A 72,089-nucleotide genomic window follows, 5' to 3' on the forward strand; every position below is an offset into this window, starting at 1 on the left:
CTACCTGCATTATTGAAGGCATCTTAATTTTATATTTAATAGCAGGCGTGGAAACCACCTCTGCTATAAGCTGGAGAGCTGCTACTCATTGTAACTTGACATAATAGCACCTTGACCATAGGCAATGCACACTCATTTTAGATGCATTTTTCCATCACTACGGCTTCTCTCTAAGAAAAGTGCATAGTCAACTTGGACTGTGTGCATTTTAAGTATTCAGACTAACCCCCCCTCCCACACACACTTCATTTCCTTTGTTAAGTGTGTCACCTCCTTGGGAAAAAAAGATGTGCATAATGCCAAACACCCAAAACAGCGCTTCTGCTGAAAATAGCAATTCTGAGAGTAGGGGAAAGCCATTCTTCCCTTAAGAAATGGCCAAATGAGACCCAAATAAATATGTATGGATTTCTACCCTAACACTTCCAAGGCAGGGAATTTAGAACTCTGAGATCCAGCTACTTGCACACAAAGCACTGGTCAGTCTGCAAAAAAACAAACAGTCTTTCATTGTACTCGAGGAAAGGCATGCAAATTTTCCAGCTGCAGTTCTTTAAACTTAACCAATTTAACCCCCTTTTCAGAGACCCTTTCCATATGTGTCTTCTTTGGCACCTGACATGCCTGCAGGCCTTATCAGATGCAAACGCCAGCCTGCCAACCAGGAGCCAGAGAGCATCGTTTTGAAGTTCACACGGTTGGCTGGCGGCAGCAGCCTTCGCTAGGATGCACCTTGAAGCATTTGCTCTTTTTTTCTGGCATCACAGAAAAAACGGAGTTTCCTGGGCAGCAGCTTCACTTCCACTGGCATCGCTTCGTACTCCTCACTGTCCACAGCCAAGAAGCCTTCCGTATCCTGCAGAGAAAGCAGGAAAGATGAAAGAGACATGCTGACGAAGGCTAGGTCTGAGCAGCTGGGGCTCTTTTCCTCCATGGTCACATAGCCAGACATACCAGAAAGAGCTGGTGTTCATCCTAGTTAGGGCTCCACTTCAAGTTGTTCTCTTCTGAAACACTTCACTGAGAAAGCACTGTTTATTTATTTTCTAAAATGGCTGTTATCACAGTTCAAGGGCGCATTCCAGCCAGGTAAAGCTGTCAAGGCTATGCCCAGCAGAGGGGCATGGCCTAGGTGATGTCACATGATTGACAGGAGGGCTGCCTGGCTGGAGGGTGAGAGGCTAAATGGATTAGGGAACAGTCCTGGTCCCCCATGGCTGAGATTTCTCACCCCTGCTTCAACTATCTGCCAGACATGGTTGAGCCTCTCACTTAAGACAGCCTGCAAACTACCTCACCTGCTTTCTGCCCGCTGACAATTCCAATTCCGTAAGCGTCAGGTCCAGCACAGGCAGAAGGCGTTTCCTCTATAGAGAAATTCATGCCTTCTCTTTATCTGTCAAATGCACTTCTCTGGCTACAGGGAAGATGTCCTGGTTCCACATTTCGGTACTTCCCAGTTTGCAGAGGGACCACCCAAGGAGGCAGTTCCTGAAACTGCCACCTGAAAGTCTTCCCCCATTGGATCCCTGCTATTAATGGCGGGCCTCCCATCACCACCTCCTAGAAATAGGTTGGACAGATTACTTCTGCTTAACCTCCTCTTCCCATTCCACCCCCTCCGGCCCCCCTTGCTTTGTCCTAAGCTGCAGAACTGAAAGGTCCCTTTTCATCCATTAAAAGCTATAGTCAATTTTGGGATTCCAAACAACCTACCCATCAAATGTATAGCATGATTAGGGGGCAAAATCAATTTACAGGGTCTTGAATCTCCCCCTGCCCCCACTCCTTGTCTCTGTGTCCATCAAATGTGATTTTTAACGGGGGATTATGCTCAGGTGGAATTTGCATCTTGGGAATTTCTATGAACCTGGCTTCCTACCCATAACTACAGGATTCTCTGAAAGCTGAAATGTAGGCTGCTATCTAGGAAGGAACTAATTGCCCACAAAAACACTCCTCCTGTTGCCACACAGTGACTTTGCCCTGGGAACAGAGAGGGACATGAAACTGGCCTACCTGAATGTAAGAGACACAAGAGGAGGTGGGAATACAGCAAGGAAGACTGTCACATACTGATTTTTTAAATTAGGAAGGATGGGTGAAGCTGGCTTTTGGGCATATCCCATCCCAACAAAGCAAATTGGAATGTATTCATTCTGCCTTTATACAACAGAAGGAAATTTGCCTAATTCTAGGTGGGGGACAGGATCCTTCCACTGCCTGTAAGGAAAGAATGAGGAAAGCATAGATTTACCCTATGTTTTATTTCTCACCTCTGGAAGCTGCAAGATACACCTGCTAGCCTGAAGGCACTGGCTTCCTTCTGGGCACAAGTGGGGGTCCACCATCTTTTGGCTTCTGTACAAAACAAAGGAAGAGAGCAACCAAGTCATCCTTTATAGCTACGCTTAAAGCACAAAGGGGCTGCAGAGAAGCCGGCAAACAGATTGCCTTGCTAACCCGGAAAGGCCCTGGACGGCACAACACTCCTCCTCCTGCCATAGCCAACCAAACTAAATAAAACATTTTAAGAGACCAATGAACTTGTGTGGCAGAAGGAATTGATGGAGTAGCACCAAGCCTCAACTAGGAAAGACCCTCCCCTTAAATGGGAATTGCGATAAAAACAAGACATAACTGAAAAACCAAGCTACAAGCAGCATTAATTGAGCCACCCGCTATGAGCACATTATCTACAGTAGAGGTAGGGAACTTTGGGCTCCACAGGCCAGATCTTTTATTTTTATTATTTTTAATTTTATTAATTTTATTAATTTATTATTATTATTATTATACATCTTTATTGAAAGTTCAAAAAGTACATATGTGCATCAGACATGGTGAGACACAACAAAAGAGAAAAATAAAAAAGAAACAGAACCCGTGCAGAAGGGGAAAAAGGGGGGAGGGGGGAAAGCCCAAAACTGTATATTTTACAAGGTTGTTATTGTACTTCACCAGAAGAGTCTGATACACACATGTCCCCGAATCAGAAAGTGGTTTGCATGGAGTCCTGCCAAACTGAGCAGGATGCTGTTTGGGCTGCCTGCTGCTGTTCACTGCTAGGAACATGAATGCCCCATCAGGGTTTATCACACCCACACACCCATCAGATTACGTCACAAGTGGGTGGGCATGGTTTGGGGAAAACACCCTCGCAAGCCAGCTCAAGACCACCTGGTGAGCCAAGATTTGCCCGCAAGATGGAGATCCTGCCCCCTGATTTACAGCCCAGAGGAACTCCCGCAGGGCAATCCTCACGCAGCCCCAAAAAGAAGCCCAATCTCTGTTAAAGTACAAAATACATTAAGATTAGACAAATCGGAAGAGAAAGCTATGGATCAAGTGCAGCAGTGAGGAACCGTGGCTGATTCGGGGGCTCGTGAAGCCAACGGCCTTGTCAGGGAGCCTAAATTAAAATGGATTACAAATTCCTCGAGCTGCCTCATCCTTTTAATAGTAGGGACTGCAAACCTGAATAATTAATGCTTGGAAGTCAGTTCCATCAAGATCAATGCAACTTCCCTCCAAATCTATGCACCCAAGACTCAGAGTTCATCACCCTCAACCAGACTGCGAGGCAAAGGGATCGTCTCGTTTTACACACAAGGAAGAGAAGCGCAGGACAATGTTACTTGCTCAAAGCTACAAGCTCTTTGCTGTGCTCGCTTTGAACCAAGGTTCAAGTCTAGTAAGGGGGCTCACTGCACCAGCTTGGATTGCCAGCTCCTTGAGTACAACCCCATGTCTTCACACCAGGGTGAGGAATCAAGCTGGGGACCAATCAGAAGCAGACCTGCTTAAGCTTCAGCTGCATCATGAGCCTTTGGACAATGCCCTGCCTACTAGGTCATTGTGGCAACACCACACCATGTCCTGACAGTGCATACTGGGGTTTAGGATTCAAAGGAAGGATTTGGATAGAAGCCTTCCTTCCCTCTTATTCATCCTCTTCACTGACTTAACAGTGTTCCCATCTGTTGTCCTTGTCTTGAGACTCTCCTGGTTTTTAGATACACTTTTATGGTTTGCATTTTTATCGTTCAATTGCTTTGGGATGTTTTACGGAAAGCCATTCACAAATGAAATAAATAGCGACAACAACAATGTAGGAAGTCGCCATGAGTCAACGCTGGAGCAATATGAAGAGATTCAAGGAAACAGGGAAATGATCTGCAGCCTTGTAGTGGTCATGGAAACTATAAATTAGAGACTGTGATTTGCCACCAAGAACTATTCCTTCAGTGTCCTTGCTGACTGAACCTGACACACGGTTGGGATCATTAGAAGGGTTTATTTATGCCAGGGGCACCAATTAGTTTTGTCTCCGCTCTAGATTTTAAGTCCAGTCTCTCCAGTTTTGCCCTTAATGCACCTGACTATACAAACTACCAACTAACCCCAAAAGCACATTGATAAATATATTTTATGATAGCAATAAGGCATATCATTACAGGTTCTCTAGGACTCACCCTCTTTTAATGTATTCTCCTTTACTGATTGAATCTGGTTCAATGCAAATATTCATGAAGTCTTCTGTGCGCTAAAAGAAATGTTTAGAAATGGATGCATTAATACTAACAGCCACAGCATCTCATGTAACCCCCACCATCTGCCTCTGAATGAAGTCAGTAGCATCTCCCATTCTCTGGGGGAAAACAGTATTTGGGAGCCAGGAGAATTCAAAGCAAAGAGTTACCTGTGTGAGCCATAGAAGGGCACTGTCAGGTCAAAAACTAGACAGAATGCGCATTAACATATTCTCATATTCTCTCTCTCACACACACACACAGCTGCAATCTCCTATTCACTTACCTGAATGCAAGTCCCACTGAACTAAGTAGAGCTTACTCCTGAGTAGACATTTACAGCCTTGCAGTCCCAGGGCAATGAACTCACGTCTGCAGTTGAAGCAGAGTGTTCTTTGTAGAAGGAATAAAAATTAACCTCCAACCTCCTCTTTTACATCTTAGAGAAATAGCACACAGAATGACATCTTCTTACATCTTTCAATCATCCTTGAAGCTAAGGATTCTCAGATTGGCAAGTTCAGGTTCTGAACTTGTTGTGGTGGCCTTGTAAGCAGGCTGGTAGGTAGGGTGGTACAGGTAAACCCATAGCTGAGTGCCTACAGCTCAGAATGCACTCGGGAACTGCACCCAACCACAACATCCTAAATAAAAAAGCAGTGCTCTGAGCTCAGAAGAGTCTCTTAGCAGCCCAGCTAGCTGCATTCTCGCTCCTTTGATCTACTGCACACATACCGCCTAGCTGGCATTTCATTTAAAAACTGGGCATATCAGTAATTATCCTTCAATCTGTGGAGGGATGTTCAATTTAGCTCCTAGGTACTTGCTGTTATTCAGCACAAGGCATCTCAGTCTTTGCTCTCAGTGAAAAAATGGTACAGGGAAGACGTAAACAATAATCCTTAGGCCTCTTGCTTTCAGGCTTGTGTTCTGTGCTAAAGTCCTATAAGGGCGGTGCTGCACATACAAATAAATACAAGTCAAAAACTGAAAAGCTTGCATAAACTATGCAAAGCAAGCACCCTTGAATGGTGCATAATTATTTACCAGCCTTGCAAAATGTATTCTGCTTCTGTTAGTCATGAAGAAAAGATAACTGCGTGGGGCCCTGGAGCCCAGCTAGCTTCCTGATCATGAGAAATTGTTACCTCCTTTGGCTTCAGAGCAGAGCAGCAGGCTTTGTCCACACACTTTCAAGTCTATTTGTGAAGCAGTAAGGTCTAGGTGGTTTGTGCCTCCTTAAAAGCAGAGAATCTCAAGAAATGGTATTCTGCACTAAACATTCCATGCTCCAATGGACTTACTGCACAGGAAATGACACACACATTTTATGTGCAGAATGGCCACAGGTACTCATAAAGTACAAAAAGCATGTGTGTGTATATGCTTCTCTCTCTCTTTTTGGCACGGCCCATTTTAAGAAGCGCACACACAGCCCACAGGGTGTGGGACTTAGAAAGAGGCACAGCAAAACAGACGCTCACATCTCAGGTTGCCACCATTTCGAATTCAGACCCGATATATTAGGCCTAAGCAGGCTGTTATCCCCTCAAGTTACAAAGCAGCTACTTTTGTGAAGATGAAGGAAAGCTTAGAATTTTTTTATTTATTTCTCTACTCTTACTTTCAAGTCAAGATGTCTGTTCTGAGTAGTGACAGAGAATTCAATAGCAGACAGCTGCATTTCTCTCCAGGCCTCCGGGGTCACCTCCTTGGGGATTTCTGAAGTCCGAGAGGAAAGACACCATTAAACAGAAAGTTAGATAAGCGCTGTTGTATTAAGATCAGCAGAGGCCCAGATCCTTCTATTTCTTGTTACTTCACAAGGCCTTGTTCCATCTATATTTAATGCCGGTGGCTCAAAGGAACAACAGCCGCAGAAAAGGAAGAAAGAAGTTCAAAGTTCACACAACAAAAAGAAAGCAACTCGCTGGGGCTTAATTGGAAAAGGTGACAGATCTCTCAAGCCCCTGCTTCAGGGCCACAGTGGGGGAAACGGATTCTTCTAATGAACAGCTTTAATATATCTATCTATCTGAGAGAGAATGACTGACCGCTTACCTTTGGGGACAGGTGTCCAATAATGTGCCAGTCTCTTGTAAAGCCTGATGTATAAAGGAGGTCTAGGGGTCTTCTGCTCCGGCTCCTCAGGAGGCCTTGGAGTTGGGTCCAAATAGGAAAGGGAGGCTAGATGCTTCTGAGGCCACTCCTTGGAATTTCCAGAAAGAAAAAGGAAAATAACCATTTCTACAGGGGTATGTGAGAGCTAGACCAACCATTCATTCAGCAGCAGGCAGACTTGGAATTATGGTTGCCACCAAACAGCCACAAGGCAGAAGAGGCAATCTAGGGGCTGCTTAACCCACCTGCTGCTTTCTCCTCCAGCCATTCTACTAGCCCATTTCCCTGCAATGAGGTGAACAAGTGCTTCTGTCAGTTGAGGGGGACGGAGTGGCTGAGGAATGTGTGTGTGAGGAAAGAACTATACTTCCCCCAAAGCAGGTTACTGTCCTGCCACAGAGAAGAAATTCTGGTCTAGCTGATCTAAATCGTGTCTTGCAAAGGCTGCACTCGACTGTCACACTAAACTGTGGTTTAACATTATGTGGATGAGCTGCAGCAAGACAGATTGAAGTGTTGCACTCTTCCCTCCTACGTAGCCAGAAGAAGGAGGCCTTCTGAAGAGATTAACCTCATGTTGAATAAACCCTGGCTTGTCCTGTTGAACCAACCAGGAATCCTGGAAAGGTTCAAAACAAGCCAAACCATTCTTATGAAGCTGATTTATTTAATTTGTTCAAGAGTTCAAATCAACACTTTAATTTGAACAGAGTTTGTTCAAAAACAGAATTCCTGGTTTATATAAAACAAATCACTCAGAAAGGTTGGGGGGGGAGAGGTGAGACTGACGCTTTTGTTTGGGTTCACTGCAGCTTGTTCACATACCACTAAACCATGGTTTAGTATTACGTGCAAACTCAGACAGTACATATGTTATGATGTGTCAGGGCATTTCCCAGGAGAGTTATATGTTTATTAACTGCTAAGGAATCAAGAAAAGGGTGTGAACAGGGGGGAAATGCAGCTACTTTAATGTATGTCAAATCCTTCAGTACCTGAGAACTAGAGCAATTAACCTTTCTGCTCATTTTGCGACAGAAGGTAGGCTGAATGCAAGAGGCAGACCACACTGGGCAACAATTTTTTACTTTTTGAATGTTGTCTAGATTTCTACAACTGATTTAGGGTATTTTTGCACTGCTGAATCAGGAAATGGCATCTGTTTCTCTCCATCAGGTCAGGTTTTTGTGCTATGTTGATTTGAAAAAAATCAGATTTTGTGACAAAATCGATTACATTTTTGTGGCATTATCAGCTGATTTTTGTCAACACATATCATCCTAAATATGTTTTTAAGAGAAAAAAATGTTTTTCCAACAACATATATTGATTACCTGATAGAAACATCGATTACTGTAAACTGAATGGTGGGCATTGATAAAGGTAAGTACGCGTAAATTGCATGTTGCTTCACCATTTTTCAAACTTCAGGGCTTGAACTTCCGTTTCTTGGAACTCCAGGAATGCTCAGCGGCAGGGAGGTCTCTCTTCAGAGTCTAACAGTAGTCAGCCATCATGACTGCATCCCAGCGACCCTGATACCTGGTCTCCATCTCTTTCATGTCCTGATGGAATCTCTCCCCCTGCTCGTCACTCATTGAACCCAGGTTCTCAGGAAACCGGTCCATATGTGAAAATAGGTAGTGCATCTTGACGCTCATGTTGCAGCCCAGGTTTCTGAAAGCAGTCAGCATGTTGTTGACAAGTTCTGCGTAGTTTCTGGCCTTATTGTTGCCAAGAAAGTTCTTCACTACCAGAACAAATGCCTTCCACGCTTCCAGTTCCACTTCGTTCATTGACTTTCCGAACTCTGGATCTCTGATGAGCTCTGAGGACCGTCAAAGATGCCAGCTTTCAACTTCTCCATGGTCAATCCTGGAAAAGCCTGGCACAAGTAAGTGAAGCAGTCACTATCCTTGTCCAGAGCCTTGGTGAACTGCTTGATTAAGCCGAGCTTGATGTGCAGCGGTGGGAAGAGTATTCTGTCTCTGTCCACCAGAGGGTCGTTGACGACGTTCCTTTCTTTACAAGGCACCAATTCCTCCCGCACAGGCCAGTCCTTCTTCGTGTAATGCTGAGCACGGTCCCTACTATCCCACATGCACAGAAAACATGGGTACTTGGTGAAGCCAGACTGTTGTTCCAACAAAATGTTCACCATCTTCAGGTCAACACAAATAAACCACTTATGCTGATCATAACCAATTTTCTCCAGCACATACCTCACCATTTCATAGTTCGCCTTCAGTGTACTTGAGTGAGCCAGGGGTATAGAGGCAAACTGGTTGCCGTTGTGTAGCAGAACACATTTCAGTGATCGCTTGCTGCTGTCAATGAACAGTCTCCAATCTTTGGGTTCGTACTGTGGCACTCCAAGCTTGAGCAGAAGCTGTGCAATATCTGCACAGTACACCAAGTCCTTCTCTTCCGAGAAAAAACGGAGGTACTCTTGATGCCTGTTGCGGAAGAAGCTGATGTGAGCACTGTCAGAGAGGAGGTTTTTTCCCTTCAATCTGGATGCCAACAGTTCGGCAGAGTCCTTTGACAAGCTGAGGTCGTGAACTAGATCATTCAACTCCTTTTGGGAAAATGGATGTGGAGCATCATCTTCAAGAACCACTTCTTCTTCTTCATGTCCTTCAACACTGGAGGCATCTTCGTCACTAATGTCAGGAAGTTCTCCGAAGATAGGCACTGGAATTTCATCACAATGAGGTAAAGGACGACGTGCTGATTGAAGATCAGGATAGTTGAGGCTGCTCCGGTTCTTTCTGTTGATCCCAGTCGCATCAACAGCGCAGAAGCAGCAGTCAGTGACATGGTTTGTCAGCTCCCTCCAAACCATGGGAATTCCAAAGTTCAGACTCCTCTTGCCATTGGTCCACCCACGTAGAGTCTCGGTGCATGCCTTGCACACCATGTGTGGCGCCCAAGCTTTATCTGGTCACCAGGTTTAATACCAAAATAAGCATGGTAAGCAACTTTATGCTTTGCCGCACCGATTTATGGAAGATTTTGAGGTTTTATGACTTCAAACTGATCCCTTTTCGACATAATGACCCAGAACTATCGGACCTGAATACTTCTTGTCATTAAAATAATCATTTCCAATCAAAACAATTATTCGACATGGCATTTTACCCCCACCAACTTCTTCTAAAATGCTCCACACAAGCGTACATGTGAACAAAAACGTAAAAAAAAGACATGTGGCCATAGCTCAAAAACTTGACCCGATTGAGCAAAACCAATGTGATTTTTGGATTCAGCACATTAGATTCGTCCTAAATCAACTGAAAAAACGCAGACAACAAATTTGTTGTTGACCAGTGTTATCAACAGTCCTGTGGGCTCTATTTATAGGCACCACTTACGTCAACTGAATAAATCTCAGGGTGAATCATTAGCATAACAAAAACCATGAGAAAGGACTGCACTAGAGAAAGGCAGCCGAGCAACCTCAGCTGCATGAGAGGCTGTTTACTCTTCCATAATGCAGTTAATATTCCATAGTAATTTCTAGCATTGCAGTATTATTTCAGCTGCATTCCACTGGTAGACTTTTTAAAAGCCAATTGTCTCTGCCACCCTTTTCTGGCAAAATATGAATAACCAAAGCTGGGTTGGTTTTGAGCTAAGTTAAAAAAAGTCAACACTGCCTTAAATATGATCTGTAAGCACTCCAAACTACATTATATGCCACATACAGTAAGATCACACGAAGTTGCCTCACACAGTGTCAGACCCTCTAGCTCACAGCTGTCTGGGTGTGACTCTCCAGCAAATTTTTTTGTTTTGGACTAAACCTGGGGACTTCATGCACTCAAAAATGTGATCCACCACTGTGTGCATCACAGATCTTCCCACTGTGATAGCCTTGTGTGACCCATATTGAAATGCCTTTACCTTCAATGTATTAAAGAAGTGGGCTGCTTTGATTTTCAGAGGCCCAAGATACCAGTACCTAGAAGAGAATAAAATGAACCGAGAAAGCAAAATAAAACTGGGGGCACAGGGAAAGCAGTCCTCTTTTCCAATGCAGTATCTACGAAAGCTGTTTCTTACAACCTAATCTTTGGACATTAGATGCCCAAGCAATGCGCAGCAAGGTGTAGCTGGCACCTGGATGTGTGCTAATGTACCCAGTGGGCTTCTCTAGATGACCTGCTTCTTGAGTATTCATCCTGTTTTGCTTATGCAAAGAGGTCAGACTACGTCTGTTATTTATTCAGCACTTGTTCCGATTTGTTTGCGGGGGCAGTTCTACAAAACTGAGCATTCATCCCCATTTGCTTGTGGGGTATTTCCTCATCTTCCTGTTAAGTCATCTGTTCATCCCACACTTTCCCTGTCACTTTCCTCACTGCAAACGGTCTGGTTTTTTTAAATAGAAATGTGGATTGATTGCACAAAGCACTTTAATCCATTTTAATTGCACAAACGTAAATTTCTGGTATGTGCTTCAATCTGTTGTGAAAAATAGTGACAGTTTAGAGGCATCCCATGTCTTTCTCTGGAACCCGGTCCAGGGATTCAGAGGCAATCAGCAGCTGTCTTAACACTTCACAGCCTGATCTGGTACCAGTGGGCTCCTTGCTTGCATATTGTTGGAGATAGTGGAGAAACTGTCTAGAAGTACAAGATAGGGGCAAAGAGAAAACAAAGCAATAGTGATCAACATACTTGCTGACTTTTGCTCCCGCATCTCTGTAAGATCCCCATCTTAAACCAGTTACAGCAAAGATGGGCTGGTCTTTGCTCCCCTATAAAGGAAAAACAAACAATCACTAACAAAAGTCAAATGTTATAAATTGCAGTAATCTGTGGTGATCTTGCCAACAATGGATCAGTGGTCCGAGAACCAAAATACCAACCACTATATTCCAGCAACACATAAAAGAAAGGAATTGCAAATTAATTCCTCAGTGCAGAGGGCTTGTCTGCAATGTTATTTTAGCCATGAGTCATTTAATTTTGTGGCTATCAGAAGACCAAAGCAAGAATAACGAGTAGTTATCATTTAAATGAAAGGGAAATCTTCACAAGATGATGGTGATGATTAATCTGTTGAATTTCTATCCCTTCACTGCTCTCAAGGAAGCCCAGGGCAGCAAACAACAAAGCGGTAAAAACAGTGCAATTAAAAACAAAATGAATTTCACACATTTAAAAACAATTAAGAACATAAAAAATAGAATGGCTTAAAAACATTATAGGAGCAAATCCCCCTCTTCTCCTTCCCAGATGCTCAGTTGATAGAGCATAAGGCTCTCAATGTCAGGGCCACGGGTTCAAGTCCCTGCCCTGCACTAGGTGCACTGTTCTTTAAAGAATGATTTTATATTGTTGCATGCTCCTTAAAAACATAATGGGGTCAGAAAAGCACATGACAAAAGACAGATGAAGAAAAATATCCCTCCCAGAAGGAGGAGGGTCTAAGAAAAAAGATGGCTACCTTAATCTGCAAAACATCAAGTGGAATAGTCTCTCCTTTCAGTATGGACAATGTGGCGTCAGTAATATGCCTGAAGAAGAAGTCAAGAGGAAGACATTATTCAGTAGCAGAGGGCATGCTTCCCTTGCAGAGCATCCTAGGCTTGAGCTCAGGTAAAGACCCTGACATTAGGTCCAGTCGTGGGCAATTCTGTGGTTGCGGCGCTCATCTTGCTTTATTGGCCAAGGGAGCTGGCGTACAGCTTCCGGGTCATGTGGCCAGCATGACTAAGCCGCTTCTGGCAAACCAGAGCAGTGCATGGAAACGCCATTTACCTTCCGCCGGAGCGGTACCTATTTATCTACTTGCACTTTTGACATGCTTTCGAACTGCTAGGTTGGCAGAAGCAGGGACCGAGCAATGGGAGCTCACCCTGTCACGGGGATTTGAACCGTCGACCTTCTGATCGGCAAGTCCTAGGCTCTGGTATCTCCCTTTAAAAGGACCCTAGATAGCACCAGAGCTGAAAAGGACCTCCCCCCAGTCAGAGTTGACAGCATTTGGGTGAGAGGAACAATCAGCCTGACTTGGCATAAGCACATTCACGTATTCCTGCACACACACAAAAAGAGGACACTGGCATCTAAGTTAGAGCTTTTATTTCGATTTCAAGCCTACTCTGATCCTACAACCTCAGGGCAGGCGACACAAAAAGCCTTCAGTGTGGAGGCTGCGCTGCCATGAAATAAGAGAGTACCTTCTGCTCACTCCCAACCATAGTCTTGCCCAATAATTTGTGGGTCTTGCATAAAGTTGACTATGGATGAGGTTCAAATGCCTGTTTTGCCATAAAGCTCACTAGGAGGTTGCAAGCAGAAAAGCAAGAGTTTCTGAATGCAACCTTTTGAGTCGGTTTCCTGCTGCACTGCCACAAACTGAATGGATCAGAATGCATGAAAAGGGAGGATGCCTACGATATAGTTCTCAAGTTTACACTAGCACATATCTTTCATAGTTGCATTTATATCCTGCCCCTCGAGTTAAAAACAAAAGAGGAATGTAAATGGGTAAAATTGATGGTAATTGCAGCCAGACAGGTTATAGCGTGTAATTGGAAAAATGCACAAGAGCTAGGGGTGAACCAATGGAGGAAAAAACTGAATAGTGTTATAATTTTAGAATACCTGTGAAGATACATAGAATGAAAGGGCTTAAGGTCAGTGAGAAAGAGGAGGATTGGTTTGAGAAGATATTGAATTATTTGGGTAGGTTTGAACAAACTGGGGCAATTAAAATGTTAAAAGTTAAATAAACCTTGTGGAGGAGGAATGTTAAGGTATTTAGAAGTGTACATATGGTTGATTTGAATATGTTATTATTGAATATTATTGAATAGGTATATTATTGAATATGTATACCCAATGTATCAGCCGTCTTGGGGGGGGGGGGGGTTCACGGTTTGTGTTCTGGTGGTTGGTAAAAAATAAATAAATAAAAAATATTATTTTTTTAAAAAAATTATATCCTGCCCCTTCTTCCTAATGTGAAATCTCCAGAAATTCAACTCTGTCTTAAATGCAAGATCAGAAGCGTTTCCAGCTTCATGGAATGGTCAAATAATAGGGGTGGGGCAGGAGATGGGGAGCTGCGTAAGAAGGCAACAACAAATCAGTGTGAAAGGCACTTTGCGGATTGCTAAATCTGGGATGTGGTGCATCGCCTTCCCATCATACTTTTCCTGTTCCTCGGCAGTAAGTGGGTGTTATTTCCCCGCCACAGAGAGGCCTGCTCGCTGTTGCTCACTGTATCTTAATTAGCATTCAGTTCAACAGAAGCTTTGCAGGTATCCTTTTGTAGGTCATTTTCTCCAAGCCAACTGGCACAACATCCTTTGTTTGCAGCTCGGAGAAGGCCAAGGCTCTTGTAACAAACCAGACTTATACTTGCCAACTTGACATGACTGAGGGCTCCCCACTTGCCCTTTTCAAGTGGAAGCTTTAATTAAATTGCTTCCAGGCCGGCCGACCTTTCAGTGAGAACAAGTGCGATGGAATTAGGGAGCAAGGCAACCAATCTTAGTGGTACCTTTCTTAAGCTAACACCCTTCAGAGGTTCTGGACTACAATTCCTATTAGCACCAGCCAGCATGGCCAATGCTCAGGGGTGGGTGGAGAAGAAGTTTGTAACATCTGAAGGGCACCAGGTTGGGGAAGGCTGGTGTGGACCAGGGATGGGGAAGACGACTTCAGTTCAAATCGCCAGGTCAATGAAGAAGTCCACTGTAGGCAGACTTAACAGGGTTGCTGTGAGGACAAAACAGGGAGGCCCCTCAGACGCTGCCTTGGACTCCTTGAAAAAAGGGCGGGGTACAAATGTGACAATAAATGTAAAATCTGTAAGTTTGTGGAACCAGGGAGGTTCATGTGATGCCTTCATTATATACCTTTATGTTCCTCTTCAACTAGGCCTTTGGCTGGTTGATATCCGATGCCCTTTTAAATGTGTTACGGGAGGAAGGATTCTTGCTTTGGTTTTATTATGTATTTTGTGATTTTTTTCTATGGTAATTTTATGTTGGGAACTTCCCTGAGATGATGATGATGATGATGATGATGATGATAATAATAATAATAATAATAATAATAATATTATTAATAATAATAATAATAATAATAATATTAATAATAATTTGTGCCCCGTCCATCTGTCTGGGTTTCCCCAGCCACTCTGGGCAGCTTCCAACAAAGATTAAAAATACATTAAAATGTCAGGTCTATGGAGGAAGGGCGGTATACAAATTAAATAAATAATAATAATAAGTCTGAACTTCTACAAAAAGTACCATTTTAGGTACATTAAGGTTATGATATAGATCTTTTCTTATTTTTGAAGGTGACGATGTATAACATAATCTTGAAGTGCCTAAAATGGTCCCTTTTGGGGGGACGGACGGGCCAGATTTGCAGCCCTTCCTTCCTTCAATATACACCAGTCTCCTCCTCCTCCCTGCCATCCTTTTCACACTGATTCTCGTATGATGCACGCACACGTGTGCGCGCACACACACACAAACAAACACACACTTACTGGACTTGGTTTGCACTCTCAGGATAAAGCGTGTGACTTAATGTGCTGGTCTTTCCGAGGGGAATGAATCCGATGGGAATCTTACTGAAAGCTGCCTGGGAACAAGGGCAAAAGAAATCTGCATCAGCTCCAGCTGAATCCAGCTCCCTTTCTGTGCAGAGGACAGCTGCGCCTGATTTCACTCCCCACTCCCCACCCCAGGCAGGCTCTCCCTGAAAGGGAGGCAGTAATAAAGAATGACTCGGAACATCAGCCTCTCCGGACAGCCCCTCCGAATGCCAACTGGCTACAAAGCAGCCTTCTGTAGTCATTAGCCGCATTGTTACACACGCAGAGCCTGGCACGTCCTCCCCAAGCAATGTATAGATTCTGTCAGCAACCTGCCATCTCCTAAAAGACTGAAGGTGGCACCCGAAGCGTGGCTGCGCTCGGGCTGCATTTCAACTCCAAGCAAAGCGCGGCCGAGACAGGAAATTCGGTAATGCAGAGTGTCTTTCTCCGCGAAGGGGAATATTAAAATAAGGCACCCTGGCAATCAAGTCGGGAGGTTATTATTACACACCAATCAAGCAGCCCTTTTCCAAACAGACAGATTGACAGTCTTTATCTTTGACTCTGCAAATTGGGGGAGCAGGCAGCAGAATGAGGTGATCTGCTAATAAGGGAGGGTCACATGCTGGGTTGCGGCTCGGACGCGACTGGAAGGTTCAAACACAGCTCTTTCTCTAGACATGCTGCCTGGCTGGAAGTCACTGCCTGCATTGTTCTCCCAGTCAGTGCCTGGCTGCTAAGGCCACGTTACTATAGAGTACACACGGTTGTGCACACACATGCAAACCAAGAGCTGTGCTCCTTCAAGTATGCCAGCAAATCAATGTTAACGACTGTGCAGCCACGACACCTTGGCTCTCTGCAGAAGACTGCAGCTTGCAGTACAGTGATTCAGCAAATCCAACTCATTTTCTGAAGCGCTCCATCTGCTTCCATGCCTTTCTGTTGCAGCCTCTCTTACAACCAGTCTCCTTCCTCATCTCATTATCTCTTCTGTCCCCTTATACTTCAGAGCAGATGGCCCAGTGTCAAACGAACAGAGAGACACAGCAATTTTGCCTACAGTACTAACCGCAGCCTGCCAAGAGGCGTTAGCTACCTGGAGGTTGCGCCGCTGGCGAGTGCCGGGCCTTTTTTGGGTCACAGACTTGCACCTGCAGAACAGGTGCGCAACATTCAGGGAGTTTGGGGTTACTGTGAGCTATGATGGGGTGCACCGTTCTAGCGTGCAAAGTGGAAGGGGGATAAGAAAGAAAATTCAAGGGAAGTGTTTTGTCATAGGACCAGTCAAAGTTTCTGGGCAGGTAGCAAAACTTCATTTTCTGCCAAGCCAACATGCAATCTAGAAGCTGCATGGAAATGAAAGGGTGAGGTCAAGCATGCTGGAGCTGGACAAAATCTTCAAACAAAAGCATAACTTGATCTCTACTGTCTGCTTAGTCTGAACTAGAACTGAACTGCAAGGAAACGGAGAAGCCGCTCTTTAGTTATGTGCCATCAATAGATGGGAAGATAAACTTTTTAAAGAAAAGAATATAACACTGCACATGGCTTGGCTTGACGAATAACCTGGCCAATGACTGTAGAGTGTAAACTCTGTTTGCTTGCCCATTATTCTCCCCAGCTGGTTAAGGGATCCAGTTATTATCTCTTGCCTGGGAAAGCAGGCTGGCGGAGGGGGCTGCCATCTCCTGAAGCTCGCCCTGTCCAGTAGAGAGAACCAAGTTCATGGAGTTCATTGTGAGCTCCAACCGTTAGCTAAAAGGGTCCGTCACTGTACAGAGAGAGGAGGCATCCGATGACTACTGCCTCCGGGGCAACCATAAATGGACAGCAATAGGGAAAGACAGCATCCCTTCCTCACTGATAGGAAACAGAGACTGACATGAAAAGGCCAAGACTGTTGCTCATATCCACTGCTCCTTTACCCAGGAATTGCTCCATTTCCAAGGGATGGGGGAGGAGAGGAATGGTCCTCCATTAAGCAGCAAAGCTGTCACAGCATATTATTACTTTTTCCTGGTTTCTTTTTTCAAGTGTAGAGATTTGAAAGCTTACAATTTCTCAAAGGAAGAAAGGTAATTCTTTGCACCGAAGCTGAAATATAAATTTTGTCTCTCCATAAGCAGGCAAAAGCTCTGTACAGTAGGCACAATTCTAGTTGCTAACAGCCTCCTGGGATCTCAGAGAGAATCATTAAATTGCATTTTCTGTCTTTCTCTTTTTTTCCTTTTGGTCAGGTACTGATAAGACATTGTGGAATACAATTCTGTTAACAAGCAGCCTGATACGCTTTATGCAATGCACCCCTGCTGGTATATGGATTTCACCCAAAGCTTGCTTCCAAAGAGAATGCAAACAGTCACGGGTTCCACTTTCACTTTACCTGACTACTGGTCCAGAGGAACACTTGTTTTGCAAATCCGGACAAATGCCTGTTTGAAAGTTTTGCATTCAAAACTACCCTGCTGTGCTTACCAGGAACTCTGCAAAACTGGGGCAAGAAGCTACTTCCAAGACAAAGGCCTAATTAATTCTCAATAAGCCAACAAACCTGCGGCAAGGCTATACCATTTCATATTGTATGTGGGGACTGAATGATTGATTGCTCTTGCTCCATATGAAACAAGTCTCTCTACACAGAAAACCAGGGAGAAGAATTTTGGGCCTAGCCCTCCTGTCAACATGCTACTATTCTAAAAAGTGTTTTTGTATGGAGGAGCGCTCCATCACACGAAGCCCCCACATGCATTCTGGAGTGCTACACCCCAGTCACAGAGTGACTTCCCTGGGCCCAAGGCAAGACAGATGAAACTGCAAGCCAACAGCAGGGTCAGCCTAATAAAAAAGACAAGACGGTGAGACTACAGAATGCTTTGGATTTTCCTGTTAAAAAGGCAACAGAAGAAAACACCTTACCTCATCCACCCTTCGGAGAAGGCCAGTTATGACCTGTAAGAAAAAAATCTTTTTTTAGCTAGCATCAGTAAAATGAACCAGAACTTGCCTTCCTTCCTCAAATGAACAGATGACACACCACCAAACACTGATGTATTCTACAATTTTTGCTCCAGCTACCTATTTATTACATTTACATATCACCCTTTCCTCCGGGGCACTCAAGGAAGTGTGCATGGTTCTCCCTGCTCACAACAACCCTGTGAGGTAGGTTAAGGCTGAAAGACAGTGATTGGCCCAAGGCCACCAAGTGAACTTCCGGGCTGAATGGGGATTCAAATCCTGGTTTCCCAGGTCCCAGTCTGACATTCTAACCACTACACCATATGTTTTGAATGGTTTAGCAGGAATCAGGATGAGAGGAATCTGGGGGGGGGGGGGGGAGAGATTGGAGTGCATGAAGGAGGAGGAAAAACTTCTCCTGTCGAGAATCCTTCCCCACGTGCTAGTTTCCCATGGGGAGAAATGTAGAAGAATTATTGCAGTACCTCTTGCAATGTTCCATCTCCTCCTGCAACGATTATCATGTCCGTGTTTTCCATCAGCTCCAACAACTTCTTCGCTTGCCCTTCATAATCTGTCTGTGATAAATACAGAGAGGCCAGAAACATGTTGGGTGGTATTAATACTCAGATCGGACCCAATGAAAAGCAAGGACTTGGGTCTACTAATTTCAATGGGTCTCATGATTGTGACTAACATTGGGTATTGGCTGCCGAAAAGGGAAACCTTTCAACTCCATATGAACACGCGTACATCTAATACTCAGCACAACAGCACACATCTTCTCATTTATTAATTTCAAAGTTTTGCATCACCCCTCTTAAAGGCCCACCCCCAAAAAATACAGGATGTAACACAGAAAAATCCCTACTATATATGCTCAACTAAGATAAATATAGCCCATGCTGTTTCTAAATTAGAAGTGCCAAACTCAAAACATGTAATCACTTTTTTCATTCAAAGAAGTTGGTTGCTTTTGCAGGAATAATTGATGGTTCTGACGTATCTCCAAATGGGTAGCTTCTGAGAACCATGCCTTCTTATTCAGCCAACAATCTCTGCTAGATTATTTCTAAAAGCAACAGCACCACCTATTGAAGTAACCCACGCTACATCCTGAGGCAATGTATGGGGGGATTTGCAACCGTCTCCCATCCGCGTATCGAGATACAACATCCTACTTGATCTGTGAACCCTTCCAATTTACAAGTTAACCACATGGAATGATAAAATATTTTGCGATCCAATGGGGAGGGTCCGTAGCTCAATGGCTGAAGATGTGCTCTGCACACACAAAAAAACCCACTCAGTAAAAGTGCCATGCATATTGATGGGATTAGATCAATCATCTCTAGCTACTTGCATACCAAAGCTGGGGGGAAAGTTGCTGCTTGAAACTCTGGAGGGCTATTATCTGTTTGAGTAAACAGCCCTGAAATAGATGGACTAATGTGACTCAGTATGAGGGCAGCTTCAAATGCTCACTACTGAAATTCCTAGGAATGTGCCCATTAGCCCTGCCTACCTGATCCCAGGGTGAGGCATCTCCTGAGCAGAATGCCCTCTTGCCTCTGAGTGGAGAAAGGACATACTTCTGCTAGCAACAGTATGTTGAACAGCTAGCACAGTATAATCTCAAAACAGTTCAGTCTTCCCTTCCTTAGGAAGGCTCTCTTGACTTTTTATGTTCTCATCAGAGATGCTGAGTTTTTTTCTTATCCGAGAGGCCATTAAAGGTGTTTAAAAAAGGACTGCTCCTAATCAATCTCAAGTGCCTTGTGGCAATTTTATGAGCTCTCGTGCATGAGAATGAACTTTTCTCAGGCAGAGTCATCAACTCTTCTCTTTGCCTACAGGCCTTGGTGGCTCTCTCGCCAAAATCTTGTATATATTCTCCATCGCCCTTGAGTCAATGAAATGAAAGCAAGATAACAACATTCCAAAAGAACCCAAACCAAAACACAAAACATGGCACTGGTTTTTGTTGTTGTTGTTGTTTAGTCGTTTAGTTGTGTCCAACTCTTCGTGACCCCATGGACCAGAGCACGCCAGGCACTCCTGTCTTCCACTGCCTCCCGCAGTTTGGTCAAACTCATGCTGGTAGCTTCGAGAACACTATCCAACCATCTCATCCTCTGTCGTCCCCTTCTCCTTGTGCCCTCAATCTTTCCCAACATCAGGGTCTTTTCCAGGGAGTCTTCTCTTCTCATGAAGTGGCCAAAGTATTGGAGCCTCAGCTTCAGGATCTGTCCTTCCAGTGAGCACTCAGGGCTAATTTCCTTAAGAATGGATAGGTTTGATCTTCTTGCAGTCCATGGGACTCTCAAGAGTCTCCTCCAGCACCAGCACTGGTTTTAAAATAAGAAAAAATACAACTCCTCCCCAACTTGAGCACTTATAGACTCTTTATCTTTCGTTTCACCTCTAGTGACAGATGGATTCTGGCCGATATATACTGGGAAGAGGAAATAGTCGCTAGGAAGAGAAAACAAGTCCACTCTCTGTCTTTACCTTAACCACAGTCACATCCAGACCAGACAAGTGAAGAATTGGGGCTGCATTCTTTTCAAAAAGACTCCTGGCTTTGCTAGAAAATTAAAAGAAGAAGTGTGAGGTCACTTTAAGGTAGCCCCCCCCCACGTAAAAAATACCCTCAATTCTTAACTAAACAGCAACAGGCTATTCTGCAGATCCTTGGAAAAAAGCCGACATGGGATGGGGGCACCTTTATTTCATCAGTATAAAGGTGGACATTTGACTGGAGTGAGGTTTTGTATGCAGAATGAGTCATTCATACACAGTTCTCAGTCGCAAGATACCTGGGAAACAATGATAACTGAATACGTGATGACAGAAGCAAAGAGCAAATTAGTGGAAGTGAGGGGGTAGAAGAAGGAACACTGGGCAGTGCCGGAGTCAGATAAATCTATGCATTTTATTTATCACATGACATTATTATCCATCCGTCTTCCAAGGACCGCTCCTAATTTAATTCAAGCAAACGCCCCTGTGAGATGATAGGTAACACAGAGATGGCAACTGCCCCAAAATCATCCAGTGAGCTTCACGGATGAGCAGGGATTTGAACCCGGGTCTTCCAGGTCCTACTCCAACACATCCACTGCTACCCCCATTCTCAATGGTTCACAGCAAAACTAAGGTAAGGGTCATATTATGAGGCGATACAAGTCACTGCCCTGTGTTCATAAGTGAATTTGTGAATTCACCGCTACTAGCTTGTGTTGCCAGGGACATTTTTAGGGAGCATCAGCATAGGACTTTCTCTTCTTCAAAAAAGAAGCTATTTACTAGCAAACAGTAAGTTCAGAAGGAAGTCCTTCTGAACTCTAGAATTATTCAAGGATGGAAAACCTGTGCCATCACCACACTTTACATTTTTGCTCCTCTTTTCCTCCAAGGTGTTCCCAAGCCCCTGCTTCATCTCTGCAACAACCCTGTGAGGTAGGCAAGTCTGAGAGATGGTGACGGGCCTAAGCTCAGCCCAAACTTCATGGCTATGTCCCGTCATCCCTAGTCCAATGCTCATCTCGCCACTTTTCTATTATGGCTTAAGAAACTTTAAATATTTTCCCCCAACAACCCTGCCTGCCACCCCAAATAATAAGCCCTCAAGCAAATAATGTATTATTACCCAACTAATGAGATATGGAATACTTGCCCTCGGTTGGTAAGATGCAAATTCTACTTTTAAAAGAGAAATATTACTTGCTTTATTATTATTCAGCAACATTAATACAAAAACTTCACCTGACCTTGTTTTGGTAATGCTCTCGTGCATTTTAATGCCTGCTGCTGCATAATAAATAACCATGGTATTAATTATGAATTATCCTGCAAAAATTATTTTGAGCACCCAGAGAAAAGAAAACAAGACTTTAAGTAAGGGACAACTTCCAAACAATGTGTCGTTTGTAAGACTTACCCCCTATCAAAAATAAGCCTAAGCTAGAATTTGCAGTTTAGGTCAACGAGACAATATTTTTAAGTGGGGTGGCTTGGCCTCCTAAGCAAAAAATCCCTTCCTGGTCCTAAAATGAGTAACAGTGCCCCTAAAGGACTAGGTGAGCAGCCTGGGAGTCATTTTGGACTCTCAGTTGTCCATGGAGGCGCAGGTCAATTCTGTGTCCAGGGCAGCTGTTTACCAGCTCCACCTGGTACGCCGGCTGAGATCCTACCTGCCCGCAGACTGTCTTGCCAGAGTGGTGCATGCTCTGGTTATCTCCCGCTTGGACTACCGCAATGCACTCTACGTGAGGCTACTTTTGAAGGTGACTTGGAAACCGCAACTAATCCAGAATGCAGCAGCTAGACTGGTGACTGGGAGTGGCCGCTGGGACCATATAATACTGGTCCTGAAAGACCTACAATTGGCTCCCAGTTGGTTTCCGAGCACAATTCAAAGTGTTGGTGCTGACCTTTAAACGGCCTCAGCCCAGTATACCCGAAGCAGCATCCCCACTCCCATCATTTAGCCCAGAAGCTGAGGTTCAGCTCCGAGGGCCTTCTGGCTGTTTCCTCACTGTAAGACACGAAACTACAGGGAGGGCCTTCTCGGTACTGAGGCCTGTCCTGTGGAACGCCCTCCCATCAGATGTCAAACAGATAAACAACTATCACTTTTAGAAGACATTTGAAGGCTTTCAGGGAAGCTTTTACTGCTTGAGATTTTATTGTGTTCTTAATATTTTGTTGGGAGCTGCCCAAAGTGGCTGGGGCAACCAAGTAAGATGGGGGGCATATAAATAATAAAATGATGGTGAAGATGCCAGCCATCGGGAGCCACATTCATTGACAAAAAAGGCCCCAATGTGTTTAAAACCAATACACCTGCTAAATCTTTGACCTTGAAATAGCTTTTGCACATGACGGCCATTTGCTACCACTATACTAGAAAATAGGCACAGCGTGGCTTCAGGGGCACTAAATCAGCATGCCCAACATCTGAGCATGCCCCTCTATTTGGGAACATCTTAATCTCATTCATAGAATGGGAATGCTGATGACATTAATGTGGAATATGGAGTGGGATAGGGGAGTGAGAAGAACTGTATGATTTGGGGTTCATGTTAAATTTAGCAAGCAGGCCCATTCTAACTGTGGTTTCTCAATCAGCTGAAGAAGTTTGATAACATTAGGTTCAGGGGAGGATAGGAAGTAAGGCTTTGGTTCCCACGAATGACTTGCCCTGATGAAAGCAAAACCAAAGTAAATGAAAAGGTGCCAGGTGGCTGGGAAAGGGAATCTTACCCTTTGCAAGCTGCAGGGTTGAGAAACACTGTTGCTTTCTTGATCTGCATGCTGGAAGGAAGAATCTGGTTGCCAAACACCTAATAATGGAGAGAAAGCGTCTCATTATTAAAGAATTAAAAATCTGTCTGTTTTTGGTGCTGAACAATTCTGTGTTATTTCAGGGATTACAGGGCCCCTCTCCCACACCCCACAAATGGCTTCAGTGAGGCGGGAGCAAAGACTGCTTTACTGAGATCCATCCCAGCCAGCAAAAGGCCACCTAGATGCCTAATTTAGCCTTATGTTCTGCAAACTCTAGTCAGCTTACATTGACAACTTGCAAGGGAACGGCAAAGGTACATCTGCATGCAGTTAGTTCCACTGAAAACAATGTGAGCCCTATACACTGACAGCTTGCTCTGCCTCTCTGTCCCACTTTGATGCAAGCTGCGTGACAAGTATAGGCCCCAGGCAAATATAACTAATAATAATAATCAATGAATTTATTCTCAACACTTTTGGTGAAGAGATATAAAGCGAGGCAGCTGAAGCAATTGTTTTAAGAGAGCTCTGTAGATTTTCAAAGCAGCAATTCATAGCAATTATCAGCATCACTGAGGCTATTAGAGTAGAGGATTAAAAAATTTGTTAGAATTTAATGCTCAACTCTGTTCTATTTATTTTACCGCGGTGGAAACGAGAAGGCAGAAGGCATGCGAGAAACAGTGATTCATGGGGGTAAAGGACAGAGGAAATCAAACTGGCATGTTATCTAAAGAACAGATGGGAAAAGTCAGTGATTAATTCTATTACTTTTGCATTCTTGGGGGAAATCATGGAAAAAGAGTGTCTGCATTCATAATTCTGAGGTCTGTTACAGCTGTTAGAAACATCTAATTATTTACTTGATGGGGGAGTGATATATTTGCTTGCTCTGAACAAACAACCTGTCTCTTCCTACAAATTATACTGTTGGCAGACTAGCTTTTTATGCAGGCTCTGCTCTCATGCTTTCGAGTTTTAAAGAGGAAGACCAAAAAAAACAACCACTTCAAGACCCTTTGTAATCATTTACTAACCCGAAACATTGGCTGCAGGGTAGGCGCTGGTAAACTGATTTTATTTCCTGTTTGATCATTCCATCCTTCACACTACTCCCCCCCCCCCCCGGCCCACAAACACACTAAAACAACATTGCAGACAATAACTGAATATTCCCTAAACCTGTTTGACTCAAAGATAAGTGAAATAAACAGACACAGTCACACACCATGATAAGCCAGGGTTAAGCTTGGCTTCCCTGTGATGTCCACATCTGGGATCCTGGTTTATTAAGAAGCACAGATTCATAACATCAAACCATGGTTTATGGCTGGCTGGCATGAAGAAAAATCCAGCTGGATCAGGCCAAGGGCTCATCTAGGCCAGCATCCTGTTCTCACAGCTGCCAACCAGATGCCAATGGGAAGCAGAACATCATCATCGCCATCATCATTTATTAAATCTGTATACCGCCCTCCAACTAAATATCCCAAGGCAGAAAAATACAAAATAAGAATACAAAATACAGCTCAAACTGTCTTGCCCTGGTAAGCAACCTGGCTGCCGAATTCTGCACCAGCTGAAGTTTCTGAACCATCTTCAAAGGCAGCCCTACATATAATGCATTGCAGCAATCTAACCTAGAGGGTACCTGAGCACAGACAACAGAAGTTAGGCTATCCCTGTCCATTTAGGGGAGCAGCTGGGCCACCAGCCGAAGCTGATGGAAGGCACTCCATGGCCACCAAGGCCACCTTAGCCTCAAGTGACAGCAAGGGAGCTAGAAGTATCACCAAGCTGCGTATCTGCTCCTTCAGAGGAATCGTAACCCCATCAAGAGAAGGCAGTCTTAGTCCATCTGGACTAAGGAACCACCTACTTAGAATGCCTCAGTCTTATTTAGATTGAGCTTCAGTTTGTCAGCTCTCATCCAGTCCATTACCAGGGCAAGACAACGGTCCAGCACATCTACTGCCTCACCTGCAGATGTTAAGGAGAAGCAGAGTTAAGTGCAACAGTGCCCTCCCCATCTGTGATTGCCAGCAACTGGTATTCAGAGACACACTGGTTCTGACAATAGAGACAGAACATAGCCACCATGGCTAGAACACAAGCGATCCCAGCTTGTGAGGGAGCAGAACAAGATTCCAGGTTTGGACATGGCAGGAAGTCAAGCTTCACTATGGCTTGGTGGTTTGTTTCTGTTGCTCAAGCCAGGGGAGAAGCGAAGTGGGAGCAATCAGGCAACGTGAACTCATTCCTAATAAGCCAGAGACCCTGGTTTATTGAGATCTGCAAACGCAGCCAGTAGGACCGTGGTGCTGCAACTGTGACGGCACCTTTCAAGTGTTATTCGCATGACTGCAACATCAAGCGTGGATTTGCATGTGCAAAGCAGGCCTCCGTTGCTCCTTGCCATAAAAACTCTTTCTCCCCTTTGAATTTCACATCCTAATAAACTCCCCCGAAGTATAAGTTTCATTTTCAGACCACAAAGAAGGGCAGTTTCCATGTTACAGTGCTACTGGAAACATAATAAGGAGTATTTTAAAAGTTTGTGTTTGTCAAAATGAATATGCACATCTATTTGGATGAGCATATCCAGTTCAGCAAAATAAAAAAGACACAAATTTCAGACATGATCCGAAGTATTTTATTTCCCAATGGCCAATGAGATGGCCATAAATCTTTGGCCAGAGATACTACAAATAAAAAATGGGGGGAGGGGTACTCCACATAAAGGGCACAATTGGGTGTTTATGAAAATTCATAACAAGGAGGGGGAAACATATTTCAGGTATCTGTTTCCTTTTTAATTTTTTTAAAATAAGCTGCACTTTTGTATAAATATCATAAGGCAGTAATAGATTAAGAACCCAGTATTACAATAAAAGTATCAAATACATCACTAAGAGCTGGTTGGCAAAGAATCTTAGGTTTGAAAGGCCTGTCAAATTAATATAGTTTTTAGAAGACGTCTAAATGAGCAGGATGGTTCTGCCGAACCTCTATTGGGAAGGAGTTCCATAAATCAGAGCCTGGCTTGTTCCCTCAGGGCCAGCCGAACCTCAAGAGCATTTGGGACTACAAAGAGTGCCCTCCAATAATAATAAAATCAATTTGGTTTTTCCTGCTTTGTTGGAACTTTTTGGTCCTGCCTTTTTGTATAGGCACCAGAGTACCAGGTACAATCAGAATAAGAAAAGCTACATGCTAGCTGCTCTCCATTCTGCCAGTTGATGAAATGCGATTTCAATCTCCCAAATTTTCAGTCCTGTCACTGCTGGCTCACAAGTTTACCTAACAAAAGCAATACAGGTAATCAAGTTTCCCAAAGTCTTACTGAATATATTCCACTTTCGTGATGCTCATGAATAATTTGTGATGGCACTGAACTGAGGCGTAATTAGGTGCAAAGGGGGGAAGTGTCTTCTGGTATTTGAGCAGAAGAATACAGAGAGTCCCTTTGGCAGGCTAGTCACGTAGAGGAGACCTGCTGGGAGAATCTCCAGAATCCTGCACAAGAGAGATAAGGAGAGGATTTTAATCTAATTTGATCTTGTTAAATGGTATTACCTGGGCTTCTTGGCATGCAGCTCTCCTTAGCAGGTTATCGCTATCAGGAGGAGGAAGAAGAAAAAGAACAGTGTTTTAGATAGCGCAAGTTGAGGGGAGGGATAAATAGATGGAAACACGCATTTAAAAATACCTACTTCGACTGCTTTGGCACACAAAACACAGACCAAACTTTCCAAAGGGGCTACTTGTCAAAAACTCGTAACTATTTAAATGTCACTGTTTTGATGCCACCTTAGCTTTCGTCACTTCTTGGACCATGTCTTCATTACCAAGAGCCAGATCCCACCCGCAACGAGATTACTTAATTGACCAAACTGAACCGCATCATTGTATAAACAGGAAGTAACTGACCAAAATTCCTCCGGTCTAACTGGTGAGTGGAATTAACCAGCCCCCCAGCCTGCTAGCAAATCAGTGGCCAAATTATTCCTTTCTCTGACAGAAGCACCAGGCTAGCTGCAGCACTACCAATGAAGTGCATATAGTCATCAAATTACCAAGAACGTACACCTGCATTTGCCAATATCCTTCCCTCCCTGCTCGTCTCCCCATCCTGTTTGCTGTTTTCCCTCATTGTCTACATTGTATGTTCCTTGGTGGCAAGGACCTGACTATTTTCTGCGTTGCCATAATATAAAATGTGCCCACTCTGCAAGTCTCAGGCACAAGTGAAAAAAACACCTGACATGGCAAGATGGTGTCATGGCAGGGAATCAGTAAAGACCTCTGGCCCTGCCCACCAGTGACATGGGGTCCCCAGAAGGTTGCCTACAAGAGAATTCAGTGGTACCTCGGGTTACATACGCTTCAGGTTACACACTCTGCTAACCCAGAAATAGTGCTTCAGGTTAAGAACTTTGCTTCAGGATAAGAACAGAAACCGGGCTCCGGTGGCGCGGCGGCAGCAGGAGGCCCCATTAGCTAAAGTGGTGCTTCAGGTTAAGAACAGTTTCAGGTTAAGTACGGACCTCCAGAACGAATTAAGTACTTAACCCGAGGTACCACTGTACAGCCTTCTGATGTTTTCCTCAACCACATCTCTGCTATGTTTCTCAGCTATTGTTGGACTATTAATCCCATCACCACTGGTCCTGCTAGCTAGGGATGATGGGAGCTGTAGTCCACCAACAGCCAGGGACCCACGTTTGAGAAACACAGTGATAATTCCCCACACCTGGCTTAGACTGACACAACCAGCTAGAAAGTGAATTTCTCCCCCAGAAAAGCGAACAATGAAACCTGAGGGGCAACCTGTGGAGATAAGCAATGAGGTTTGAGCTGAAATAAAGCAAAGAGACCTGCTCATTCATCTTGGATCAGCATCTGTCTTAGGCTGCAATAGGGAGGCATATGAGTGTCCTAAAAATTGGCCCACTGCACTTTAATGCGCTTCTATATTCTAGTCCACTTTGTATTTCTTGTTTGCCCTGGGAACCTTCAACAGCGGGTGGATATAAACGTATTAAACAAATAAATGGAAACTCGCTGCTTCTCTTTGCTCCACTTAGCCATCTTTTCCAAAGATAACTCTCCACGTAGTCATTAAAATGGGGCTTGAAGTGCTATGCAGTTCAAGGGTGAAGAACGGCGATAGGAAAGTCAACTTTTGGAAGCACCTCTCTCTGTGGAAGTGGCATCCCTGTTCTGATTTGTGCAGCCTGAAGCGTTCTGGGTTTGCGGCTTTCATCTCTCAAGGATTAAGGGCCAAGCCGGTAAAAGCCCAAGAGGTGCCTGCCTGCCTGCCTGCAGCTCAGAGTGGCTGGGGTCAGGGAGGAGGAGGCCAGAGGGCAAATGAGCACTCACTTGGTTTACAGCAGGGCAGTGCTCTTCTTGGCTCTTGGTGCCAAAAGGGCCAGGCAGAACTCCTTTCAATTCCGCTCTGATGATATGCTGCACATTTTTATTAATACGCAGCAGTTTACGGGGCTCATTCCAGAACAACACGCTTGCAGACTTTCCCCCTCTTTCTCTGCTTATTCCACTTTTTAAAGCCATGTAACTCGTTCTGCCTTACCAGCATTTACTGCCACGGTAGCTTTTCTCATGTTACAGAAAATTGATTTTAGATGAAGAATCAATCTGGAGAAATTCAAACTAAGCAGCGAGAGAAACTCTGTCAATAGGAAACCTTTAGTGAAAATAATGGGACAAACAGAAATAAGCTTCCTAAGCGAGAGAACGCATAAATAATATATTACTCCAATTCATGCCTAATTGGAATATTTATCAAAGTTTTCCTTAGAGGCAGTAGCGCTCCCCTTAACATAATGTTTGCTCTTCACATTCAAAGGAATAAATCATGTGTGTTAAGCAACAGGAACATTTTTTCTTTCTTTTTTTACAAGAATGGCAGGCTATTGACTAATTGCAGTAATTTTTACTAAGTACTACTTAAAAACCAACTCTAGTGCCGAAATGAATTGGACAGCCCTACTCCATCTTATCTACCCATGTACAGAGAGGCACCGCAAACAAACATGTATTTATTATAAGGGCAAAATTCTCAGCACCTCACCCTACCCCCAGCATGTGAAAGCTTTGAAGCAAACACGAGAGAGACCATTCTTATTAGAAGATTCCCCATCGAACCTGCTAAGTATCTGATCAGCTAGCAAAGCCTCAGGAAAGTAAGTCTTGGCTGATGATGCACAGTGGTAGGGCAACAGGAACGCAATGAATGCATCCACATCAATTGTTTTCATGGACTTCCTGCTATAATCGTTTGGTGTTCCTCAATGTCAGGAGAAAGAGAAGCATTACAGAGGATGCTGAAATTGGACTAGCACCAGTCTCAAGGTTAGAAGTCACAGCACTGACCTTTGAGACAAGGTTGTGAAGAATGGGTGGGCTCAGGGATGTTAATTATTTTAACTTCGCCTTGCAGGTCAGCAAGTGGCAGGCACAGCCTGCTGAAAGCAAGGGCTCTTAAGTCCCATTTATTTCCATTAGTCTTACTAAATAAGTCACCTGGAGTACGTATACACACACACACACACACACACAATATCACCTGATTTATCTGGATTGCATCCAAATTACACCAATCCATATGAAAGGAAATCCATGAAGGGAAATAGGATTGTACACACAAAACATTGCAAAAGGGTTCTCTGCCTTTGGAAACTCCAGTTGCAATTATGTAGTTCTGGTCCAGATCCAGAGATCCAAAAACTCAGCCACCAGCTTTGGGTGCCACATCTTATGAAGACCATAATAATAGCCTTGTTGGATTCCAGGATCCTGTTCTATACTGTGGCTGGTCGGCCAGATGTCTATGGGAAGCTCAGAAACAGGACATGAAGACAATCCCCATCCATGCAGGAAGGAAGGAAGGGGCTAGGTCCATAAATGCTCCTGCTTGCATGGATTTTGCACTTCCAACCAATCTAGTCAATTCATATACTATTATTTTATTTATTGATATATTAGCCACTCTTCAGCCTAGCTCTCATAGCGGCATATAGACATAAAAAGCAATCACACATACGATAACTACATCAGTAGCAAATTGGAGTAGTTAGGGTAAGTCCATCATAAAAATAAACACAAATAAAGCATGAGCTTAACAGATCTGGGCAAATAAGGTTTTCACTTGGGATCCAAGAGAGAACCAGGACAGTGTCTGGAGAATCTTCTCTATTATATACTAAGAGGAATGGCATCTAATGCAATAAGCTCCCAATTAGCAGCAAAGTGAGGGCAGCTAACATGATTGTGAATTTACCAGCTGGCTGAGCTATCATCACCTCGAAAAGCCAATGGGTTTCTGCTATCACAATGACAATAATCACAGGTAAAGTGTGAAGCAATTACAGCCACAGCTTTTCTTCAGGGCTTGCAATCGCTGCTACGCATAGGGCAAAAAACAAATTCAAAGCTCAGCTATTTCCAGCTAATGAAATGCTGCTTCTCTGCTATCCAATTTCACAATTATTTTCCAAATAACTAGGCAGGCTTGGTGAGCCGGTAAAATTGTCAGAGATAAATCAGGAGGATTCCTCTGTTTACTTAGGTAACCAAACCAGGATCAATACAGATCCAATTCCTCTTTCAGCTGCCCAGGATAGACCACAATCACCAAGGCAGAGCAGAAAAAGAAATACTTCAGTAGACTTCTTCTGGGCATATTTTTCCGTGGAACCTAAAGCTGCCCAACCCTTAATAAAGAGTTGGCCCCTTTGTAAGATGAATGGTGCCTAAACCTTTTAAAATCCAGTGTGATTCCAAATGAAACAGCCACACTCTGCTGTGCACTGGAGAGAACAAATAGCAGAGGCTGTGGGAGATCAGAAACAGAAAAGCTGGTACACAAGTCTATTGTTTCAAGCCATTCCTTCCCCCAAATGGTTGGACGTCCAAGGCAGCCTAAACATGGCAAGTATCCTCTGAGTAATAGACCTTTGGTGCCACCACACAACTGCTTTTATTTAGAAATGTAGGACTCAGGCAGGTATTAAAGGGTACAGAAGCAAGCATAAAAATAGGCATAGCTGACCCCAACTCCGAGTCCTGAAATCTAATGGCTACTAGAAGGTTACTAGCTAGTCTGCGAGACTGTGCACACAGAAATAGGTGATTTCAGTCCCACTTAGGCACATTCATTTATAGCAGGCAATTGCCCTTTATCAGGCACTGCCCTCACCCATCAACAATGATGCTAGATTATTCCAAAGTAAAAAGTCAGCTCATTATCACTATTATGCCAGTAAATCTGCATGTAGGGTTGTTTCTTAATTACATGTGCGCTCTCTCTCTCTCTGTGTGTGTGTGTGTGTGTGTGTGTGTGTGAGAGAGAGAGAGATTTTCTTTATAGATTGGATTTCCTGGCAATTTCTAGATTCCAGGTGTTCTAGATAGTCCCACCCTCAATATACATAAAGGTAAAGGTAAAGGGACCCCTGACCATTAGGTCCAGTCGTGACCGACTCTGGGGTTGTGGCGCTCATCTCACTTTATTGGCCGAGGGAGCCGGCGTACAACTTCCGGGTCATGTGGCCAGCAGTCTTGCAAAGCAGAGCAGCGCACGGAAACGCTGTTTACCTTCCCACTGGAGTGGTACCTATTTATCTACTTGCACTTTGATGTGCTTTCAAACTGCTAGGTTGGCAGGAGCAGGGACCGAGCAACGGGAGCTCACCCCGTCCGGGGATTCAAACCGCCGACCTTCTGATTGGCAAGCCCTAGGCTCTGTGGTTTAACCCACAGCACCACCCGCGTCCCTTCTCAATATACATACCATCCAGCAAAACACCAACCAATTATTACAAACATGCCTGCATCCCAAGGCAATCAGGATGTCTTTCTTTGGTACCTCTACTGCTGTGACATCATTTTCTACAGCAATACGTAATCAAATGCATGGTACATTTTTGTTCTCCAACCTAGATGCAGATACACTAGAATAGCATGCATTTCTCTTGCAACTAGTAGGCTGTCTTTAGCAAACTGCTGCCCAGTATTACTAAGGGATTGCAAAAGCATCGTAACAGACACTCTTTTAATTTGGCAATTCCCAAACTATAAAGTAGGGCGTGCTTATAAAAGTAAATGTTCCTGCCACTTTCTAATCAGTCACCTCTCAGGTCAAGCAATTCTGTTGTACTGCTGCATGAGGAATAATTCAGTCATACTTGATGCTGAGAAGCACTGGTTGCCTCACTTTGAATGCCTGCGATTCCTCCAGCATGCCTTCAATTTTTGTTTAAAAAAGTGGGCCACTACTGGATGCGATTCAGGAGACCCATGCTGAGCATCTCCTGTGATTTAAAAAATAATCAGAAGTCACCCAGAGAGGGGCCAAAGAGGACTGGGATCACAGCATTGGGAGATGGAAATGTAACCCTTTCACAGCAGACCATAGTCCTCCATTAAAATCCTCTCCCCAGTGAAGCTGCTATTTGCCCCATGCGGAAAACTTGCAGGTATCATGGGGTAAATAGCAGCTCCAGGAATTTTCATTTTGAATTATATAAGACAGCAGGCACCGTATGCCTGTAATGCTGCTCAAAATAATAAGACCTTCAAATTCCACAGCCAAAGCCCAGGGTTTTGCTATTCAAGAATAAGTAAGAGCTAATTGGAGCCGGTTTTGGCACCGGATCTCTGCACTCCCCCCAGAAGAAGTCCTCCTCAGTGGCAAATGAACAAGCAATGCCTGAGACAGCTAATTCCAGGGAGTCAAAGGCTAATCTGAAGCAATGTTGAGCTAAAGCAGCACCCTTTGCACCAGAAGCTCCAACTATGTCAGGAAAAAAGGGACAAGATTTCACTAAACCTTTAATCTGCTATAAAAGGACACTATATAAGTCTAGTCAAGAGTGCCTCAAGCATAGTAATTCAGCCTCCAGTATCAGCAACGACCCAAACTCAGTTGCTAGGCTATGTACATACAGTCTACTCTACCTTGTTGAGCAAGATTCAAAAAGCTTAATATTTCAGATGTACGGTTCTACATTTCTCTCTGTACTATTATTTGCACTAGGCCATCATTGTGCAGCACCCCACTGGAAAGACTGGGTGTGCTGCATCACAATCCTGGATTTGCATAAAGTCTGGGTGGGGTAGGGGAACAAAAAAAGGAAGGTTGAATAAGGTAAAAAAAAGCCTGTGACATGGAATCATAGAATCATAGAGTTGGAAGAGACCACAAGGGCCATCGAGTCCAACCCCCTGCCAAGCAGGAAACACCATCAGAGCACTCCTGACATGTGGTTGTCAAGCCTCTGCTTAAAGACCTCCAAAGAAGGAGCCTCCACCACACTCCTTGGCAGCAAATTCCACTGTCGAACAGCTCTTACTGTCAGGAAGTTCTTCCTAATGTTTAGGTGGAATCTTCTTTCTTGTAGTTTGGATCCATTGCTCCGTGTCCGCTTCTCTGGAGCAGCAGAAAACAACCTTTCTCCCTCCTCTATGTGACATCCTTTTATACATTTGAACATGGCTATCATATCACCCCTTAACCTCCTCTTCTCCAGGCTAAACATGCCCAGCTCCCTTAGCCGTTCCTCATAAGGCATCGTTTCCAGGCCTTTGACCATTTTGGTTGCCCTCCTCTGGACACGTTCCAGTTTGTCAGTGTCCTTCTTGAATTGTGGTGCCCAGAACTGGACACAGTACTCCAGGTGAGGTCTGACCAGAGCAGAATACAGTGGCACTATTACTTCCCTTGATCTAGATGCTATACTCCTATTGATGCAGCCCAGAATTGCATTGGCTTTTTTAGCTGCCGCGTCACACTGTTGGCTCATGTCAAGTTTGTGGTCAACCAAGACTCCTAGATCCTTTTCACATGTACTGCTCTCAAGCCAGGTGTCACCCATCTTGTATTTGTGCCTCTCATTTTTTTTGCCCAAGTGCAATACTTTACATTTCTCCCTGTTAAAATTCATCTTGTTTGTTTTGGCCCAGTTCTCTAATCTGTCAAGGTCGTTTTGAAGTGTGATCCTGTCCTCTGGGGTGTTAGCCACCCCTCCCAGTTTGGTGTCATCTGCAAATTTGATCAGGATGCCCTTGAGTCCATCATCCAAGTCATTGATAAAGATGTTGAATAAGACCGGGCCCAAGACAGAACCCTGTGGCACCCCACTAGTCACTCTTCTCCAGGATGAAGAGGAACCATTGATGAGCACCCTTTGGCTTCGGTCAGTCAGCCAGTTACAAATCCACTGAGTGGTAGCATAGTCAAGACCGCATTTTACCAGCTTCTTTACAAGAATATCATGGGGCACTGTCGGAGCACAAATGGCGAAGTTTAGCATAAAATAAAGACACAGAGAGCCAGCAATATTTTCATGATGGTAGGAGCAGCTCCTCTCGAACTTCCCTCTCCTCCTCCTGCAAACTTCTTTATTTCTTTGTCCCTCTCCAGCCGCATGGCTGTTTGCCAGTGTCTCCCGTTACCTCATCCGGTCAAGGCTTTTATTGCCCCCTTTCACCATATAGGGTCAATCACTGCCCAGAGGAAACACAGCTCCAATACATTCCAATACATTGTAAAGCTCAGAGTGCTGGTCAGCCAAGGTCAGGGGGCACCCTGCAATATTACAAGCCTTTACCGTGGCTTTATGACTCCCACATTCCCTCTTTCTTTATTTTATATCAGAGTCAATACGTGATAAGCGACTCTTTGACACTGGAAGCGGGCTGCGGACTGGAGAACCATGCAGTACATATAGAGATTATAGAAAGAATACATTGGATACAGCAACACAAAATAATGCAAATAACTACTATAATGATCACTAAAATCAATAACTACTATAATGATCACTAAAATCCGGAAGCCAAGAATATAAGAATTCTGATTCCAAGCTGCATGGTAGGCTTCCTTTTAGTTTATTAGCCATGCACTGGTGTCACTCCTATAGCACTGAGATTGGTTCCTGTAAGAGAACAAGAGCTATTAAAAGTGAAATTCAATGTATATTGACAGTTTGGATATATGCCTCATGATTCTTTCCCCTCCTTAATTTGAAAATAACTGGGGGAAGGCTCATGGAGGGTCAATTATACTGGAGGCTTAGGGGATATAATATTAGTAAATTGAAAAGATCCATTGACAGGCACACCATGAAGCATTTGCCTGAATGACTGGCATACACACCCAACATTTAGAAGCATGCAATAAACTGGCAAACATAATCATATCTTGTACAAAAATATTATCCCTCCATATCTTATGATAATTTTCTCCCCTAAAAGTCTTATTCAACAACGCTGTTCTTCTAGTTCGAAAGTGGCTGAGCCGTGGATACTGCCAGCCAGAGTAGGATTCTGGCGACAGCTGCTTGCCAGCTGATGAGGTGAAATATGGTGGTTTCAACTGGACAGGTCGTCTGCTGGATCCTTGTATAACGGTGCAGCAAAGGATGGCAAGGCAAATGGTTAGGAAGGCAAACACTGCCAGATGCAGTTCGTGTGCAGCACCTCTAGGTGGTGCATGTGGAAGGGTTTCAATGCTGCACCCACAAAATGTTGACAAAGTGTAGGGGAGTTCCGCATGCCTTGAGGTAGGACAACCCACTGATATCGCTGGGTGGGCTGCGAATTGTAATATGCTGGCAATGTAAAAGCAAACCGTTCCCTGTCTGCTGGAGCCAGTGGGATGAAGATGGTTCAATGTGGCCAAAAGTCAATTGTTCAGAAATAAGCTGTTCAGAGATAGCTGGTGCCGCTGCTGCGGATTTTTCTTTTGGTAGAGGCCACTGTTCTACCCCCACTGGGGTATCGGTGATCCTGGTTTGCCACCCTGGAAACAAGTTGTATCGGTGGCTACAGGCTGGTTTTCATTTAGCGCTGCTGCCAGCAGATAAGCCTTGTGGGTGGCTGCACCGACAGACTGACAAATGCGAAGCATGGCTGCTGTGTCTTTGGCAGGATTGTGTATTATCGGTCGCAACGCAAGTTTACAATCCTCATTGGCATTTTCAAAGGCCAATTGTTTGATGATTATTTGTTTGGCTTCAGGATTTTCAATTTGGCAACTCACTGCTGTAAGCAGCCTATCCATAAAGGAAGAATATGATTCTCTTGCCTCTTGCCTGATTGAACCCCACCTTGATTGAATACTGGTGGGTTCTGGGATTTTTCTCATTGCTTGTTTAGCAGCAAGAGCAGTGTCCCTCAATAAGATTTGCAGCAGTGTGGCTTGCACTGAAGCTTGAGCTAAGGGACCACGCCCCATCATGGCATCTGTGACGTCTGCGAGGGTAACATTTGGATTATTTCCTCTGACTTGTTGTAACAAGGCTGGAGCATAAGCACGGCAGGCAGTTTCCCATTCGTGGGCAAACAAAACACCAGCTGATGGGGGCAACACTGTATGGGCCTCTGGAACCAAGAGCTGGGCTAATGTGGCTTCTAAAAGCGCCTGCGTATATGGGGCTTGGAGTCCATTGGCCTTTACTGACTGTTGCAGCTCTTTCAAAATCTTAAAGTCAAAAGGTTGGTGTTGGGCTTGAGTTCCTGCAGGAGCGCCAGCAGGGGGCACAATAACAGGGAATGCCATAGTATCCTGAATTAAGGAAGAGGCAAGGACTGCACGTTGAAAAGGAGTAGTTGGTTCTGCCGCTGAAAGATTAGGATCATTGCCAGCCAGACCATGGTATTTTTGCAGGATTGAGTCCTCAGGTGAGGAACTGTAGTCCGGAGGTTTGGGGTCTGGAGCTGCAGGCAAAACGAGTATTGGAACAGTCTCTAACACAGCAGGCTGAATTAAAGAAGCTGGAGGTTGTGTTGGCAATGCAGCCATGGATATATTTTTTGGTGATAAAGAGTCCATGGCGTAACGAACCTTGCACCATGCATTTAGAATCCGAACACTTATGCTGGGGTGCCCATGAAAATGTTCCCCGATCTTGTCCCAAAGTTTTAATTCCCAAGTCCCATCTGCAGGAAACCAGGGGGAATGCTCTCCGATAGCCAGAATGAGCTGTATCAAATCACCATCAGGAACTTCCAATTTGTTGGAGGAGAGGAGAAATTTTAAGTCTTTTAAAAATTTCTGTTGGGGAGCAGACAAAGAGCTGCCCATTTTTCTAAAATCAATATATAAAATAAGGGATCGGAACTCACCGGGATCTTTTTAAGATGATTAGCGCTTGAAACCCTTTCCGGGCGTAGTGAGCCGATGATATCCTTTGCTAGGATCGATAAACCTCACACGGTTTCCTTTTAAAAGCCTCAGTCTGCCTCAGACTGTTTTCTTTAAGTTGCCTCACACGGTCTTCTTTTAAACTCCTCTTAGTCCTCAGACGTATTCTTTTATTCAGCCTCACACGGGGCACCACTTGTCGGAGCACAAATGGCGAAGTTTAGCATAAAATAAAGACACAGAGAGCCAGCAATATTTTCATGATGGTAGGAGCAGCTCCTCTCGAACTTCCCTCTCCTCCTCCTGCAAACTTCTTTATTTCTTTGTCCCTCTCCAGCCGCATGGCTGTTTGCCAGTGTCTCCCGTTACCTCATCCGGTCAAGGCTTTTATTGCCCCCTTTCACCATATAGGGTCAATCACTGCCCAGAGGAAACACAGCTCCAATACATTCCAATACATTGTAAAGCTCAGAGTGCTGGTCAGCCAAGGTCAGGGGGCACCCTGCAATATTACAAGCCTTTACCGTGGCTTTATGACTCCCACAGGGCACCTTGTCAAATGCCTTGCTGAAATCAAGGTAGGCTACATCCACTGCGTTCCCTTCATCTACCAGGCTTGTAATTCTGTCAAAAAACGAGATCAGGTTAGTCTGACATGACTTATTTTTCAGAAATCCATGCTGACTATTGGTGATCACAGCATTCCTTTCTAGGTGCTCACAGACTGATTGCTTAATGATCTGCTCCAGAATCTTCCCTGGTATTGATGTCAGACTGACTGGGCGGTAATTATTTGGGTCCTCTCTTTTCCCCTTTTTGAAAATAGGGATAACATTTGCCCTCCTCCAGTCTGCCGGGACTTTGCCTGTTCTCCAATCCATCTCAAAGATGACTGCCAGTGGTTCTGAGATCACATCTGCCAGTTCTTTTAATACTCTTGGATGCAGTTCATCTGGCCCTGGAGACTTGAATACATCTAAACTAGCCAAGTATTCTTGTACTATCTCCTTAGTTATTCTGGGCTGTGTTTCCTTTGCTGAATCATTTGCTCCAAATTCTTCAGGTCGGGCATTGTTTTCTTTATCAGAGAAGACTGAGGCAAAGAAGGCATTGAGGAGTTCAGCCCTTTCTGTGTCCCCTGTTTGCATTTCACCATCTTCTCCTCTGAGTGACCCCACTGTTTCTTTGTTCTTCCTTTTGCTACGAACATACCCATAAAAGCCTTTTTTGTTGCTTTTAACCTCTCTAGCAAGCCTGAGTTCATTCTGTGCTTTTGCTTTTCTGACTTTGTGTCTACACGTGCTGGCTATTTGTTTGAATTCCTCTTTGGTGGTTTCCCCCCTTTTCCATTTTTTGTACACATCCTTTTTTAATCTTAACTCAGTTAAAAGTTCTTTAGATAGCCACCTTATGGAAGCCAGAAGGGACAGACACTGAACTATCATATTTTAATATTTGTTGGAAGCCGCCCAGAGTGGCTGGGGAAACACAGCCAGATAGGCGGGGTATAAATAATAAATTATTATTATTATTATTATTATTATTATTATTATTACTACTACTACTACTACGAAAGGGAAAAAGTAGTGGCAAGGTAATGGGAGAGGTCTGAATGCCCCAGGAAGGGATGAACACGGGGGGGGGGGGAGGGTCTTTAAACAGAAATGAAAAAAATGTTTAACAAGGAGAAATAGTGGAGTTTGAGTACAACACAAAGTCAAAAGCCTTTCTCAATTCCCTTCTCACTCTACCCAAATGTTGCTTAAACCTCCGCTTTTTCCTCTGTCTCTCCTTGCATTCCTAGACAAAGACAGGGCAATTTTTTGTCCAGTGGGTGAGGATGGTCCCAGCTCATTAACATGTATAGTGTGAGTGGGTGGGTGGGTTTTCTTGGTTCATTTCAGTTTGTAAAAGCAGCAACCACCTTATTTCATTCAGAAAATTAGGAGCGTAAGTATTATTACAAGAAAATGCAAGAAATTCCTTCCCAATTACTGTTCCCATTTCTGCTTTCTCTGGAAGAAATATTCATCGTAAGGTCCTAAACCACCGTACTCATTTCTAAAAACGTGTAGCAAGAAGTTTTAATTTTAATCCCTGTTTGCACATTTAATATAGTTTCAGGGAAATGCAAATATAGCCAAATTATTTTAAACCATTGTTGACTTGCAAACCACATCTGCTCTGTTGTTTGATCACTTTTCAAGAAACTGGTGCCAATTAAGCCCTCCTGTTTTCCTATCTCTTCTACAGTGAGTCCTGCCAGAGTCTACATGGAAGACTTAAGAAACCAAATCTTCTTTGTCTCTCTCTTTTCTCTTTTCCCCCTGTTTGTGGGCATCTGCCTTTCATCTAGATGGAAAGTATTCATATTTTCTTACTGCATTTTTTCCAGTGTATGTTTGAACCTGAAGTGGTTTGGCTTGGTTGATTTCAGTGGGTTTTGGGTGTGTGATAAGGGCATAAACTGTGTGTTTTGAGGAACAGGGCAGGCAGCAAAAGCCAATCCCAGCACCAATACCCCTTTCCTACCTGATCCATCCCAGTCTTCCTCATTGAGTGGCAGGGTCCAAAGGGAGCTTCTAAGAGCTTAAATTAAGCCTCCCTGTGATTGAAAAAGCTGCAATACCAGAGTTCTTGATCCCAGAGAGGCTTCCAAGCACTATCAGTCAAAAGTGTTTAGAGGCCCCATCCAGACTAGTTCAATGCAGGGAGATTGGAGAGATCACCTGAGGCCAACATAGTTTATGCAGAATCTCAGCCTCCCCCTTCTTGCTTTCTTCCATGCAGTTATGCAGTGGTTAGGATGGTGAGATTTTGCTCCCATGGAACTGAAGGCGAAGTTAGATGACTGATGCTCTTCTTCACTTTCTGTTTCAGCTGTACATGCTTTTAAAAGCTGATTAATTCCACTGGAACTAGATCCTTTGGGAAAGTGAAGTATGTCCAAACGCTTTCTCTCTCTGTTTCTCCAGGGAGTGGGGTGGCCCTGATCCAGTCGAGGGGAGAGAAGTTATGCGAGGTGGTGACACCCAAAGTAAAGGAAAAGGGACCCCTGACCATTAGGTCCAGTAGAGGACAATTCTGGGGTTGCGGCGCTCATCTCACTTTACTGGCCAAGGGAGCTGGCGTACAGCTTCCGGGTCATGTGGCTAGCATGACTAAGCCGCTTCTGGCAAACCAGAGCAGCACACGGAAACGCCGTTTACCTTCCCGCCGAAGCGGTACCTATTTCTCTACTTGCACTTTGACGTGCTTTTGAACTGATAGGTTGGCAGGAGCTGGGAGAGCAACGGGAGCTCACCCCGTCGCGGGGATTCGAACCGCCGACCTTCTGATTGGCAAGCCCTAGGCTCTGCTGTTTAGACCACAGTGCCACCTGCGTGACACCCATAGCACTCCCTAAAAAATCCAAATGGGCCTACAGTTCTAAAACGGTTGACAACCCTTATACTAAACCAGGGGTCTGCAACCCGCGGCTCCAGAGCCGCATGTGGCTCTTTTACACGTTTGCCGCGGCTCCGGGGCGGATACTAGCGAGGGGAGGAGGCGCATTGTGCGCCCCGACACTCCCCACTGTGGCGGGCACTGTACTGGCTGTGACGTCGCATGGGGGCGGTGCGTGCATTAGTCACGCACCGTCCCGCTCGCCCGCCCACTACATTGTAAGGGGCATGTACACTGGTCACTGTTTTGAAGGGGAGTGAAGAACACACACACACAAAAAGGTAACTTGTTAATTTAACGTTTATTTCTATGAGGAGGAGTAATTCTGAGGGGTCAAACAAAGAAATAATAAAAAAGTGACAAAAAAGTTATTTTTATAATGACGAGTTTTGTGGCTCCCAGTTTTTTTTTCTTCGGAAACGGGTCCAAGTGGCTCTTTTTGTCTTAAAGGTTTCAGACCCCTGTACTAAACCATGGTTTAGAGTTTCGTGTGAACCAACCCCTTATAATCTAGTAACATAGTAAAATACCACTGCAAGTTTGAAGCAAACCAGCAGAACCACTTAGTAGCATTTTAAAACACATTATGTTGTAGACTTACATAGCATAGCATGTTTAGCAGCAGATAAAAAAGTGTGTCATTAAACCATCTGAGCTTTTTTTTTTTATTATTTGCAAGCCTGAAAAAAATTATGCCATTAAAGCATCCAGGGGGAAACTGTTCAATCCTGTCCATGACAGTTTCATTTAATCTAAAACACATCTATCAATTTCATTATAGCAATTTGCCATATCAGTACCAAAGAAATGAATATGAAATAATTGTGTATCTCACAACTTATAGATGCACAAAACCAGTCTGTAGCCCCCCACTGATCAAGTGCTAAAACTATTTTACAACTAATTTTCAAATTTATGCACATATAAATTTCCTCTTCCTTAAAACTGCAAACTTGTGGAGTGCCTCCCAACAGTCTTTGTTTTTAGTACATTGCAGTAGCAAGAAAATTCACATTTTATCAAAGAAGAGGCGCAAGGGTGCTTAACCCATTTGCAAACCAAAATTTCCCCTGATCTCTTCACACAAGGGACCTTTCATGTACCATCCCCACCAATGGAAGAAAAACTGTCTGAAAGTGTTTTTGATCAGGAAAGCAGCCCATAACTGGAAAGGCTAAGCACCCCTACCTTGTGTCACTGCTCCAATTAAATTCAGAGCTTTCCAAGGCTATGGTAAGGCAAAGCAAAAATAATCAGGAGAACAGTATATACGTGTCACTTATATTTTGCCCTGGACTCTGGTTTAGGAAAAAAACAACAATGAACAAACCCAAACCCTTCCAAAAATTCCAATATTATTTTAAAGATTAAGCGTTCAGGTAGTTGAATTTAGTTCCCCTTGAAAACAACAGAACTCAAGTTAAACTGCCTTAGCTTGGATCCAATCCAATGAAATAATTACCAGTGTTTTCCATACAGCCAGTTTCCTCCCCAGGTGAGCAGGCAGGCCCCAGCAGTGGTCTTCTTCCAGTGATTTCTGAGTGTGTGAAACATTTTGATAACCTTGGCCATGTTTATGTTTTACTCTGCAGCAGACCTTACAGGGGACTTCGATGCAAAGAAACAGCATGGAAGAGCATCTGTGTGGTAAACTGTAAATAAAAGATGAATATCACCTGAGACAAGGAAATGGTTGCAACGTTTACTAAACACTAAACATCTATTTCTTTCTTGTTAATAAAATAATGGCAGGAAATATTAAAGGATGAGAAAAATGCCTCCCTGAGTTTAACTTGATGCTACTTCTACACTTTGGAACTGCCAATTACATGTCAGATAAGTGCCGTCTCTATTGTCTCCAATACTGAAAACCTGACTTTTTTCAACAAGCCTTTTAACTGTGGATCTTTGTCCCAGTTTATATCTGTACTGGATTTGAATTTTTAAAAAAATAGTTAAAAAATATGGAATCCTCTCTCTCTCTCTCTCTCTCTGTGTGTGTGTGTGTGTGTGTGTGTTCCTCAAACACTGAGGCTCCATTTAGCTATCAAGTTTAGTGTTAAGAAACATGCTTCTCCACAATAGAGATTGCCACCTTTCATTTTCAAAGATTCTAGCAGTTCAGGCTAAACGACTCGGAAATATACATATACACATACATAAAAGAACCTTTTGGCACCATATCTAAATTTGTCTGAGCCTGTGCCAAGTGGCTTTCCCTTGAAACAGGAAACATTTTGTTTGTTTGTTTCAAATCAGTATCAACAAGAGAGGGCATGTGAACAGAATGTTCCTCCCTTGGAGGCTACTGGTTTTCTTTAAAACACACACACATTATGGAAAGTTAAATTATTGACACTCACCCCCCCCCCCCAAATATTTATGTATTATTATTATTATTATTATGTTTAGAGACATCACATTTCCCCTAGCTTTCTGACATGCAACGTATTTTACGGTTGGGCCCCTGTGGCAACTAGCAATGAGGCTGAAATTATTGTCAGGCAGCAATTCCATCTGCAGATTTTCTGCCCTGCATTTTTTGAACCTCTGATCATTGCACCCTAGGAACAAGGAAAGCTGCTTTTATACCAACATGATTGACATGGTCTATGCCAGTGGGTGGGCAACCTGTAGCTCTCCATCTGTTGTTGGGATTTTCATCTGCCCTGACCATGGGCGATGCTGCCTGGGGCTGGACTAGATGACCCTCGTGCTTCCCTTCAAACTCCACGATTCCATGACGACACAGATTGCCGTCCACAAAGGCTTGCACCACAATAAACCGGCTCGTCTTTAAGGTTCTGCAGAAATAGTCATGGACACGACAGGTCTGCCCTGCCTATCTGGCAGCGTTGCTGCTGCCAAGATCATTTTTTGTTTTGTTTGTGGTTTTCATTTCATTAATTATACTTTCCAAATTTACACATTTCACTAATTTTAACAATCATTTTGACATTTCAGAACTTGACTCCCTCCGCCCCTTTCTGCAGTTCCTTAAATTTGTTTTAAATATCTTCTGCATATCCAAATAAACTTAATTTACTCCTTCATTCATCTTCTTGAAATATAAAACTCGTATAAAACTGCAGATTACAATAATCCTGCCAATGCTTTTATTTGTTTATAATTTTCTGTACATATTCAATAAACCATTTTAACATTCTTTTGTAACAAAATAATGTTAACTTGATTTCTTATTCTTCCGGTAAGTTTCCCCATTTCTGCATATTCCAAAATGCCAAGATCATTTTTTGAAAGAAAAGGGGACACCCAGGGCTGGATTTTATGTTAGCCGCTCTGAGCCCGGACATGGCCAGGGAGGGCGGGATACAAATAAAAAATTATTATTATTATTATTATTATTATTATTATTATTATTATTTAGGTTTGATGAGGCCCATAGCTACTGGAAGTAATGGGGCCCTTTATATGTCCAGCTGTCAACAACAAATTGCCGCTGTTTTTGTGTTGAATATATGCTATATGGTAATCTGTGGACCTAATAGGTATCTAAAGCCATTTGCCACTGTTGCTGTATGTAGGATTTATTTTCTTTTTTATCTCAAATTTTGGAAATGTACATGGTTTTTTCGTTTCCTTTAAATTTTTTGGTCGCCCCCAAGAGACTGGGGCCCTAAGCTGTAACTTTTTTAGCTTATACGTAAATACGGCCCTGCACCCACCCGCCCCAAGCTCTTTGGAGGAAAGGCAGGACACGAGGGAAACGCGGGTCCTTGGCTGACTTTTGAAACGTGCGGCCTCACCTGACGCGTGGAGCCGCCTCTCGCCGCCTGCCGGCTAGCCAGCCTCCGCTCCGCGGCCCCTTCTGGCTCCTCCTCCTCCTTCTCCGCCAGGGCCGAGGCTGCCGCGAGCAAAGAGAAGCAGGAGGCCTCCGTCTCCCTCTCGCAGCCTCTCCCGGGCAGAAGCCTCCCGCTTCCGGGCGCCGCGCGGCTCCTCTCCCGCCGCCTCCCGCGGAAACAGTGAGCCGCCTCGCCTTGGTTCCGCGCGGGCCGCTTTCCCGAGAGAAAAGGCGCCGTCCCGGACGGAGGCGGCGCGGAGAGAGGACTGTTAATAAGCACCGCGCGCGCGCGCGCACACACACACGACGAGAAATGGCCTGGGAACCTCTTTTGCTCCCCACGTCGGGCTCCTGTCACTGGAAGATCTGTGGGTGGTTCGGGGTTGATCGCCGGCTCTCGATGGTTTCATTCATTCATGCGTGTATAGTGCCGGATTTACGTATAAGTCAAGCAAGCTATAGCTTAGGGCCCCGCTCTCTTGGGGGCCCCCAAAAAATTTAAAGGAAATTTAAAGGGGGGGAATGGATGTACATTTTCCAAAAAAAGAAATAAAAAACAAATAAAATAAAATAAAACCTACATACAGCAACAGTGTTTTGTGTTGTGTAGGCTCCTATGATGTAAGTAATGGACCCCGCCTGCTAGCCTGCTTCCTAAAATACTTCTTAATTGTATTTCAGTTCAACAATTACTTTGATAAAAATATATATTTTGTTATGTGCAAATGGCTTTAGATACCTATTAGGTCCATAAATTACCATATAGCATATATTCAACACAAAAACCAGCAACAATTTGTTGTTGACAAAGGACAGCTGGACATATAAAGGGCCCCATTACCTTCAGTAGCTTAGGGTGTCATCAAACCTAAATCCAGCCGTGTGTGTGTGTGTGGAATTTTCTGTTTTACAATTTAAAATATACTTTAACATCCTTAAAATATCAATGACTTCCCTTCTTCTCTCCATTAGTAAAGGTAAAGGGACCCCTGACCATTAGGTCTAGTTGTGGACGACTCTGGGGTTGCAGCGCTCATCTCGCTTTACTGGCCGAGGGAGCCGACGTACAGCTTCTGGATCATGTGGCCAGCATGACTAAGCCGCTTCTGGCGAACCAGAGCAGCGCACGGAAACGCCGTTTGCCTTCCCGCCGGGGTGGTACCTATTTATCTACTTGCACTTTGACGGGCTTTCGAACTGCTAGGTTGGCAGGAGCAGGGACCAAGCAACGGGAGCTCACCCCTTTGCAGGGATTCGAACCACCGACCTGATCGGCAAGCCCTAGGCCCTGTGGTTTAACCCACAGCGCCACCTGCGTCCCCCTCTCTTTCTGTTAACATATCATAAATCCCTGCATATTTTACAAAAACAAAAGCATTCAGTATACCCTTATTGCATCGATCCAAACTTATTCATACTGTTGAATTTATCTCAATGCTGCCAACATTTTCAACACAATTGTTTCCTGTATATTCAATAAACGTTTTCCAATCTTTTCCAATGGTTTCACAAGAGCAGCAGCAACTATTGCAAAAAGGCTTGTCCGTCCTCACCTAGGATGAAGGAGGCTAACCTGTGTGAAAAGGAAGGACAAGGAGATCGGCTCAGTTCTGGTTCCGCAAAACAAAACTCCTAGGTTCAGAGGCAACCTTGTATTCTAGGCCTGTATGTCTTTCACACCTGGTTCTGGCTGGGTACTGTTAAGGTTTTGGGTAAAAAGCAAAATGGATTCCACAAGCCTAAAGGTTTCCTGCCCCTGATCTACACTATCATGTTATTACTATTCTTACTACTGCTGCTAATAAATTTATATGCATATTTCATTACAGTATTTGTGTTCCCATCTTTCCTCAGGGTGGTTTGCAACAAATATTAAAGCAAGAGCCTGCTGGATCAGGCCAGCGGCCCATCTAGTCCTGCATCCTTTGTGTTGTTGTTGTTTAGTCATTTAGTCGTGTCCGACTCTTCGTGACCCCATGGACCAGAGCACGCCAGGCACTCCAGTCTTCCACTGCCTCCTGCAGTTTGGTCAAACTCATGCTGGTAGCCTCAGCTTCAGGATCTGTCCTTCCAGTGAGCACTCAGGGCTGATTTCCTTAAGAATGGATAGGTTTGATCTTCTTGCAGTCCATGGGACTCTCAAGAGTCTTCTCCAGCACCATAATTCAAAAGCAGCAATTCTGCATCCTTTAAAGACCTTTAAAGCCCTTGTGGCCTAGGACCCACGTACCTATGGGACCGCCTCTCCTGGTATGCCCCGTGGAGGACCTTAAGGTCCACAAATAATAACATTTTGGAGGTCCCAGGTCGCAAGGTGGTTAGATTGGTCTCAATTAGGGACCTTAGCAGAAGGCCTCTCCCCACCCCTGCAGGTCCCATCAACTCGTATTCAGAATCATGGCCACCTCTGACCGTGGAGGCAGAGCAAAGCCATCATGGCTAGTAGCCATTGGTAGCCTTCTCCTCCATGTTTTCATCCAATCCTCTTTTAAAACCACCGAAATGGGTGTTGCCTGCTGTGAGAGCCAGTTCTGTAGTTTAGCTACGCACTGCATGAAGGAGGACTTTCTTTTCTGTGCCCTGAATCCGTCAGGGATGAGGGATGCTCAACAAACTCAGGGTGTCGGGGTGGATGGTAAATAGACGGGTCATCTGTGAAACATGACCTTCCAAATAGAATGATCATAGAAGACAGCTCCTCGGCTGGTGCATCTTGGATGACTTCAGTGTCTTAATATTTTTTACAGCAGATAAGACTAGTCCAAACCTACCAGGTGCACTGCATCCATTCAAACTAATGAACAGCTGCAACAGACTTCATTATTGTCTTATTACCCATCCAGGCTTATATGACCCAATGTAGCATTTCTTGTTGAATCCCTTGTGGCAAAACTACTTGGCTTATTTTTAGTTGTTGGGTTTTGGGGGTTGTTGTGTGTGTGTTTTTTTTGCTCTGGACATCTGGTCACCCTGGAGGCAAAACCTACCTGCTGTATCTCTCCATGTTCCAGATACTTCTTCCCAACTTGTTCTGCTGTTTTTGTTTCAGATATTGAGCAGGAGTGATTAGCGAAGCAGCATGGGACCAGGAAACATAAAAAGAGAGTTGTTCAAAGGACCCCTCTGATTTCTGTGCTGCAGTCTTATTTAAAGGCCAAGGGAAATTACCTTGCGTATGTGATTCTTTTGAGAATCTAGTTTGGAAATTGCTGGAAATAAGTATTTTGTTATCAGCTGATGACAAGAGGTTAAATAAGTGGAAGTGGGAGAGTTTCAGTCTTTGGAGCCTACATGGACTCATGCTTCATCGTGGAAATACAATTTAGGATAACCCCCCCCCATTAATTTTTTTACAGACTTACAGAGGAATTATTACTATAAGGGTAACTTTTATTAACAATTGAGAATCTAAATCCTCCTTTATCATGAGCATATATGCTCCTTATGATGTTCTCTGTTTTGTTTTGCTTTAATCATTCCTTTTTCCTGTCTTCTTTTTAAATGTATTTGTATTTTATGATGTATTATAGTCTAGGGGAAATGGTTTTTTATATCACTTGACTATGCTGAATGTATGAAGTGGCCCTTAACTATGTGCTGGGGGTAGGGTCTAAACTGTTTACAGTACTTCATTGAACTTGGCCTTGCACAGCTAAAGAATCTCCTCTTTCGTGTCTCACTTGGCCTATCAACCACTGCAGATTTTTAGTTGCTTAAATCATTACTTTTTAAACCAGTCAATTTCAATTTCAGCAGAGCTGCATACTGTTAAAAAAAAACCAACCAACCCCAATCCTTGATCATTCCCAGGATAATGAAGGCATGTGAGGGATCCCTCCCCCATTCATCTTAAAATGTACATTAATCTTGAATATGTCAGTGAAAATGTTGCAGTAAGACATGCCCAATCTCAAAATGTGTTTTGTTTTGTTTTTCTAAGCAAAGCAGGCAAGCGTTCCTTCAGTCTCTCAGCTCCATCAATTAAACGTGCTTTTTGTCGATTAAAATTTGCTCCTGATTAATCAGCTAAAGCTTAGGTTGACTAATTTGCCAATTAAGCCTCCGAAAACTTGCAGGCTTTGGTGTTAATTATAATGATTTGCTGACTGGTGTGAAAGATGCGTTTCTGTTTGGTCCTAGCAGAAAAAAGCCCCCAAGCTCTTTTGCCTCGTTGAGTCTCTCCTGGTAAAGTGGACCTACCTACCGCTAGATGGCTCTCTAGCTCAGGCTGTCATGGAAGGCATGGCTGCTCCTGGTCTTGCTAAGGATGCTCATTTGGTTGAGCAGAACTACCTTTGCAATGGTGTCAGCTGCTGCACACAGCTGGATTCCAACCACCCAAAAACACACAAGAACTCTTGAAATCTCACTTGGCCTTTCCTGTATACAGCGTCTTCTCTTCTCCTCCAGATATTGTTGATTTGTATGTGTGGCCGTGTTGCATTGCTATTCCCTCCTTCCTCACTGTTGTTGTTGTTTAGTCATTTAGTCGTGTCCGACTCTTCGTCACCCCATGGACCAGAGCACGCCTGGCAGTCCTGTCTTCCACTGCCTCCCGCAGTTTGGTCAAACTCATGCTGGTAGCTTCGAGAACACTGTCCAACCATCTCGTCCTCTGTCATCCCCTTCTCCTTGTGCCCTCCATCTTTCCCAACATCAGGGTCTTTTCCAGGGAGTCTTCTCTTCTCATGAGGTGGCCAAAGTATTGGAGCCTCAGCTTCAGGATCTGTCCTTCCAGTGAGCACTCAGGGCTGATTTCCTTAAGAATGGATAGGTTTGATCTTCTTGCAGTCCATGGGACTCTCAAGAGTCTCCTCCAGCACCATAATTCAAAAGCATCAATTCTTCGGCAATCAGCCTTCTTTATGGTTCAGCTCTCACTTCCATACATCACTACTGGGAAAACCATAGCTTTTCCTATACGGACCTTTGTTGGCAAGGTGATGTATCTGCTTTTTAAGATGCTGTCTAGGTTTGTCATTGCTTTTCTCCCAAGACTTCACAGTAAATAACCAGAAGACCCTGCAACAGTTCCGCTTAATACTAGCCCGTGTTTTGTTAGCCCCAAAATGGAAAAGGAGCGAGGTCCCAGCTAAAGAAGAATGGCAACTTAAGCTGACGGCATACGCGCAGCTTGCAGACTTAACATATATAGAACAAAAGAACAAGAAGAACATATGTTTAGAGAAGATTGGAAAATATGTATTGAATATATGGGGGGAAATTGTGTACAGGGGCTGCCTGGCGAAGGCAAACAGAAGTGGGAATAAGGGGCACCCCTGTTTTGGCCCCCTATTTAGAGTAAAAAATAGTTGCTGTTCTGCCTGTATAAAGTCTTTGCAATATGATGACAAAACAGACACCCATATTCATTTTTTAAGACTGATAAGGCGGCCCATCAAAAGCTTTGCTTGCATCCAGTAACAAAATTCTAAAGGAAAGTGGGGTTTTTTTCTTCCATTATAGATCGTATTTAGAACCCTCCTAATAGTATCTATTCTATTTGGTTTTGGTATTGCCATTCTGTTATTCCCTTGTATGTGTCTCCATGTGTCTTGGATAACTTCACCTTTTCCCCCTGTCATTTAACAGTACACGTAGAATGGGAATTAGTTTGGTTTCATTTATTTCTTATAGAAACTGCCCACAAATCTCTTTCCCTGGAGATTTTCCTAGTTTTAAATTTTTAATTGGTTTATCAATTTCTTCTGTTGTAAAGGGTTGATTTAAATAGTCCATTTGCTCAACATCCAACTGTACTCCTATTTTATCCAGATATGGGTCGATTGCCTCATTATTCAAACTAATAGGTTTGAATAATGAGCATATATGTTTTCAAATGAATTTTAAAATTGATTAGTATTGCCTTACCTTGGTAGATTCCTCCCCTTGGGGTTTTAAAGAACAGTTTGTGCCTTTTTACATTTTTGTTTAATTTTATTGCTAATAATTTGGATTTTTTTACCATCAAATTCATAAAAATATTGATTGACAAGGAGTCTTCTATTTTATTTACGTCTGAAGAATCCAATTTTGATTTTTTCTGATTGGAATTTTATATACCCTGTTACTAGCTGTCCCCTTGTGCCGTAGTTCTTAAAAAAAATATTTCTCCAAATAAAATATTCTCCTGAATCTGTCTGAGATTTGTTTCTCTTCTGCTGCCTTCACTAATAATAGTGGCCCTTAGCATTGCTTTTTAGAGTGCCCATAATGAATGTGGGGAACACAAGCGCCCTTGCTCATTTTCAAAAAAACCTTTTTATTTTTTCTGTCGTTTTTGCTGACATTAGTTTATTTTGTAATAGCAAAGGGCTCAAGCACCAGGACAGGTTTGTAGTTCAGAGTGGTACCAATAGGCACTTACGACTCCAAGTGCTGAGGGTTTTCTGTTGGAACACCAGGAGTGTGAAATCAAAAGGTGGGCAATTCTTGTATAAATTTTGTGTTTCTCTGAGTAATAGGTGACATCCCTTTGAATGGGGTTTAGTGCCCTCCAGGTGTCAATGAGTTTATATTGGAGGATATGGATAGCTCAGCTGGTTAGAGTATGGTGTTGAAGGTTTGATCCCTGTACAGGATAGCTGCACATTCCTGCATTCCAGGGGGTTGGACTAGACAGGCATAGGCAAACTCAGCCCTCCAGATGTTTGGGGACTACAACTCCCATCATCCCTAGCTAACAAGACCAGTGGTCATCATCCCTGACCATTCACAATGCTGCCTGGGCTAACCGAAGTTGTACTTCAAAAACATCTAGAGGGCACCAGCTTCAAATATGCTGTCTAAACAGGGCTAGTATTTTTATGTAATTTTTATGTAATTTTCTATTTTACATTTTTGAATACTCATTTAAACATCAATGACTTCCCTTCTTCTCTCTCCACGGTTCATTTTGCGTATCACAAATCCCTGCATATTTTACATAAACTAAACCATTCAGTATTCCATTATCACATTCATCAAAACTTATTCACACTGTTGAATTTATCATAATGCTGCCAATGTTTTCAAGTGTACACAATTTCCCCCCATATATTCAATACATATTTTCCAATCTTCTCTAAACATATGTTCTTCTTGTTCTTTTGTTCCATATATGTTAAGTCTGCAAGCTGCGCGTATTCCGTCAGCTTAAGTTGCCATTCTTCTTTAGCTGGGACCTCGCTCCTTTTCCATTTTGGGGCTAACAAAACACGGGCTAGTATTGAGTGGAACTGTTGCAGGGTCTTCTGGTTATTTACTGTGAAGTCTTGGGAGAAAAGCAATGACAAACCTAGACAGCATCTTAAAAAGCAGACACATCACCTTGCCAACAAAGGTCCGTATAGTAAAAGCTATGGTTTTCCCAGTAGTGATGTATGGAAGTGAGAGCTGGACCATAAAGAAGGCTGATTGCCGAAGAATTGATGCTTTTGAATTATGGTGCTGGAGGAGACTCTTGAGAGTCCCATGGACTGCAAGAAGATCAAACCTATCCATTCTTAAGGAAATCAGCCCTGAGTGCTCACTGGAAGGACAGATCCTGAAGCTGAGGCTCCAATACTTTGGCCACCTCATGAGAAGAGAAGACTCCCTGGAAAAGACCCTGATGTTGGGAAAGATAGAGGGCACAAGGAGAGGGGGACAACAGAGGACGAGATGGTTGGATAGTGTTCTCGAAGCTACCAGCATGAGTTTGACCAAACTGCGGGAGGCAGTGGTAGACAGGACTGCCAGGCGTGCTCTGGTCCATAGGGTCACGAAGAGTCGGACATGACTAAACAACTAAACAATAACAACTTTCCTACTGGACGGACAACTTCAGGGGTACCTACCAACATAGCTCAGTTGGTAGAGCATGAGACTTAATATCAGGGTCATGGGTTCGAGCCCCACATTGGGCAAAAGATTCCTGCATTGCAGGGGGTTGGACTAGATGACCCTCAGAGGTCCCTGTCAGGAGCTCGTCCTACACTCAAGTAGGACCCTGGTAGAGACACATGCCCGACTGGCATGTTCCCTCCCTTCTGGTTGATTGGGAGCTTCAAAAGCTTTCTTCTGCCTGAACATCACAGCGACCGATGCCAACAGACACCGGCACACTTAGGGATCCACAGAGTCTTCGCAACTTGCGTGACAGACCTCAGCAACTCAGCATGTTGGCTAATCTACTTTATTTACATATAAACACACACGGAGCACTGCAACATGGCTCCCTCTCTCTCTAGCATCAGACAGCAAAGAGAAAAAGAACAAAGGACAATAGTCCCACTTCACAGAACACAGTAACACAAACATCCTGTCTCCATCACTTCCCACTCTGAGGAGTCAAAACATATACCATCATGTGAAAGACAACAATCCTATGACTGCAGTCATGGAGCAGGAATTCTAACAGTCCCTTCCAGCTTTACAGTTCTATGATTCTATGTGTACTATCTCCAGCTGTTGCATAATATTGACATAAGAGGAATCCCTCCTCCTGACTCATACTCTGGCTGCCTAACTGCAAAGAAATGTAGATGTGTGAGGCCTTCCTGGCTCTTGGCTCCTTATGTTGCACTCCAAAGCATGATCTTTGATTACTGGTAACGCAGTCAGCCTTCCTAGCTAGGTGTTATGTACTGAGTTGAATAGGATCCAAACTGCAGCAGTCTGATTGGTCCTAGAACAATAGGATCCAAATTGCAGCAGTCTGATTGGTCCTAGAACAATAGGATTCAGAATGCAGCAGTCTGATTGGTCCTAGAACAATGCAGCAGTATGATTGGTTGGCAGGAACCACCCAATCATGCTCCAGATATAAGTGAATCCACAACCTGATTGGCTTACAGTAGAATTCCAGAATTAGCCAATCATGTGCATCCCATTGTGTAAATAATGTATATAAAGCAGATACTTTGAGGGGACTTTCATTCATTCCTCCTCACCACTATGAGCTGAATAAAGAGCATGAAATCACTTTGCGACTCTGAGTATATTTCACTATGTAACATTACCTTCACCCATTTGGCAATTCATCCACAATTTATAATTCATGTATGCCATTAACATAGCTGTGACTTCACCCCCCTATCGAAATGCATTAATTGGAGCTTCTGCAAAGTACCAACATTTCATTAGCAACTGGTTCGTTGCCCATCAAGATAAAGACGTAGCAATTGATGGACTCATTCAGGTAGACGTTGCAAAATTTACTCACTCCTCTATGAATGTCATGGGTATTATCCCTTCTTGTTCTCTGCTTAGCGGTATAAACTGTGAAGTGTTCAGAACCAAAATCCCCCAAGGTCCAGGAACTGGGAAAGGCTATAGCAAAAGTTGCAGACAAATTTGTCGTGAAAGCAAGGAGTGAAAGATAAGCCCCTACGACAAATGATGGGCAGCAAAGGAATAGCTGGGCTGAGCTAGACCCAGAGGAAAATAAGAGAGGGAATGAATGCAAGGACGAAGAGGGGCAATGCGGGTGTTCACACATTACACTCAACAAGCACACAACCTGTGTACGCAAACAGTTGAGCTGTACACTCGCTCAGTCACACGTGTTAGAGAGAATCTTTTGTGTGCAGAAGGTCCCGGGTTCAAATCCTTCCCATCTCCAGGTAGGTCTGGAAGAGACTCATGTCTGAATTCCTGAGAGCTGCTCCTAATCAGGGCAGACAAAACTGCGCTAGGTGGAATAATGGTTGGAATCAGTACAAAACAGCATCCTATGCTCCTGTTCAACAAACGCACAGGCTGTGTCCATGTGTAGACAACAGCTGAACTGCACAAATAAAGTGTTCACTGTTTCACACAAACCCTTGTACATGCATAGAGACAGCTTGTACCTGTGTTGATTGTAACACGTGGACAAGCCTAGCTGTCATGGGGACCCTCCATGAGTCTACCTCCTCGTTGCAGCATCAATCTGACCTTTGAAGAGTTTTGTAAGTAAACCATATTAAAGCTTACTAAACACATGGTCTGTTTTTGTGATAGAGAAGTGGGGTACTTTTGGGTTCCCTAGAAAGGACACCTTTTAAAGTTTTTACCGTCTATATTTCCACGCTTCTCTTTGCTGCATATTTTGCCGTGTTAAATCTCCGCTGGGGTTCTCTCACCAAAGAGTACTTGCCCCAAACTTGGTTCTTGGCTTCTGTGATTTCTGATGGCAAGCACCCAAAAATGCCAGCCATGATTTGTCCCACCAACTCAGAGGTGAGCTAGCAGCTTGGAAACCAGACCCTTAACTGCCAGCTGTTGTCAACATCAGCACAGTTAGGAAGATGCTGCCATTCATCTTGGTGATAGTCCGGTTTTTAACCAGCACCATCAATGTCTTCTCCTTCCACATTTAGCGATTCCATGGACAGGGGTTGTTATTGTGTCTTAAACAGGAAGCTTTCTCTGGATGGCAATTAACGAGGCGCCTGCCATTGCTTCTCACTGCCTGTGAAACCTTATAAACTGCAACAGCAGTGCTCATTAGGAGGGCAAAAGAACGATAACAAGAAAATAGCAGATTAAATCCATGACAAACCTCCACAGGGGTTTAATCCGGCCCTGAGTTTCCAGGCCTATTTCAGAGCGGGAGCAACAATGGTATCTACCAGAGCGCACCAGGGCAATTGATAGAATCTCCTTGTATTGCCAAGGTAATAATGAGGCTTTCAAGTTTTGCAGTGGCTTGTGAGATATCATTTACACCTTGCATTGTTGAACTATGGAACCTGTTTCTGCAGGAGGGCACTGATAGCTGCCAACTTGGACAGCTTTAAAAGAGGATTAGACCAATTCATCGATGTAAGGGCTGTCAGTGGCTACTAAGTATGCTAATTATGTTCCACCTCCAATATCAGAAAGGAGGCAGTAACACATCTGAATTCCAGTTCCTGGAAACTAGTGGAGGGGACAGTGTTCTCGTGGGTTTCCCACAAGTATCCAGGTGGCCACAGGATGTTGGCCTAGATGGTCCATTAGCCTGACCCAGCAGGCACATACATTCTTATATTAGCACAGAGGAAGTCAAACTGTTTGATAATGAGAACAATGTTAATAACACCTTGTGAGCAAGATTTTTCAGGGAGAATTGCAAGTCGTCAACTACGACAAGTGCGTTTTGCATCTCTGCAAGGATCTTCGCCTGCTTAGAGATTGAGCAGGCAAGTTGCATGTTCAAAACGGGGGTAGGTGGGTGGCTGAGCTTTATTTGATGCTCAGATTTCATATATTTGTAGAAAAACCAAGTAGCGCTAACCCACGCCGAATATTCTAAAAGGCAATATTCTTTATCTCAGCGGTAAACGGAATGTTGGCAGACAGCAATATTTCTTCCAAATGAAAAGTGCCTGAAAATACATTCGTTCCATATAGTATTTGAAAAGGCGTTTTCTTCAATATAAAAAAATATTTTGCAATGTGCCATGTACTGTTTATCGCTATTATCTTTTTTTTTCTGCGCGCAGAAAAACATTTTCTAATCGATATTTTTCTACTCAGCTTTTAAAAAGCAAGTTGAGTTTATATTCCCTTTTTCACTGTTGCTGTTTCCCCAGAAAGATTCTGCTACTTCCTCCCCAACCCCTTTTTCTATGGATTAATTTATAAACTCTTCACTATTGTTTCATCTGGCCTGAGGTCATGTCTGTTCTTTTAACTAGAGTGTTCTGAAGCTGGCACCCTATATGAGCAAGTGGGTTAGTGTTCTCTCCCCCCCCTTCGCTCTTCCATATGTGTGTGTGTGTATATATATATACAGTGGTACCTCTGGTTGCGAATGGGATCTGTTCTGGAGACCCATTCGCAACCTGAAAAGAACACAACCTGCGTCTGCACGTCCGCGGGTTGCAATTCGCTGCTTCTGCGCATGTGCGTGACATCATTTTGTGCATCTGCGCATCCGCGGGCGGAGAAACCCAGAAGTAACCCTTTCCTGTACTTCCAGTTCGCCACGGGACGCAACCTAAAAATGTGCAACCTGAAGCAAACATAACACGAGGTATGACTGTATATATATATATATATATATATATATATATATATATATATATGTGGTGTGTGTGTGTGTATGAATGAAACAAATGTGAAGATAGCAAAGAAATGAACATTGCCTTGAATTCTGAATGCTGCTGAAGTGCAGAGTCTTTCCCCTCCTTTCTTCCTCTTAAGTTTGGAAAGATTGCTATTCTGCTTGGACGTGTCATGTGATGCTCATGCATACAGATTGGTCTAAAATCTGTGATGCAGCCTATTGCACACATACCCCCTTTTCAAAACATTTTCCCTCTTTAGTAGGCTACGGGTGGGGCAGTAAAAGTGGTTACAATTCATGGTGGCTACATATTGGTTCCAGTATTGCAGGCAGCATGCCTCTGACAACCAGTTCCCGGAGGATCAGCAGTGGGAGAGGGATATTATGCTTGCAGGCTTCCCATGGGCATCTATCTCAGACCCTCCAAGTCTCCCTATTTCCCAGGGACGGTCCCAGATTTGCAGAAGCCATCCCGGTTTCTGATTGGATCCCAGAGTGTCCCACTTTTCCTTAGGACATCCCTGTTTTCATTGGAGAAATGTTGGAGGGTATGGAGTTATGTGACCCCCTGAGCCCAGGAGATAAGGAACTATGCAACCTTTAGAGGGCATCTGAAGGCAGCCCAGTCAGATGGGTAGGGTATAAATAATAAATTATTATTATTATTATTATTATTATTATTATTGATGTCCCTATTTTCATCAGAGAAATGTATGCTATCTGGTTGGTCACTGTGAGAATCAAATGCTGGACCAGATCGCTGGAGCCAGTGGGGTGTAGTGGTTACGAGCGGTAGTCTCGTAATCTGGTGAACTGGGTTCGCGTCTCCGCTCCTCCACATGCAGCTGCTGGGTGACCTTGGGCTAGTCACACTTCTCTGAAGTCTCTCAGCCCCACTCACCTCACAGAGTGTTTGTTGTGGGGGAGGAAGGGAAAGGAGAATGTTAGCCGCTTTGAGACTCCTTCAGGTAGTGATAAAACGGGATATCAAATCCAAACCTCCTCCTCCTCCTCCTCCTCCTCCTCCTCCTCCTCCTCTTCTTCAGATCCCACTGGTGATGTTTACATTCATGCTTTCTGGGGGAGGGGGCATATTTGTTGGGCCCCAGTATATCTCTTAGGTTGGGCAACAATACAGCACTAGCTAAACTCTTTTTTCTCTTGCACCACACTACCCCTTTTCTCTGAGCTCTTTGAACCAGCTCCTAACACCGGGATGTGGTCCTGTGACCTGCATAAGATCATGAAACCCAAAAGGTATGCTTTATTCACGGCAGTGCTCGCACAGTCTCCAAAAACATGCATCATGTGGCCCCAAGATTACGCCCCCCAAAAGGGCTTTTTCAGGGGAAAGTGCTTTTTTGGGGGGCAAGATCTCAGTGCAAAATCGCACAACATCACAGCACCCAAAATGGCTGCTGTGCTATTGCACGAGAAAATGGGATGTCAGGTGTTTTTTTCCCGGGACATTCGCAGGGCATGTAACTCCCCAGGGACAGCATCCTCTCAAAGCTACAATAAACAGTCTGTTTTGAAAAACCGGTATCAAGGAGATGGGTACCATACTTTTTTCTTGCCACCAGGGATGGGCTGATCTGTCAATGAGGAGGAGGAAGAGCAACAGGAAGGAGAGATAAAGCCTGAAAAATACCCAAGGGAGGTTGTGCTAACCTTCAGAGACAGCACGCTTGAAGACTCAGGAATAGAAGGTGACCATGGCAACTGTCAATAGTTGAGCTCATGCAAAAATGTCAGGGCTGAGCGATGGTCAGGGAGGAATCATAGCTCAATGGTAGACTGTTAGCTTTGCATGCAGGAGGTCTCAGGCTCAAACCCCAGAATCTTTAGCTTAAAAGAGCAGGTAGCAGGAGGTGAGTAAGCCCTCTGCTTGAGATCGTGGAGAGCTTCTGCCAGTCAGAGTTAACAATATTGAGTTTGATAGTCACACTTGGTATCAAGGCAGCTTCTTGCAGATATGTGTATATGAGGAAAAATGCACACTTAAAATGCTGGTGAATGGCCTTTTTTTTTTTAATGTGGCAGGAAACTCTGGGACACATTTACAGTGGCGTTGGCGACAGGGCAGAAAACGGCCCTTCTAAATCTGGATTTCTCCTATGAGCATTAATGTTCCTTATAGTCTCCCATAGGTACTTTGACTGAGTAGCTCTTTGCAGACCAAGCAACCACTGGGCACATTGCAAATGCAGGAACATCACCAGGCCGGGCAGTTATGGAGCACCTGCGGCTGCCAAACCAAAAGTCTGGCTTTTGCCTGCTTGTAAAGTACACGGTTCTTGACTATTTCATAGAATCATAGAATTGTAGAGTTGGAAGGGACCCTGAGGGACACCTAGTCCAACGCCTTGCAATGCAGGAATCTCAACAAAAGCATCTATGACAGATGGCCATCCAAGCTCTGCTTAAAAACCTCCAAGGAAGGAGAGTCCACCACCCTCAGAGAGAGACTGTTGGACAGCTCCTACCATCAGAAATCTCTTCCTAATATTTAGTCGGAATCTCCTTTCTTGTAACTTGAAGCCATTGGTTGAGGTCCTAGCCTCTGGAGCAGGAGAAAACAAACTTGCTCCATTCTCTCTCTCTCTTTTTTTATAATATATTTATTAAGATTTTTTAAAAATATTACAATAGAAATGGGGGAAAAAATGACAAAAATACAAAATAAAAATAGTTAAAAACACACAGATTTTCCATTACTTATTTTCCTTTGACTTATTTCCCGGACCTCCTCATACCTCCCTTTTTTGTATTCCACTTCAATCTGTTGGTTCAGCAAATCCTTTAAAAGTAATAATATTAAATTTTTACCTATTTATAACCCTTTTTTCATATTCCCTTAAAGCATTAAAGCTGGAAACCACTTAATTACTATCCAACATCATTCTAACATTCATTAATTTTACAATATTTCTGTAGATAATCTTTGAATTTCTTCCAATCTTCTTCCACCGACTCTTCTCCCTGGTCTCGGATTCTGCCAGTCATTTCTGCCAGTTCCATATAGTCCATCACCTTCATCTGCCTCTGGTTTCTTCAAGAAGGTATGTTTAAATACCTTTTTAGTTCATTAGTTCTAAAACCCTTTTAGTACTAGATTCTGGCTCCCGAGGTACCACTGTATTTGAAGACGGCTATTATACAGTGGTACCTCGGGTTACAGACGCTTCAGGTTACAGACTCTTCAGGTGACAGACTCCGCTAACCCAGAAATAGTACCTCGGGTTAAGAACTTTGCTTCAGAATGAGAACAGAAATCGTGCTCCGGCAGCGCGGCGGCAGCGGGAGGCCCCATTAGCTAAAGTGGTGCTTCAGGTTAAGAACAGTTTCAGGTTAAGAACAGACCTCCAGAACGAATTAAGTTCTTAACCCAAGGTATCACTCTATATCATTTCAGTCTCCCCTTTTCCAGGCTAAACACACTCAACCCCCTCAGCCGTTCTCATAAGGCTTCCTGACCCTTGTCCGTCTTGGTCACCCTCCTCTGCACACATTCCAGCTTGTCAATATCCTCCTTAAATTGTGGTGCTCGGAACTGGACACTGTGTTCTGGGCGGGGTCACTGGGAAGAAGTGGGGTGCAGTAGGGGGCAGTCACCCTGGGTATCATCCCTGAGGGGGTGTGACATCGCTGCCCCGCCCCCCTGGGACGCTCGCCACTCACCACAGGTGGCTAGCCCCGCCCCCAGGTGCACAACATGTGCGCCACTCTGGCTGCCAGAGCAGCTAGCTCCGCCTCTGGGGGGGGGTCTGACTCAGGTTGAATGGACACTATATTTCTACATCAGCCTAGGAGAAACTGAGTCCCAAGTGTGGCAGTGGACTCTCGCAACCCCCCAGCCACAATCAGGAAGCTGCGGTATGGAGGATTTTCCTTGCTTATTCACATGGTTGTGTGAGAAGGACCTCAGACACTGTTGTTGCACAAGCATACTCTGCACTCTCTCAGATGGGGTGTGTGTGTGTGTGAGAGAGAGAGAGAGAGAGAGAGAGAGAAGTTTTCCTTCAACGGAGGAGCCATCTGCGAATGGGATTGGCTGCTCTGTCTGAGACGAATTTGGCTGTTACTACCTGTTCACAGCAATTTCATTGGTCGTCCTAAGGAGCGCCTGCTCTCCCACTGGACAAGCAGAATACCAGGCACATTTTAATGCTCATTCCATTCTTCCCCGCTGTGAGATAGCAGGGTGTTGTCAGCGTCAGAACAGGCAGAAGGAGTTGCTTGGCTACCGGGAAAAGGAGCTTTTGTTTTCTCTCACAGCTTGCCACATTTAACTCCAAGTGTGTCCACGTGTGCAACAGGGTTTGTGTGTGTGTGTGTGCTTGTCTGTCCATCTAAAACAACTTTCTTTCTTTCTTTCATCTCATTATTCAGCACATCCTGGCTCCACCTGTATACACACTTACCTGGGAGTAGTAATTGGGCTGAATGGAATGTTCTGCATTTGCTTGCCTTTCAGAATTTTCAAATGCAAAATGCAATCATTTCTTTCTTATGCTTCCAAACGGCCACCTAACTTGACCCAAAAACCTTAGCTGTGAAATTTGTGCTGTTGAATTCAGCGGTGGGGTTTGTTGATGTTGTTCAAGATGCACCGGGACTTACTTCTGAGTAGATATTTATCGGATTGTCCTGTTGATGGGATTTGTTGCATCAGACCACATTTCTAACATTTGCAGTCACATCAACAGCACACACTGCAGGTTACTCTTCACGGAGCTACAATTCCCAGCACCCTTAACAAACTACAATTACCAGAATTCCTTGGGGAAGGCCATGTGCTTTAAATGAATAAAAAGGAACTAAATTCTGCCATTTATTAATTTCTAAGGTCCCTCAACCCTAGCAGTCATTGCAACCCTAAACTCTGTTACCTCAGATCTGTAAATCTACCTGTCAATCTATTTCCAGTGCTGCCCCCGAACAGAATAAACCTAAAGGTCTCCATATCTTCCAGGTTCTTGGTTAATTGATTCTTCTGCTGTTGAAAACCCTTTTCTGTTTTGTGCTTAACCTTTCCCCAAGATTGCCAAACAGAGCCTGCAGTTTTCCACCGGCAAGCAATTCCATCGATGCAATGCAAGCAAATGTAAATTATGCATCTGACAATTGATGGCTCTCTGATGTGGATGTGTGCACCTTTCTTTTCATTTTAGTCTAAACACTGATATTTCTGCCACAGGAAGCACTCCATCCCTAACAAGAGTGCTAGGGGGTTTGATCTCTGTCATTTACGCCGGTGCTCCTGTCATTAAATGCTTGACTGCTGACAAACGTTTGATGTAGGTTCAGGTGGAAGAGGCTGGCAAGAATGCAGCTTGGTGCAGCAGCCCATAATGATTCTGATACGTAATTTGGTTCCTTGGAAATACACACTGAACAGCTGAAGAGCAACAGCAAACAATTGGATCCATAAGGGAGACACAGAACATATTCAAATCTGGGCAGTCAACAAATTGCAAAATTTCAGTTGATTAACCATGTAAGTGTTAGGTGATTCGATCTGCATTTATTTACATGTTAATAAAACTTGACATCTGATGGGAAGGTTTTCCACAGGGAAGGCGCAACTACTGGAAAAGGCCCTCTGCCTGGTTCCCTGTAACCTCACTTCTTGCAATGAGGGAACCACCAGAAGGCCCTTGGAGCTGGACAATGAGGGTGGAGACGCTCCTTCAGGTTTGCAGGGCCAAAGCTCATTTAGGGCTTTAAAGCTCTGCACTGACACTTTGAATTGTGCTCAGAAATGTACTGGGAGTCAATGTAGTTCCTTTAGGACTGGTGTTATATGGTCCCGGTGGCGGCTGCTCCCAGTCACTAGTCTGGTAGCAGTATTCCAGATTAGTTGTAGTTTCCAAGTCACCTGGTTAGTTGGTTTTAATGTATGTATGTGGGGCTTATTGTCTGCATGCCTGCCTGTTAGTCATTTTGTGTTCCTGGGGCAAGATAACATGAGAAATTTTAATAGTAGTAGTAATAATAATAATAATAATAATAATAATAATAATAATGCAATCTTGCACAACGTCTTTATTCTTAGCTTTCACCTGTAAAATGGGAATAATACGTAGTGACTCAGGGTTGTTAGAAGGAAAAAGGGGGTAATCAAATGTTGCTACCCATCTTAAACTTTTGGGACGGGACACACTATATATATAAATGAAAACAACCAAGCACAAGTCTTTAAAACACACAACATGATTTCATTTTATTTAATTGTTTAATCAGTTTACATTCCACAATTGACAGTTTACTTTTTTCATTTCCCCCCATGAACAAATTGTTTACAACCAGATGAGATTGTAAATTGATGGAAATACAGAATTTTCTGCCAATTGAAAAAAGAAAAAAAAAATTGAAGATGCATTTGGTAATGTTTTTATTCCATTCCCCCTGCCTCCCAGCAAAGTCCTGCAGTACTTTGTGACCTTCGCAATTTACTTTCTGTTTCTTTTTCCTTTTCCTCCCAGAAAAGTTCTATAAAACTCAAGTGTCCTTCGCAGCTCCAATATTATACCAGAACTCGGCAATTTCCCTTTTCATTCCCAGATGTTCCTCTATTGTTACAATGAACAAAGAGCCCCTGGGTTTTACAGGTGTGCAGAACCAGTAACCTGAAATAGAAGAGCAGGTTGGCTTCTGTTATATCCAACTACCTTGGCTCACCTTTGCTATGTGAAGAAATGGATGCAGTAAAATGAACCCTTAGCTGTAAAAAGATCAAACAACACACATTTATTCACATCATATCAGAAGAAGAATCAAAATATACTAATTCAGGTTATTGGATTTTATTTCATTTTAGCACCAAAAGCCATTTTGGCCACTTTGCATCTCAGAAGCTGAAAAGAATGTGCTACATTCTGTCCTCATTCACATTAACTAATGGGGCTTAATTACGAAAAACACCACTCTGACTTCTGTGATGGATAGTGAGGCAAAAGACACAAGGCTGGATAGAAATGGTCTTAAGGAGTTCAACTAACTAGGAAAAAAATGTCTAGAAATGATCAACATTACCCTGATATTTAATATGCCATGGTTTAGCATCTTCTAGCTCAGCTTCCCATTCAGTAATAATGAAGCACGATTTAACGTCAGAATTTGATCACAAATATTCCACTGTAGAGATGCACTTGCTACCAGCAAAGCCCAGTGCACCACACTGCTCATGTGCCTCTCATGTGCTTGGCAAATCGCCTGCTCTGACCTTCCAAGCAGGAGGTTATTGTGCCCTAGACTGGGGGTACCACACACACAGCTAGTGGGACAGTGCTTGGTTGTGTGGCTCACATGCTTTTCACGTCTGAATGACAGGAACACAAGCTATAGTCCTAAGAACATACATCCGGGTATCAATTCCGTTTTTCTGACTCATGTAAAAAGGTCACACACATCCTAAGGTGTGTTGAACTAAGGCCCTTTGTAAACACTGGGCAGTCATCATCACTGAGCCACCAAGGCGCACCGTGGGAGAATCACTGCTTACCAGCACTCAAGCAACTAACGCATGGTTGGTAATCTGTAATTCTGCCATGGGAGGTTTGCTGTGGGGATAACATTTCTGGTAATGTTTAATGTGCTCCTTCCACAGTGTCTACAACATCATAACGACTGTGCAGGTCCTTCCCTTGTCTATCTTTGGACAGGCATCAAATTAAATGTCTTTATTTTCTGCTTTCTCTCTCTGCATCAGATGCCCCATGCTTATCTCTCCAAGACGTTTCTTTTCTAGGGGTAGGAGGAGACCTACAGAGCTTTCTACTCTACTGTCGAGGTGGAATAGTGGGGCTGCCGAGGAGGAGAAGGATCTGGACTCCAATGAGTCTGCCTGTGGCAGCAACAGCAGCAGACGATGCATTCCTTGGAGGCCAGATCTGCTGCCCCTGTGGATCCAACTGCCTGAGGTGGTTGCCTCACCTTGCCTCATAGGTGGGTCGGCCTGTGCTTAGCATCATTTCAGTACCCTCGGCCAACTATTCTCCAGAACAGTGTTCTTCAACCTTGGGTGCTCAGATGTTGTTGGATTACAACTTCCACCATCCCTAGCCTCCTAAGCTGATGGTCGGGGATAATGGGATTTGTAGTCTAGCGACACTTGCAAACCTAACATCGAAGAACACTGCTTGAGAACAAGTCAAATGGCACGAAGGTGAAACACTTTTGCAGGTAACTTTCTGTGGTAAATGAGAAATTTCAATGGACTCATTGGCCTGGTCCACACAGAAGAAGAGGGGAAATCGCCTCAGGACTGCACCGCTTCAGACAGTAACAGATTTACAAGTCTGTATACGTTCAGATGCATATACATGCAGAGATGGTTGTTCCCACAAGGAAGCACTGGATTGTGTGATTCCCCCATATGCATTCAAAGATGGTGCAGTCCCCAAAAACAGTTTAACTATGTATGTGACCTGCTAGGTCATGGATTGATACACAAGCCTTCCAAGAAGTGGACTCTTTTCAGAAACAGGTGACGGTCTAATGTTAAATACTTTAGAAGCAATGGGGAAGTGTGGGTGTAAGCTTGGGACTTTAAAATGCGGAGGGCAGTCTTGAGAGAACAAACTGAGGGGAATGTGGAAACCTTGAACTGTGCTGCAAAATAGGAAGTATCACTTCAGACAATACATTCCCCTCAAAGCATACTGCCAGAAGGTACTTAGATTGTGAATTGATGAAAAAGAAACCGGTAAACTGGGTTGAAACGCACATTGTTCAGAACCTCAAACACAGTGAACCTCAGAGGTCACCAATGATGTTTTAATTCTGGATGCACTCTCTTCTCAACGATATAACTGATTACATCAGACCTGCATAACTCAAATCTCACCAAGTCTAGCTCATCTTACCAGCTGCATTATTGTGACTAAGGGCCAAGCCACATGTTTCCTAAATTGCCAAGACTGGGGCCAGAGGGAAAGTGGTAGGGATTTTTAATTTATTTATTACAAACTGCTCCATATGCCTCTTGATTTGCTTTACTGTGCATTCCCACAATAATTAAAGCTGCAATCCTATAGCCACTTACCTGGGAGTAAGCCCTATTGAATTCAGTGGGACTTACTTTTGAGTAGACATGTATACGATTGCACTATTAACACAGGCAAGATTGTATAAAGTGTTCTATTGAAAAGCAAGTGTTACTGGCCCTGCTAAGTAGTGCTAATAATATAGTTGTTCTAGACAGGTATGTTTGACTCCTTGGTTTTATGTTTCATTCATTTTAAAACCTGTATATCATTTCTCATCAGACCATTAGTTTGGGAGTCCCTGGAACTGGCAGTGTAATATTCTTAAATCTGTACAATGAAGCAAAATTCTTAAACAGAGGAACAACAACGCTATCTGTTCTCACTGGCCGATGTATACCATGTCTTCAAAAAAAAACCAACAACTTAGTTTTAAGGATGAATTGTTTAGCTTTAGTACATCACAGTTTTAATACCTCCAGATTGCAAGCAGTAATCCAGAACTAATAAATAATAATGTCCCATAAATCTGTACCCACTTTTGACTGCAGCGCCACAAATTCTGTATTAATGGTCACAGGTTGCTTAATATGAAAATGCCTGTAATTTTGTAAATGGCTGTACAGAATGTCAGGGTTAAAAACTGATGTCTCTTTCACACAAGGCAAATAATAACAGTTACAAACTCTGCATTCCCCCCCCCCCCCCGGTACAAAGGTGACCCTCTTTAACATTTCTTGCCTTAAACAATGGGGAGTTGTGTGGCTGGCTTTTTAATACTAGTCTGTCAATAACAGACAGAGCTTGCACAAATCTGGCGCATAGGCTGGTTATGCTATTTTTCAAAGACTTCATAACTACTCGTAGCATCTCTGACTCGCTTTGTAGCAAGAGCTATGCATTTCCACAATTGTTCAGAAACAAGAATTTTGTCCCCATTAACATGAATCTGATCAAATTTTCCCTGTTTCTTATTATCAAATGTCCTAGAAGACATATCAGCCAATGCCAGGATTTCATGTCTGAGAGCATAATAGATGATCAAATATTTGCAGATATACCCCCAACCCAACAGCCATTGGTTATGATGGCAAGCTGTTGGCCAAATTCTTATGGCAACACTGACCAAACGTCTGTGATTGGTAGGGTAAAAAACAAAACAAAACCCCACTTCCTATATATAAACAAGATGTTTTTGCAAGCATTGACCAATGCTAACGCCTCCTGTTTTATTTGGCACACTGGTATTCCATTTTAGCCCTAGATGCATATACAACTCATCCCCAGTTTTTGTTACTTTTTTTTTTGTAGCAGTGCAGCTCAAACACTTGTTTATAACAGACCCAATGCTACTTCTGTTGACTTTTCAGAGCAACAGTATTTCAAAAGAGGTGCAGTCCTTATCATTTTAAAGAGATTCACGACCTCCCTTTGATCCTCAGAACTCCAGTTCTGTTTGTTATGTTGACATACATAATGAAGAGCTTAAGTGTCTCTGCCGGATTCGGAATATAGTTTCCCACAATATTTATTAAACATTCACATAAATTTATGAAATAGTTCCTTCTCTGTTGGCTCAATGATGGTTTATACGAAGGAGGCAACTTCAGGTTTATCAAAATGAATAGCGGGACTATCCAGCGGCGTAGCGTGGGTTGTCAGCACCTGGGGCAAGGCAAGTAATTTGCGCCCCCTAACCCGGGGCAAGGCAAGTAATTTGCGCCCCCTAACCCGGGGCAAGGCAAGTAATCTGCGCCCCCTAACCCCTAACCTGCTGCCGCTGCCAGCTTCTTCTTGCTGCTGCCTGGGCTGGGCTGGTGTGGTTCTCTCCCGCGCTCAGCGCTGCGCTGGGCGGCCGCTGCTCTGTCCCTCCCCCAGATAGTCCCTCGCTCTCTCTCCGCACCGCACGCCTGGCACCCACCCCCTCCACAGTGGGCGGCGACCCAGCGGCTCGGATCGGATTCGCATAGCCAGCACTGCAGTGAGAGAGAGTGAGTGAGCCAGGTAGGGGCAGAGAGCTGCGAGTGCGAGCGCGGCCCCCCAGATGTTGCGCCCGGTGCGGACGGCCCCCCCTGCACCCCCCACGCTACGCCACTGGGACTATCATTTGTAGAAGATTTTTACTATCTGATATTTACATTTGCTATAGTAGAAAGGAGGTGATAATAAGACTGAATCATCAGTCTTGAACCCACTTACCTGGGAGTAAGCCTCATTGAACTCAATAGGATTTACATCTGAGTAGACAGGTAAAGGCCTGTGGACTTAGCGTAACTTTAACAGAACGGCATCTGGCTGAGCTGCAGTAGTTGCAAATATTATCACCTCCTCACTGCAACTAAAAATGGCAGATCTGGATACCAGGAAAAACCAAATTCTGAGCGCAGGCACCTCGTATTTTGCTTTTCAAAATATATTACACAGTTGCACAAGCTAGTTCATCTTACCCAGTCATGACCCAAAACTTCAGAAATTATTTTTAAATAAAAGTGCTCATGATGGAACCCTTGAAACAGAAAACCTATCAAGGGACAGAGAAGACCGGGGTTGCTCCTCCACACAGTGGAAGTTCTCAAGAGTTCACATTTCTGCGGAAACAGGATGGGTTCTGCCAGTTGTTATGTAAATGATACCATTCTGCTCCATTTTGCAAAAAGGGAAGCAGTTGCAGAATCCACAGGGCCTTGCATATGAAGAGAGACCACATTTTGATAGGACCCGGCAGTACAGGATGGCAGAATAAGGGCCGTAGGCACAAGCCAGGCGCTATTATGCTCCACTGAATTAAGTCACAACTAACTAGTTTCTAAGTCTGGCAAGATCAAGGGGGTAACTACACCACATTAGGTTGCTGTGTGTGTATATGTTGCACAATGTGCATTTCAATCCCTTGCAAAAAGAAACTCCCTGCAACTAGAAAAGTAGCACATCAGTAGAGCCTAGCCTTTTCCCTGGTATGCTATTTTTCTGCATGCAAGGGAGGCAGTGGGGGCTGGTGTCCACTGAGACTGGTTGGGTGGAAAGCAGGCAGGAAGACAGTAAGTAGAGCCAGAGCCAATGATAAGCAGAGCCACCTGATGCTAACTTTGTACCCATCCTCTTTCTCCCTGCTAGAACAACTCTGAGACTAGGGAGGAGGAAGCTGACTGGCAGTGCCAACCCCTGGATTGCTTCTAAGTAGGCAGGGCCAGTGGGGGCTGGCTAGGGATAGGCATATCTGTCAGTTTTAGTTTCTCTCAGTTTCTTGTTTATCCAATCACATTGCCATATAAGTTTGCCATTTTTCCTTTTAAAAAAAAATCCATTAAGTGTGGATTTCCCCCCTAATGTACAGATATTTGTATGTAGTTTTCCTAATATACATATTTTTGCAAATCCCGCCACCCCAAATATAATGCATTTTCACTAAATGCATGCATTTTAATGCACTCTTTACTCTGGTATGTGCATTTTTATACACATTACTTAGAAACCTGCACAGCAAAATTTGAAGACGCTCAAGTCTCAGAGGATGGCTGTGTTTTGGTTTGCAGGTCGTGTGACTTTGGGAGGCTCACCTTTGAATGTATCACCCCATTCCTTGGGCATTCACCCAAATGGGTCAGCTTCCATGGAAGGGAGGGATTTCCTCTTCCCTATGAAGAAGCAAGCACACAAAGTCTTCTTATTTACAGCCTGAAGTTGGGCAAACCAGAAATAGATGTACCTCTTGATTCTGCCAGATGTATAAATCAGACCTTTATGCATCTTTGATTTCAATGGGCCTTAGAGCTGAATCTTATGCAGGGCTGCAAAGAGGTTGTTCTCCTGTAACTACCATCGTACATCAAGTAGGAATGCTGAAATCACATAGGATGGAAAACTAAGAAGCTGATTAGGGGATAGTATTCATGGTATTCTTCCCAGTGTGACGCCTTCCATCTGGTTTCTACATTATTTGAGGGGCAGGAGCTTTGGAGGCTAGCCCATTGGGGCAAATGGGGCAGTGCCCCAACAACTCCACCTGCCTGTCTTCTTACTTGCAACCAATTGGGGCAGCTCTGCCTGTCATCTGCTCTGACATCAGCTGCTGTTGTTGGGAGTGGGGGAGCCAGCCACCACCGGGTGTGAGATGGTGCTGTGGGAGGGCCCAGGAATGCATAAGAATATGGCTTTAAATGGCAATTAACTTCTGGACTGTGCCATATGGCTTCTGAAAGGAGCGGACGCACCCAGTCTTCTGCTAAAGGAGGAGGAGAATCGAACCGGTTTCAAAAGATATACCGAACTCCATTTGTTGTTGCTTAGTCAGACAGCCTCGTAAGGTCACTTGCTGGAGAAATAAATGACGACAGAACCCTTTTGGTGAGCATGAATCTTGGCCAAGGTCAGAGCAGTTGATGAAGGATAATAACCCAACAGGAGCAGCTGCTTAGAGCTGCTGGTAGGAATAGGATAGTAAAACAATTTGTTGGAAAGAACCACTTTGCCTCTTCTCACTTTCTCCCCAATAAACTTTTATGACATTGACTTTATTATGACACAGAGACCTTACAAGCCTTTCAGAGAAAGGGATTCCCCCCCCCCTTTGACAGCAATACATGCAAACAGTTTGCTTAGAACCAGTGACTTCTACAGTAATAGGAACAACGACAGAGGCTTCGATGCTCTTGATCTCCCTTGCCCTTCTGAAAAAGAGGGAGAATCAGCGAGGCAGTTTCAGGGGTGGTCTCGAAAAAATTCCTTAGGAAATGATGCTGCATTTTTTAAAAACTCACTTTAAGAGTGAATCCCCCCTCCCCTCCAGTTCACAATTTATAGTTTGTACATCCCCCCCTTTTTTTCTTTTTTACAGGCATCTGGATCCAAAAAACAGTCACACGTGAAAGGTGCCGGTATGAAAATGGAGCTTATGGAACAGAAGCTCTTCCATTTATAGAAAACATTTTCAGGAGAAAGAGAGACAGGAAGAGGGAGGGAGGGAGGGAGGGAGGAAGGAGATGTAGTGTGGGAGAAAGACTCACCTTTTTCTGCACTATATGAACAGGGGAAAGTCACAAGATGAGTCCAGAAAGATGAGAAAACGTCCGCAGGGACCCTCCTGCTGCACCATGCACTGTGCAAAAGCACCAGAGCTGCTGCTGGTAGCTGCCTATGTGTGTGAAGGCAATGCCTTTGCAATCAATGCCTGGTGCATTTGAGCCTCAGCATGTTCCTAATGGTGTGTGGTGCTGCAGCTGCTGTGGTTGCAACCTATCAGGGCTCAAGTCTGCAGCAGGTCCTGAACTCAGCCATGACACTTATCAGAGGAGGAAGAAGCAGCAGCAGCAAGGAGATCAGCTTAGAGACACTCCAAAACCTCAATAGGCTAGAGCAGGAGACATGGCCAGATGAACCTCAACAAGAGCTTCCAAGTCTGTTTTGCACCTTTGGTCTGAACAACAAAATGGCTTGGTTTGCTTCTGCTTCCTGGAGTCAGTTTACTTTGCCTTTGCCTCACTTCATTCCACCCAGCCTCTGCCACTGGCTCGCTACGTTTCCTGGACAGGAGGACCACTCTGCTCATTAATACTACTTACCTGGCAGGATCTGGCTCTGACACACCTGTAAATCCCTCCTCTATCTCTCTTATTACATCTCATTTTCTAGTGGAGGCTGATTTCAGGCCACCACCACCCTCCAGCAATGAGTACAGGTTTTGCCCAAGTTCATTTTCTGCAGGATGTTACTGCCCATGGCCCTGCTAGTCTGGTCTGTTGGCCTCAATTCAAGGCCAGCTTACCAAAAATGCCTGGAAGCATTGGAGTCGTTAAAGCAATTATCCCCTTGCCACAGCAGTATCAAATGCCTGTGCCAGTTCCTATTCCCAACTGATGCCAAGAAAGGATGGAGAAGGAGATGCCTCATCAACATGGTTGCCCAGTTGCCCAAAGACTATTTAAAGAAATACTGTTCTTTAAATTTGCTGTTGGGTAGTGGGCTGCCGGGCTGCACCCTAGAGAGAGAAAACTGTATCTCTAAATCCCCCAGTGCTATGGGAAAGAAGCTGATCCTTTGTCTACTCAGGTCACATCTGCACCCAATCACGCGGTAAGCTATATTTCCTGGGATTCTTTACATGGAAGGCATGACTGCTAAAGTGGTATAAATGTGTTCAAATGTATGGTGTGGATGTGATCTTAATCCTTCTGATCTTATCTAGGGCTGTGTCCCCCCCCCCAAAAAAAA

At 44.0% G+C, this 72,089-nt stretch overlaps 1 protein-coding gene across 4 annotated transcripts; it reads right to left on the minus strand.

The window, feature by feature from the left end:
* Positions 1-486: 486 nt before the first annotated feature.
* AGK (acylglycerol kinase) lies at positions 487-45,106 on the minus strand. 4 transcript variants are annotated; one of them, XM_081024061.1, is made up of 16 exons: positions 44,863-45,100; positions 42,558-42,735; positions 27,055-27,094; positions 23,455-23,534; positions 20,698-20,773; positions 18,672-18,764; positions 18,145-18,177; positions 15,175-15,269; positions 12,109-12,178; positions 11,337-11,416; positions 10,560-10,617; positions 6,594-6,741; positions 6,157-6,254; positions 4,476-4,546; positions 2,277-2,361; positions 487-856 (listed from the first exon to the last, which is right to left on the minus strand). In XM_081024061.1, the coding sequence occupies exons 2-16, from the start codon at positions 42,665-42,667 to the stop codon at positions 722-724; spliced, it is 1,272 nt and encodes a 423-aa protein (XP_080880187.1). In that variant the 5' UTR covers positions 42,668-42,735; positions 44,863-45,100; the 3' UTR covers positions 487-721. The 4 variants fall into 4 exon arrangements, with proteins under 4 accessions (XP_080880187.1, XP_080880186.1, XP_080880185.1 ...); XM_081024060.1 differs by lacking the exon at positions 27,055-27,094 and having other exon boundaries at positions 44,863-45,106; XM_081024059.1 differs by lacking the exons at positions 27,055-27,094; positions 44,863-45,100 and adding an exon at positions 43,692-43,717.
* Between the last annotated feature and the right edge of the window lie 26,983 nt (positions 45,107-72,089).

This window comes from Podarcis pityusensis, assembly GCF_964106645.2.
Source record: "Podarcis pityusensis genome assembly, chromosome: 10".
Classification (NCBI taxonomy): Eukaryota; Metazoa; Chordata; class Lepidosauria; order Squamata; family Lacertidae; genus Podarcis; species Podarcis pityusensis.

What these genes read in the sequence shown, in the direction of transcription:
- AGK (XM_081024059.1), bottom strand. An exon ending in TTGGACACCTGTCCCCAAAG is followed by an intron (nt 6,255 to 6,593) that starts GTAAGCGGTCAG and finishes CTCGGACTTCAG; the next exon opens with AAATCCCCAAGGAGGTGACC. An exon ending in GGAGAATACATTAAAAGAGG is followed by an intron (nt 2,362 to 4,475) that starts GTGAGTCCTAGA and finishes TGTTTTGTACAG; the next exon opens with AAGCCAAAAGATGGTGGACC.